The 72,089-nt window shown below is 42.8% G+C and overlaps 2 protein-coding genes across 3 annotated transcripts; both read left to right on the forward strand.

The window, feature by feature from the left end:
• The first annotated feature begins 26,600 nt into the window (after positions 1-26,600).
• Positions 26,601-56,391, forward strand: PDIL5-2 (PDI-like 5-2). Of its 2 annotated transcripts, XM_086785997.1 has the most exons (5): positions 26,601-26,887; positions 51,499-51,602; positions 51,714-52,084; positions 55,115-55,422; positions 55,561-56,391. In XM_086785997.1, exons 1-5 carry the CDS (start codon positions 26,684-26,686, stop codon positions 55,906-55,908), a joined length of 1,335 nt encoding a protein of 444 aa, XP_086642123.1. In that variant the 5' UTR covers positions 26,601-26,683; the 3' UTR covers positions 55,909-56,391. The 2 variants fall into 2 exon arrangements, with proteins under 2 accessions (XP_086642123.1, XP_086642124.1); XM_086785998.1 differs by lacking the exon at positions 51,499-51,602 and having other exon boundaries at positions 51,868-52,084.
• Positions 32,537-33,827, forward strand: LOC147610395 (uncharacterized). The gene is made up of 3 exons (XM_086786374.1): positions 32,537-32,780; positions 32,911-33,226; positions 33,334-33,827. Exons 1-3 carry the CDS (start codon positions 32,611-32,613, stop codon positions 33,796-33,798), a joined length of 951 nt encoding a protein of 316 aa, XP_086642500.1. The 5' UTR covers positions 32,537-32,610; the 3' UTR covers positions 33,799-33,827.
• Positions 56,392-72,089: the final 15,698 nt, after the last annotated feature.

Here is a 72,089-nt window from a genome sequence, read left to right on the forward strand (position 1 = left end):
GATCACTATCACTAATGATAATCAAGTTATCCACATAAATGATGAATAATATAATCCCTCTATCTATTCTTTTCACAGGTAAAAAGATACTCCCCGATCTTGTTTGACCATGCTCTAGGTGTTTGCTTTAAGCCATACAAGGCTTTACGTAACACCTGCATATAAAATTTGGGTGTGCATCACTCTCATAACGTAGTGGCTACATCATTTATACTTTTTCTTGAAAATCACCATGCAAGAAAGCATCATTTACATCCATATGATATAAAGATCAACCCTTCTATAGCTATGGCCAATGACAGCTCTCACGGTTGCCATTCTCGTACAACTAGGCTAAATGTCTCCTCATAGTCAATGCCATAGGTCTACGCATAACCCTTTGCAACCAATCTTGCCTTATACCTACTCATTGAGCCATCTGAGTTATGCGTGACCTTACACACCCACTTAAATCTATTTACCTTCTTTTCCTTAGGCAAAGGCACTAAATCCCATGTTGCATTTGCATAAAATGCTACCATCTCCTCATTCATGACATCTTCCCATTTTCTATTTGTTGCAAGTGCCTGCTCAAAAACAAGTGGGGTTCAGTTCTTGTATTGCTTTAACCATGTAAGCATAATGATGGGATGTATATCCATCATATCTTAACCCTCATAGACATTGGATCACGGCCAAGTGTCCTCAAAATAACCCTGGTTCTCCTCGTACCAGGAGTAACCACTAATGGAATGCCAAGCTCCTCATCAAGGCTTTGCTTAGAGTCACTAGATTTATCATCCACATATGAGTGACATGTTGACAGATCATGCATAAAAGACTGATCTACCTTTTCTGTCCCTTTGCATAATACATGTGTACCTACATCTATCCTCAACCTGCCTAGCCATAACCATGTTTACTTAATAGTTGCCTTGTTATAACTTTCCACTTTTAATATCATTCTGCTTTTATAGCAATCCTTTTCCATGTGCCTTGGTTTATCATAGTAATAACACTTTATGTTATTCGCATTGTGATTTCTTTGCTAACCACTTCGGCCCCTCTAGCTCCCCTTGCCTCTAGAGTGGCCTTGTCCACCTATTTGTACATTTGAATCTTGTTGTTTTTGTACTGCCCATGATTTCTATTTCCAAAATGACCTCCATCTTGACCTTTAGATGATGATCTCCCTTTGTCTCTACTTGTACATCTATCTAAGTAGAAGACCTGCCCATGATTTCTTTACCATAGTAATAACACTCTATGCTATTTGCATTTTGATTTCTTTGCTAACCACCTCAGTCCCTCTAGCTCCATCTGCCTCTAGAGTGGCCTTTCTACCTGTTTATACATTTGAATCTTGTTATTGTTGCTCATGATTTATGTTTGCAAAACAACCTCCACCTCGGCCTTTAGATGATGATCTCCCTCTCCCTCTGTCTCTACCCATATCTGAGTAGAAGGCCTATTCATTTGAATTTCCAAAGGATAAACCTCCCCCAACATTTATCTCCTCATGGATGAGAAGAGCAATCAATATTCATCTCCTTATCTCACATGGATGAGAAGAGCAATCAATTCTTGAAAAGCCAAGAAAGTTCTCTTAAACTCCAAAACGGAGGTCTGAAACTAGCTATATTCCTTGCCAAGATCATTCAAGGTCACAGAATCCAGATCATCATTATTATCTCTACAGGTGATCCAATAAAAGCAAGGGTATCTACAAGTCCTTTAACCTTCACTAAGTAATCTTATATACTCAACTTTCCTCCAGCGACATTATGCAGCTCTTGCTTTAGCTACATCTTTCGTACTTGGGTGTTTGTCGTGTAAATCTTCACCAAGGTGTCCCAAGCCTCCTTAGGTGTTTAAGCATCATATATATGCGCATAATTGTAAAATCTATCATAGCGAGACAACTAGCACAACACCTTTCTACCTTTTTCATGCCATGCTTTATATGCCTGCACTTACTAAGGAGTCGAATTTTCTTCAGCAATCTCTAGCTCCTTTTTATTACCTATGATGAACTCCCAATATATTTTCCTAAAAGGAAATTGGTCATCCTCAACTTCCATGCTTGGAAGTTATTCTTACGTAGCTTCTCACTCACAATCTATGTGTGATAGATTGTCAGACATCTTTACTTGCAACAACTTACCAAACAGTTCTTGCGAAAAAGCTTCTGCACTTGTAGAAAATCTATGAACTTCTATAGTGGTACTATAAATTTGTTATAATGCCACTGTACATGAACCAATCATGTACACATACATCCATCAAATGAGACCCAAAATGCACCCAAATCATACCTAAATGTACAAAAACATAGCTAGCTATGCACATAATATGGTCTTCTTCCTACACCTAGAAGGATGCCTCAATCTGAGACAATGACTTCCGTGTCTGTCTATAGGTCTCACAAGCTTGACTCCTTAGCTCTCACACGAATCAGAACTCTAATACCATAAGAGAATATAGGGGAGAGAGCTTGAGTTCCTTGTTTTGCAAGCAAACACACACACACACAAGAGAGAGCAAGCACAAGAGAGAAATGAATGGCTAAATTCTCTTCTATCTTCTTCTCTTCTCTTCAACCATTAACATAAAAGAGAGAAGAGTACATACTATAGGGAAAGTACTCTCTTGATATAGCATACAATGGCAGTCCATAGTGTGAACCTAACTATATGAGCTGGCGCTATAACTATGCCATAACTCTAGTACTCCAAAGTGGATGTCACACAGCTTGTCATCCATCGATGGCATATCAATCATAATCTCACCAACAATGCTAGTGGCATTAATGCTGATTGTATCACCCATGCAGGTCATTAATGTCTGTAGCTATAGTTGAGCTCGATATCTCAATAATATACCATTATAAGTCCAAGTCCACCACTAAGTGAAAATGAACATCAATGGACTTTATGTCCTTTTGTCCTCACATTCCCACAATAGATACATTGCTACAAGGGAAATCCCACCTTATGGAGAAACCTTAAGGATTGAATGTACACACATGTTAAAGAGAAAGCTAAGATTGAATCAAGCTCAAGCTAAAAAAATTTGCCAAAACTTGACATGTGTTACCATATTATAGTAGTGATGTGTGTGAACACACTTAGGACCGCCGGGGCACTTTTTCCCTCACTAGGAGGTTTTTTCCCCCGTGCATTGTATATACGCCCATTATCTTTTAGGGTTGGTTATCTTTCATTTTTGGCACTCATAATACACTACAGTGTTGTGCTCAAGCTTCCTCATCTTCTTGAAGTTGTGTGTGCATTCCTGCAACCCTAATTCCAACAATTGGTATCAGAGCAGGCTTCCTCCTCCCGGGCAGCATCACCGGCACCTGCCGCTTCATCTCCTCCGATTGCAACGAGGTTTCACGAGCGTCTGCAGGTTAGTATATGCCGTGGGTAAGCCCGTAGGGCTTGTTCGTTTCAGAATTTTGATCTGAAGTCATTTCGCCCTCCGTTTTTGCATTCCAAGTACTGCGCAGGCAAAATCGTCCTACTGTGCAGATTTTCTGTCAAGATTAAAATCTGCAGGACAGGTGCCCATTCGTCTGTTTTGGGCTGTGCTACATAGCACAGGTCGATTTTATACAGGTTTACCCCTTACAGACAGCATTTACATCTAGTAGTACAGTCATTGGCCATGGCTGACAACAATGATGTATTCCGCATGTTGGCTGCTGAGGATAAGTTGGATGGCACCAACTATCCATTGTGGGCATATATGATGCGACATGTATTGGTAGCAAAGGGGTTATGGAACATTGTGCAGGGTATTGATGCACGTCCTATTGTGGCTGGGAATGGTGCAAACACATCAGAAACAGGTACTGTTGATGATGGTGCAGGCACAAGTGCTGTAGCAGCTGTTCGAGAACCACCACTTTCAGCAGAGCAGATTCGTTGGGATGGTAGAGATGCGCAGGCTCATGCCTTGATTGCGCTGTCTGTCAAACGTACCATTATCCCACATATTCGCTCCTGCAGGACTTCTAAGGATGCTTGGGATGTACTTGCCACATTGTATCAGGCAAGAAATGAGGCTCGTGTTGCTTATCTCCGAAAACAGTTGGAGAGTGAGCATATGAACGAAGGTGATTCTATGGATAGCTTTTTGACAAAGATCAAGGATTTCAAAGAGCAGCTCATTTCTGCAGATGAAATCCTGTCAGACAGTTCACTTGTGCAGACTGTTTTGAATGGTCTACCAGATTCTTATCAGGGTTTTGCTTCCACTCTTCGCTTGATGATGAAAGGCAATCCCAATGCCTTATCATTTGAGGAGTTAGTTTCTGTTTTGCTGCAAGAAGACCAGTCAAGGCAAAACAGGAATATTATGCGTGTCGCAGATCAAGCTTTCGTTGCTAGTCAGAGAAGCGGGAAAGGTAAAGCTGGCTTTTCTTCTAGTAAGCAGAAATCTGCAAATGCTGCGCAACCAAAGAAGGAAGACAAAGATGAGAAGAAGGGTGACAAACAGAAGACATTTTGCAAGTACTGTAAGGGAAATGATCATGTCATCAAAGCGTGTCCTAAGCTGGCTGCGAAAGAGGCTCAGAAGAAAGAGGCTGGTATGGCTGTTGCAGATGCCTCTCCTTCTAACAATGAATCTGCTAATGTTGTGCTAGATACAGAATGGGCATTCAATGCGCAGTGCAGTTATGACCCATCTTTGCATGACACATGTATGTCTGCAGTAGATTCAGATGTATGGTACTTTGACAGTGGTGCCACTAAGCATATCACCTCGCAGCGCAGTTTATTCACTTTCCTTGAGTCTGCTCCCACAGGGAATACTGTCACTTGTGCCAATAACTCCTCTTATCCCATTGAAGGAGTTGGACAGATTGTGCTGAATGTTGCAAATGGCAACACCTTTACACTTTTTGATGCATTGTATGTGCCAGGGATCAAAAAGAATCTGCTGTCAGTCTCCGCATTTGCCAAAACAGGTTTGGTTGTAAAATTTGTGGATGACAGATGTACTGTTCATGATCTCTCTTGTGGTGACATCATTGTAGCATCTGGTTCACTATGTCGAGGGCTGTATAAGCTCAATATGGATGGCAAATGTGTAGAGGATTCAGCATGTGCTATTATGGATACGCAGGCTATTTCAGATGCAAAACTGTGGCATGCACGTTTTGGTCATCTGAATTTTGCAAGTTTGCTGCGCCTGCAGAAATCTGAAATGGTGTCTTCTTTGCCTAAGCTTGAGGCACCTGTCAAGCATGTTTGTGAGGGCTGCATATTGGGTAAAATGCAGCGTGCTTCCTTTCCCAAAGATGGATCAGTGAGAGCTGAACGTAGATTGCAGCTTGTTCACAGTGATGTTTGTGGTCCCATGCAAACTCCATCATTTGGAAACTACCTTTACTTCGTGACTTTCATTGATGATTTTACCAGGCATGCATGGGTATATCCTTTGAAGGCAAAGTCCGAAGTGTTTTTGTGCTTCAAACAGTTTTTGGTTATGGCTGAAAATGTGTCAGAAAGTAAGATGGGCACCCTCCGTTCAGATCGAGGGGGGGAGTATATGTCTTCAGAATTTAATGCATTTCTGGCTGAGCGTGGGATAAAACACCAATGTACAGTGCCGTATACACCACAGCAAAATGGTGTGGCTGAGAGAAAAAACAGGTCTCTCATGGAAATGGCAAGATGTATGGTTAAGAGTCAAAGTCTACCACATGGTTTTTGGCTTGAGGCTATCATGTGTGCCACTTATGTACTAAACAGGTGTCCCACCAAAGCATTACAGGTTGTCACTCCATATGAGGCTTGGCATAGCCGCAAGCCATCTGTTGGCCATTTACGTGTTTTTGGTTGCCTGGCATATGCATTAGTGCCTGTGCAACATCGCAGAAAATTGGATGACAAAGCTGTCAAATGTATTTTTGTTGGATATAGTGCTGAGAGCAAAGGCTATCGTTTGTATCATCCACAGACAAAGCGCATTTTGGTTAGCCGTGATGTTGTATTTGTGGAAGATGCAGTTCAGCCCTTGGTTTCATGTACTAAGGAGACAGATATCAGCTCACGTGATGTCTATGATACATTGTTGCCTCTTTTCAGTGGTGCACAGTCAAGTGCAATACCTCATGAGGCAGTTTTTCAGCCTATGCAGGTTTTAAATGATGGCACAGATCAGCCTATATCTGATGCAGATGTGCATGATGCACTTGAGGATGAGAGACAAGAGATTGAGGGCTCTAGGAATATGCCTAGATGGCTGGTGCAGACTTTGCGTGACAGCAAGTTGGATGCCCCTTTGTCTAGTCGCACTCGTTCTGGCTCTCATGGTGCCTCTTATGCGTCAGATTGTTATGCATTGGCTGTTTCTAGTATGTGCGATGAAAGTGAGCCTGTTTCATTTGATGAGGCACAAAGTTCAGAAAATTGGATGGCTGCTATGCAAGCAGAATACGATGCTATTATGAAGAATGGTACATGGTCTTTATGTGACTTGCCCCCTGGCAAGAAGGCCATTGGCACTAAGTGGGTATACAAATTGAAGCGTAAGCCTGATGGCACAGTGGATTGCCATAAGGCTAGGCTTGTTGCAAAAGGTTATGCTCAAGAGAAGGGCATTGATTTTGATGAGACTTTTGCTCCCACATGTCGTATGACCACTGTTCGTAGCATCTGTGCATTAGCAGCTCATAATGGTTGGAATGTACATCAGCTGGACATAAAGACTGCGTTCTTAAATGGAGATTTGCATGAGGAGGTGTATGTATCGCAGCCTCGTGGTTTTGTTCAAAGAGGGCAGGAAAACAAAGTGTGCAGGTTAAAAAAGGCTTTATATGGTTTAAAGCAAGCTCCACGAGCTTGGTATGAAAAAATACATGCATATTTGACTGCACATGGGTTTCAGAATAGTCCAACAGAAAGCACTTTGTATGTTAAACGTGTGGATGGTGTACATCTAATCATTGCTCTCTATGTCGATGACATGCTGCTCACAGGACCAAATGAGAGTCATATTGCTGATTTTAAGGCTGATTTGAATGCCTCTTTTGAGATGTCAGATTTGGGGCATTTGCATCATTATTTGGGGATACAATTTAAGCAGTGTGATGGAGGTATTGCTTTGTGTCAGACAAAGTATATTGAAACATTGTTGCGGAGATTTGGCCTTGAAGACTGCAAGCCTATTGCTACTCCAATGGAGACAGGTTTGAAGTTGAGTCTTCATGATGCTGGAGATCACTTTGATGTCACACTCTATCAGACAGCTGTTGGTTGCCTCATTTATGTATGCATTACGAGGCCAGACATTCAGTTTGCAGTCTCACAGGTGAGCAGATTTATGCATAGCCCAGGCATTAAGCATTGGCAGGCAGTGAAGCGTATCTTTCGCTATTTGAGTGGTACTCGGCATCTTGGGTTGTTTTATCCCAAGGGGGGATCATTGCCGCCAGATTTACATGTTTTTTCAGATTCTGACTGGGCTGGTTGTTATGACACACGCGTGTCCACGAGTGGTTTTTGCTTCATGCTTGGAAGCTCATGCATATCATGGTTGAGCAAGAAGCAGCCTACTGTGGCCACTTCTAGTTGTGAAGCTGAGTACAGGGCAGCTTTCACAGCTACGGTTGAGTGTGTGTGGCTCAGACGCCTTATGGCTGATTTGGGTGTTGGGCAGCCATCTGCCACCACCATCTTCACTGACAGTCAGAGCGCATTGGCAGTTGCGCGGAACCCAGTGTTCCATGCTCGTACGAAGCACATTGAGGTGCACTACCATTATGTCAGGGAGAGACTCTCTGCAAGAGAGATCAGTTTGGCTTATGTGCCAACACAGGATAACCTTGCAGACCTTTTCACAAAGGCTCTGCCTCGTGAAAAGTTCGAAGCTTTTCGCAAAGCTTTGGGCTTACTCCCTTTTGTGGATTCGTCCACATAGCTAGACACTTCCCTATACATGAGTGCTAGCTCTTGTTCACCGCATCACTCCAGGGGGGATTTGTTACCATATTATAGTAGTGATGTGTGTGAACACACTTAGGACCGCCGGGGCACTTTTTCCCTCACTAGGAGGTTTTTTCCCCCGTGCATTGTATATACGCCCATTATCTTTTAGGGTTGGTTATCTTTTATTTTTGGCACTCATAATACACTATAGTGTTGTGCTCAAGCTTCCTCATCTTCTTGAAGTTGTGTGTGCATTCCTGCAACCCTAATTCCAACAACATGGACTACCCAAAGTGCCCATTAATAATTAAGTCATTACTTTGAAAGAGTAATGAAATAAATGGACTCTAAATTTATGTTGTGTAGATTTTACATAACTCTTGGACACCTTGTGACCTCTCTTACTATTTATGTAAACTACTATTGTTGGTAAGTGTGAGTCATTATTATCCATTAGACCATTGTCTAGCCGATGAGCTGGTGAGTAAGAACCACTGCCAATCATAATATCTTATTTTTAGGCAGTAAGAACCTTGATCCCAAATCAAGTGATGTAACCCTTTGACCTTTGAAACTGGGTTAACATCACCCCCTTCCTAGCTTACATTCAGTCCCATGGTTGTGCAAGGGTTAAGGGTTGTGGATAAAGTTGAAACATTGTATTCCCAAGTTGGATTCAAGTTGGAAAAAATAAACATAATTACCCTTCTAGAAGCGGTTTCAATAAGTTAATGTGAGAATGCTCACCACTCTTGCCCATGCCCTTTTCAACCAAAATTTTGTTTGAATTGTAGGCTAGGGATTGTTTGAACTATAGGCTAGGGATAAGTTAATGTGGGAATGCTACCACTCTTGCCCATGCCCTTTTCAGCCAGAATTTGTTTGAACTATAGGCTAGGGATTTGATTGAACTGTAGGCTAGGGATTGTTTATTGCATTATCATGCTTTAACACAATTGAGCAGTCCACAATTGCCAATCTTTTCTTGCACATATTTTAGAGCCATTAAGTTGGTGCTTGATTTGTGTGGAAGGAGTGTGGAAGATACATTGGTGCTCGAGGCTTGGTTCTTTCGTCGTTGGGTAGATTCAAGGCATGAGATTAAAGTTTAAAGAGATGAGGAAGGGTTGTCAATGAAGTCTATTTAATTCTCTAGCATTCCTTGCTTTTGTTTTAATTCTTGTACCTTGGAGATTGTAATCAATCTCCTTTCTTGAGCATGCTTTAGCTTTTGTATGCTCTATGTATGGCACATGCTGGGTTTAGATTTTTAATGCCAATTTTACAAAGATCCATATTTTTTGAGGGGTTCTTTCTTCCAAGAATAGGCCTTGCTTCTTTTGCAAAATCTATATTGTGGATTTCTATTCAAGTTTCAATAAAATTATGGAATAATACATCAACATGTGTAAAGCACCTCTACTTTTAGTTATGTGCCGCATAACCTATTAAAATGATCTAGCATCTTCTTTGGCTTGGGCCCTAAATAAAGGCCACATTTACCATCCACTTTTTGACCTTCCATCAAGATTAGTGAATGGTGTGCTCTTACCATTTGCTTGGGTTATTGCACTCTGAACCAAATTTAAAGTTTCAATTCCCTTGTATGTAGGTGGCACGAGTTGTTACTTTTGGTCCATGGTTGATGGCATTTGAAGATCTTGGGGTTGAGGATGACCCTTACAATTTTCCATGAACCTTACATTTTTCCATGAACACCCATGGAAGGTCAACCTAATGCACGATCTCACTTTTTATCCTTGCACAAGTCTCTTGATTTGACTCTACCAATGAGGCTCACTACCTCAGGGAACTGAGCGACAAAAAGCTTTTTTATAGACCTATAAATCGGCTATATTGGGGCGGTGAGAAGAATCTGAAAAAATCATGTTTACTCACTTCAGCCTAAGGTTTTTTTTTCCTCCACTTTGGCTTAAAGTTTTTTTTTTGCCTAAGGTTCCCTTCTGCCAACTAACTAATTAATTGAAAATAAAATTTTGGTCCCATCATATTGAAGTCTTTTAAGAAGATCAAGAAGTTGTAAGGGTGTTGCCAAGAGACCCAAGGATTTTTTTTTTGTAATACAAGATTTTTTTTTTGTACCATGCAATTTCCTTATGAGACTGAGAGCTAGAAGTAAGACTCGATCACACTAGGCCTTACCCCAAACACACACACACGCTTCACCAATTTCTCTACCACACTAGACCCAAGGATTTGTTAGGCATAGATAGCCTTAGCACATGGGGCAATCGACCACCTCCGCGACGACCGGCTAAAAATAGGCTGGTTAATTTTGGGAATATTCTCCTATCGGTCGGCCATCTTGAGCACATGTCCACCGGTCAGCACTTGGTTCGGGCAGGTCGAGCAGCCTACTAATCAAGGGCTGGTCGGAGAGTTGCCGCTTGCGCTAGCACATGCACGCTGGTCAGCCACTAGTAAAACACATAGCATGTTATGGAAGACCCTGCAATAATGCAAGAAAGAAGGCAGTTACTCGTATGTCACCAAAAGCACATGTCTCGCCATATGGATGATTAATAGAAAACCTGCGAGTACATATGAAGACTTCAACATAATTACAATATTATTGAGAAGTACCACACATTGTAAAATTATGAGCTTCTTTTTTTTTGCAGTTGCTTACAAGCGTGCTCTACGGGGGATTCCACTTCGTCAAAGTCACCCGGGATTCGAACCCGGCCCTCTACAGGCAGATTCACATGGGAGGTGAATCATAACCATCAATGAGAGCCCACTTCATTGATGGAGGCCACACACAACCAAATCACATTGAGGGTGCCCATTCCTCCACACACACACACACACACACAAAAGACTTTTTTTTTTGGGGGTAACACATACACACAGACACATCCCTAGCCAAACAAACACAAATGCTGGCACACACATAACAAAACACATGACAAAACAAAAGCTCAAATACACACACACACACACACACACACACACACACACACAAGCAAAAAAAAAAGAATGAAAAAAAGGCATCAAATAGAAAGAAAATGATCTACCTGTACACATCCAACGGCCTCAAGATTCTTGCAAGTTTAATCGCTAAATCACGATTGCAACACTTAGAAGTTGTAAATTGTAGCACTTGGAAATCGGCTTGAGTTAATAGAAAATCTTTTTAACCATGAACTTTTTCAATTGGTTATGGATCCAATGTCTTTATGCGTTCATTTTGATGTAAACACTATTTCTATGGATGTTTGGGAAAGTAGTGTTAAATTCCATTAAGAGCGAATTTCAAGATGTATTTCCTAATGAATTACCTCATGGATTACCTCCTAAACGAGAGGTGGACCATAAAATTGAGCTAGTGACGAGTGCAAAACCTGTTAGTATTCCTCCATATAGGCTTAGCCAGATTGAGGAAGATGAGGTAGCAAAGCAACTAGCTGAATACTTGAGGATGGGTCAAACTAGGGGAAACCATTGTAAGCTTTGATGAGACAGTCTCAGTCCTCCATCAGATCTTTGAACACATTTTTTCCAAACTGACAAGTCCTTGCTCAAGATTTCTTGGTTCTTTGGATAAACCTCTCAATTCCAGAGTCTTTTTTTTCCTTTACTAGGTCTCTAAGAATCATATTTGCCTAGAATCCTTAGTCAATTTCACTTTGGAGGGAACTTTTTCTAGCAAGTCCTCTCTTGAAAATGTGACATTCTCTCTCTAGCACCTCCACCACTACCTCATCCCATCTCCTCCAACTACCTGTACCACCACCTCTCAGCCAAGCCCACTTTCTCCCCTCTAGCCCAACTTAGCTCCTCCGTTCTCTCTCTCCCACTCTCTTCCTTTCTCCCCCTATCTCCCTCTCCCACTCTCTTCCCTCTCTCTCTCTCTCTCTCTCCCTCTCCCACTCTCTTCCCTCTCTCTCTCTCTCTCTCTCTACCACCCTATTCCCTCTCTCCTTCCTTGCTCTCTCTCTCTCTCTACCACCCTATTTCCTCTCTCCTTCCTTGCTCTCTCTCTCTCTCTCTCTCTCTCTCTCTCTACCACCCTATTCCCTCTCTCCTTCCTTGCTCTCTCCCTCTCCCACTTTTCCTATGCATAATCTCTCCTTCTCTCTCTCTCACCCTTTCCTACTTAAAGTCATATTAGAGACCTTCATGATGACTTTCCCACCCTCCCTATGACTCTCTCCTTCCCTCTCTCTCTCTCTCTCTCTCTCTCTCCCCCTCCCCCTATCTCTCCCTCTTCCCCCTCTCCCACCCTCTTCCCTTTCTCTTTCCCTCTCCCACCCTCCCCCCCCCTCTCTCTCTCTCTCTCCTTCGTTTCCCTCTCCCTCCCTTCCTTTCACTCTCCCATCCTCCCTCTTTCTCCTTCTCCCACCCTCTTCCCTCCCCCCCCCTCTCTCTCTCTCTCTCCTTCATTTCCCTCTCCCTCCCTCCCTTTCACTCTCCCACCCACCCTCTATCTCTTTCTCCCACCCTCTCACCCTCTCTCTCTCTCTCTCTCCCCCCCTCCCCCTCTCCCACCCTCTCTATGCATAATCTCTTCTTCCCTCTCTCACACTCATCTTCAACCCTTATCCCTCCCTTTGTCCCCCTATCTCTCTTTCACCTCCCCTCTCTCTCTCTCTCTCTCTCTCTCTCTCTCTCTCTCTCTTACCTCATCTTCACATGCCTTTACATAGCATTGCATGTGAGTTTATTTTCTACATTTGTATTTTTACATTTGCATGGCATTACTTGCTCTTTATTATCCTTTTTCATGTTAATGCATGTATGTGCTATTACAATACATTGCATGGCATTGCATTTGGATGTTATTACATGTGCATGTCATTGCATGGTACTACTTGCCCTTTGCATAGTATTGCATGTCATTTGCATAGTGTTGCATATCATTTACATAGTGTTTCATGTCTTTGCATGTTATTTTGAAGCCTTTGCATGTGACTTCATATCATTGCATGCGAGTACAATTGACAAGGTGAATAATGTATACAATTATACATATAAGATAATTTCATTTAGGAAAAGATATCTAGTATACCTTGCGTACTCTTTCATAAAAATATTGAACAATGTAAAATTATTAAGGTTAATAATTTTATAATTATTATTAAGGTCATGGCATAATTATTTGAGAGAGAGAGAGAGAGAGAGCAAAAGGGAGTGAGAGAGAGAACAACATGACAACATTACATCTGCTTTTAATTATAAATAAAACCAAGTTCATTCACATACAACTCCCAAATACAACTCTTCTATCATAACTATTATTCAATTCCATCAAGAGTTCCATGGGCGTCACTTATCCTCCAAGGTGTAGGCATAAAGCAAGGGAACGATGTTCGTTACCTTCCACACTTCCTCTAGCAAGAGACGCTCAGACGCATCATCAATAAAACCATGGGCTTGCCATATAGCAATTAATCCCACCACTTTGGTCAGCATGGAGAAATATCATCATCACTATTAGGAAGTGGTAAGGATGTGAGAGCTTTCCATGCTTGTGCACCATCTATGGTCTTTTGCTTGACCTCTAAATTGGTGGCCTCCCTAACGATACGTGCAACAACAACTTCAATGCTAATTTTTTATGAGGCCACACAAACAATATGAAGGAGGGTTGTGGTGTGCTCTACTAAGAATACTAAGCTAAATGGTGGTTAACAAAGTTATATGGAGGTTATCTGTATATTTATAGTCATGGGAGAGGTGTTCTCTTCTTTCACCAAACAAAAAAAGATACCTTTCTTCTTTTTTAATGTTAATAATAAAGGCATCTTCCCTCAAAATCCTACACCCCAATAATGAAGGCATCTTTTCTTTATTTTTTCGGGAAGAGCGAGTATGTCATAAAGAACAATGAACAATACAAAATTGAATAGGATAATATAGTTGCCAATTGTGGACAAGAGAAAATTTTACTCTCAAAAAGAAATTTCATTTGGATCACATACTGTTTACTCAAAACAACAACAAACCGGAAATTTGACAAGGCAACTAATAAAAAAGACAAGGTGAATCATAGTCAAAAGATCACTTTATTCCAGAAAGGTTATTACATCATCCTCTAGGGCTAAAGACACCTGCATACTTATAAGGACTACAGCAATCAAACACTATTTACAATTGATAACATACCATAACTAGGGTTCCTACACCTATGTGCTTTTATGGGCTACTCTATTCTTCAACTCCTCTCAGAGGGGCTCCTCCTCCTCTTCGGCAATGTACCCGCAACTCTGCCACGTGCGGATAGCACTTCTTCCAATTTTCATATTCCACACATACAAATCTCTAGAATTAATAGGCTCATCTGCTAGCATCTTGCTCCAAAGATTACGGGCCTCTGTCATGATTCTCAAATGTTCTACTGCATCTGCCCATTTTGTTGCACAAATCTTTACAAACACCCTATCAAGTGTATCTTTCAGAGTATAGTTGGAGCCATTAGAAGAAGACATAATTGAGATCAACAAAGGTTAGTTGATGATGGTGAGGGTGACGATTGTCAAGGAAGAGAATGATGGTGGTGAGGGAGAGAAATACAATAAGAGGGAGAGGGAGGCAATAAGATTTGGAAGGGAGGACTCGAGTTAGAGCTAGGGGGTCATATTTATAGATACACAAAGCCAAGGAATTTTGCATGGATATTTCCTAAAATTAAAAAAGTAGATGCATGGATATTCCCTAAATTTAGAAAACTAGATGCATGGCTATTCCCTAAATTTAGAAAAGTAAATGCATGGATAAGTGTTGTGTGTAAAAAGAGGAATTGCATGAATAAGTAATATGTTCAAGAAAATCTACGTAGACATCAACATTGAGAAGACCTTGAAATAATAAATGAACATATTCTAGCCCCATTGACAAAAAACCATATTGATTGTCTTGCTAAAACATTTAAAAAATGAAAAGTAAATGGACCTTGCTAGAGAGTTGATATAAAGGACATTTTATTATTGCAACATGAAGGACCTTTTCAAAACTACAGTACAATGTCATCAACAATACAAGGTCCTTTTCAGATTGTTCTCTTGCTAGCTGAACATTCTCATAGGTCCTCCTTTTTTAGAGTGGGTTGATGTATAAACATATAATTCTCATCTAACCCAAAGATACGTAAATATACAAAATAAAGGTGCTTGCAACACAATATGGTCTACTAACACCTACCCTGATTTGAAAATCAGTGCATGTGCATGATGGGTTCTTTCCCATAGTCACCTGGTATTTTTCATTGCATGGTAGGGATTCCTCAATCTCAATTACAAACACCTCTATCTGTCTAGTCTTAATGACCAAATGCTCAAAGACCGTAGTAGCTGTGTTTGAAATTGCCAAATCTATTCTCTTGGTTGCCATATCCGATATGCCACTTATGTACTTTGTTGATTGATCGGCCACATCATTTACTTCTTGGTGTAGTCCCTTTTATAACACAAATCCACCAGCCTCTAATGCTCGAACCTCATCATAGTAAGGTTTGTACCTCGTATATAATTAGGGTCTAGCCTAGCATGTGATTGACAGCACATAGTATTGCATACTCTCCAAGTATGATCCACGTTGCTGTTGTAAAACCACATGAACTGATGCCTCTACCCCCCTGACCACTCTCTCATATCATAAAGAGATGGAGTTGGACCACCTTACCTATAGTTCTTAATGCTCTTCTTTCCCTCGCCATCTTGGCCACCAAACCATCCTTGGCAACAAGTGACCTTGTTGTGTAGAGGTGTTAGACATATAGCCCACATTGAGTCGTGTATGTCATTCTCCAAAATTTCATGCACCTCTGATTCAATAGCTAATCTCTCTACATTGTGACCACCTTTAAAGGAATAGCAGGTGGAAAGTAAATCTCCTACCTTGTTTCTTGCGTGGTTGGTTTTCTGTGACATACTCCGGGCGATGTGATGAGTTATTTTCCTCAAGATTTATAACTATGGGTTTTTGACACTGGCTAACTGTAATGTTATTACCAATATAGTTTGGTTGTACATGTATTAGAGTGCCACTCACTGCTTCCCCCAATAATTTGTTGGTGCTTGACGGACTTGGAGCTTTTGATGTTCTGGCCTTCTTCATCAACTTTGTTATTGTAGGGCCTACTCCGTGATATTTACCTTACATGAATGCATGCTTCTTCATGGATTATAATAGTGCATTAACGAGATTTGAAACAACAGCATCATATAAAGAGATGGTTCCCTTGAAAGCCTCTCCTGCTAACCAACTTGCATGTTTCGTTTTTGCTAGATTGGTGGTCGGCATGTGTGACAAAGTAGCATCGTCCACCTCAATAGGCTCCAACCACATTCCACAATAAAAGACTAGATTTACAATTCATATTCCAAATGCAAGCTATTGGTTTTCAAATCTAAGAAAGTTATACTTACCCCTACAAGGTGCTTCCTCTAATGGGGATATCTATATATGGGGATATCTAGTATAGGGATATCTAGTATACCACCAACTAAGTCAACAATCCATGGCTAGTAAGTTCATATCAGAAACTTTACTATTCATCCACCACCACGATTTAATGTGTCTATATTTCAAGAGTTCCTCTTCTTCACTCAATGCACAATATCACTATGACGGCATAGTCACTTGTGCTCTTCTTGAAAATCCATGACTACATATTGTACTGTATGGATGTTCAAGCTTTGTTCCCAATGAAAAAGACAAGAATGTTCATGACCTTCCATTATATTCTCTGGTCCATTATTATAGACTATCTTGGCTACCCTCCAGTATATTCTCTAGTCCATTATTATAGACTGTCCTGGCTACCTTCCATTATATTCTCTGGTCCATTATTATAGACTGTATTGGCTCCCACCTCATCAACCATGAAGCCAAAAAATTCAGGTTTGGAAAAACCTTTTTGCACCACAACATTGTTGATCATTTCCTAGAAAAGAACATGTGCCACTTTGCAATTCTCTTTCATTTCACAAGTCATAATTGTCATGAGCTCTTTGTAGGCTACATGCCATCATATAATAGTTGGAAAGTAACCAACATCAATTTCATAATTTTAAAGAGTTTGATAAGACTAAAATGTACCATGGATCATATACATGTGCAGCCATCATTGTCCATCCCTGTATACGACTGGCATGACCAAAACAAAACCCAAGCCCTCCTCAAATCACCGTCTCCTTTTTGGTGCATACAATTTACCAGATCCAAACCGATGCGGCCCCTGTGGTGTGGTGACATTTTAAATGCGTAACACCACTCTGACTCGTCCAAATCTTGCCCAGGAAAACGGTTGGTTAGCACTTTGAACATGTAACACCGCTCTAACTCGTCCAAATCTTGCCCAGGAAAACGGTTGGTTAGCACTTTAAACATGTAACACCGCTCTAACTCGTCCAAAGGTCGCCGGGAAAATGGATACCATGGAAGAACTCAAAAGCGCATTGTCTCTTCAATTCTAGCATACTAAACTCTGCTCCTTGCACTAAACCGTTGATCCTAGAAGCACGTTCCATCCTCCTAAATCTACAAGAGAATTGGAGAACTTAACAAACTATGTAAACTTAAGTTGAGAAGAATAATCAAAGAATTTATGGAATACGCATTGCCTTTGACATTGAATTAGGGAATGCATGTGTTCCAATAATAGCGACAACTCCATGTTGCTAATATTTGATCCATCCTTCATATGCCTCCTTGACAATTGCATCTAATACAAGTTGTTTTAGTGATATCCATTTGTATCTTCCTTGGACCACTTGTAGCCACCTCTGAAACTGCCTCTTGCACAAGTTCTCTTATCTTTTGCAATGCATGTCTTGATGTGTCCCTTTGCAGCACATGCAAATGTTCCCCTTGATGTATCATCAATCTGGTCATGTGTGGGTCAAGAGGCATACAATAGTACACCATAGCACCACACATTCTTCTACATACAGGTTTGTTCTGACAGTAAAAACAAGCTAGAGAGCCATATCCATCCGTTGTTAAGCCCAGCATGGACGGAAGCTTCTGTGTGAGCTTGCCTATTATTTGAAAAAATACAAAAGTCCAATAAATACTCTTATTAATCATGATTTACTAAAATTGAGCCAAGATAATAAGCTTACCAATCCATAGTTTTGCTTCCACACAAGGTATAAGTGCACTCAAATAAGCCTCCACAAGAACTCTTTCGTACTACTCCAGGAAACTTCACATGGCTCTCCGCGTAGGTTTCACGCAACGATGGCCATCATGTGCTTGCTCCATTCCTTGCATTGGAGAGGCTTAAAGATCACGTACATTCCGTAACACAAAAGCTACATTGCCATTATAGATTTTAGGAATCTCTTATGCCTTCTCAATATGCGTGCTTTTGCCAATAACATTCTATGAAGAACACCTACATGAGATTCCTCATACAATAAGTATATGACCACACTCTTCTCATGTGGTGTACCTATGGGAGAATCTTCCATTGTAAGATCAATAATGACTTGCTTTGGTGTACTTGTTGTAGTGTTACTTGACTCTCCTATTATTGGAACAACCAAGTATTCAGTTGTTATATTTTTACCAAATATATAACATGGTTCCTCTCCAGTGGGTCTAGCTAATTGGATAGATATAAGATGATCTACACCATCATCTTGTGGTTTGATTGCAAAAACCTTCAATCCAGAATGAGGATACAACAGTCCATCAAAATCATTAGATTTAGTAATACAAAAACACAGTTCTAACAATAGGATCATTCTCCAAACCTCCTACAAAAAAGGAAGAATTTGTGTTCTCCATGTCAATGAAGAAAAAAACAGACCAAAAGAAGATAGGAAAGAAAAAGATCTCTATTTGTCAAGCACTATATCTCACAAAATCAACTCACAAACACACAACAAACTAATGAAAATGAACTCGAATTTTAAACACTAAATCTAAACATGTTAGACTTAATTTTAAAATATATTCATTTAAAAAAATTTGACAAACATAAAAACATTCTTCAATCATTATAAATAGTGTCATTAATGTATGAAATCTAAAATCCATTTTCAAGAATTATATTTAATAATAAATACTTACATAACTAACTCTCATTAATAATTACTTTTCTAACTACCTTTAATTTTCATGAATACATATAATTTATACGTAATGATCACATTGTTATGATTAAAATCATGATTTTGAATAACTATCTATTCTATTTAATATATAAAATTTATATAATAACATCTTCTTTTTTATAATACTTTTTCCTTTCCATATTATCAAATATATCCTTTTTTCTTGTAACCTTGATTAATCTAATAATAAGTGGAATGTGAGATATAATAATCATTTCTCTTAGATATAGGCATAATCAATTCTAATAGTGGGATAAAATAATTATTTCCAAGTGTAACAATCATTCTTTTGTAACAAAATTCCAAGGGAAATGAAAGATTTGATTGAACAATTTTTCAGCGTTAAAGTTGATTACCGCCCCACAGAGATAATAAAAATGGATCTAGAAGGCATAGCACCCAAACTAGAGAGAGAGGAGCGAGAGGTGGTTTATCGAGAGAGAGAGAGAGAGAGAGAGAGAGAGAGAGAGAGAGAGAGAGGGGGGGGGGAGGGAGGGAGGGAGGGAGAGAGAGATAGATAGATAGATAGATAGATAGAGAGAGAGCGAGCGAGAGAGAGAGAGAGAGAGAGAGAGAGAGAGAGAGAGAGAGAGAGAGAGAGAGAGAGAGGATGAGCATGGGGAGAGAGAGAAAGAGCGAGCGCACGAGAGAGCGCGGGCGTGCGAGAGAACAAGAGAGAGAGAGAGAGGGTGCGAGAGAGCGCGGGCATGAGAGAGAGAGAGAGAGAGAGAGAGAGAGAGAGAAGGGGGCGCCTTTATGTCGCCCTTAGTGAGGGGGTAAAGGGACCTGTCCCTCTGCCCGCACACTCGCTCTCTCTCTCTCTCTCTCTCACTCTCTCTCTCTCTTGCTCGCCCGCACTCTCTCCCTCTCTCCCTCTCTCTCACTCTCACTCTCACTGTCACTCTCTTACGCCTGCCCACTCTCTCTCTCTCTCTCTCTCTCTCTCTCTCTCACCCACTCGCGCTCTCTCACTCTCTCTCTCTCTCTCTCTCTCTCTCACCCGCCCGCGCTCTCTCACTCTCTCTCTAACTCTCTCACTCTTTTAATTCTTTCTTCCTCTCTTTTAATTCTCTCTCTCTCTCTCTCTCTCTCTCTCTCTCTCTCTCTCTCTTAATTCTTTCTTCTCTCTCCCTCTCACTCTCATCTCCTTTTTTAAAAGAGAGAGAGAAAAAGAGAGGGATAAAGAGAGAGTGGTGGTTTAGAGAGAGAGAGAAAGAGAGACCCTCTCATCTCCTTTTTTAAAAGAGAGATAAAGAGAGAGTAGTGGTTTATCGAGAGAGAGAGAGATGTAGTCACAACAGAGTGAGAGAGAGATGTGGTCATGACAGAGAGAGAGAGAGAGGCAATGGCCTTAAGTGAGGGGAGGGCCCCCTCACTCAGGGCGCCGTCATGCCCTCTCTCTCTCTCTCTCTCTCTCCAACACCTCTCTTTCTTTTTGTTCATTCTTTTTCTCAAACCCTAAAATTTATTTTCTTAATATTTTTTTCTCTCTATTTAAGCTTTCTCCCTATTTATAGCTTTTTTTCTATTTAGATCTTCTATTTAGATCTCTTATTCTTTTATTTATATCTTCTTAGTTTCTTTCTTTTTTATTCATTCTATTTGTTTGGTCTCTTTCTCTCCTCTTCCAATCTCTTTTCGATGTCCTCTTTTTTATATGGCGTCTTCTCAACTTGAACGAGGGACACAAGTGTTCTTAATGTTCAATAGCACCAAAGTAGCTACTGGGACCATTTTGCATGTAAACCTTACTATGGATACCATCCATGGAATTCCTTTGCTCGTTGGTCATATTGGTGTGTCGATTGAGGATGTCGAAGTGGGAGAAGTACCTCTTCCTTTTCCTCTTGAAGATGGTGACATCAACACGTTAAATCAGACCATAGGCTACATCATTGTATGGCCAACAAGAAATTGCACAAGTATTGTTATATCTCTCTTGCTTTTGCAATTATGCTCTTTTTTTATGGTGACTCTAAAAATTGTTTGTAGCAAACGATTGTGTTAGTGGTTAAATATCTCTCTCCCACCTTTGCAATTATGCTCTTTTTTGGTGGTTTTGTTTTGAGAGTAATTTGTAGCAAGTGATTGAGTAATTTGTCTTGTATATGTTGATGTATTTAGATTGATCCAAACAAATCAAAGAAAACCCCACATCCAAAGCATGCACAATGCTTAAAGAGCACACCTGCCAGACAAGCAAGCCAAGAAGTGACAAGTACGAACAAGAGGAGGAAATAGTGCAAGAAGATGATGAAGATTATGCTCCTCCTTGAAGAAATCCACTACACTCTTCAAAAAAAGGTGCTTCTTCAAAATCCATGAAAGCAACAAAGGAAGTAGGAGAGGTGGAGGAGGGAATTGAAAAAGAAGGTGATAATGAAGACCACTTCATGATGACATATGCAACTCGTTTACGACTAGAACTCCTACAGGACAACCTAAATAGAGTAAAGGTAATTGTTATCCACTTTTTACCACACCTTGCATAAGGTATTTGTATGGCTTCCAAGCACAACTTGTGTGTGTGCATTGCAGGTGCAGAAATCCACTCCTTTGCCACCTAGTCCCTTGTGCAGACTTGTGCCTAACCCCTCTATAAGAAGAGTGCAGTTTAGGTACAAGAAGCTGGCAAGGGAATTTTATACAAATGGCTATGTTGCTGATCGATGTAGTCTCATTTGTTCTATCTTCTCATCCCATAATCCTGTTAGAGAAGTGACACAACATGATGTTAGTGCATGAGATGACATATAGTGAATGAGAAATGAGGAGTTCAAGAATGTGATCAAAGGCACAGAGTGGGAATTTATGAGCAACAAGATGTTTTATGTGTGGGACAGCAATCACCGTGTTGTGGCATGGATGGAAGAGATTAGTAAATGTGAGATCTTAAATTTCTTACTTTTTCCATGTGGTGTTAAGTTGTTTAAAATAAATTTGAGACTAATTAGATTCATACAAATTGTAGCATTCAAGAATGTTGTATCAAGACATCCATGTATTGATACTATCCTTATTGACTTCAATGAGGATAGCGAGGGGGAGGTCCTCACAGTCATAGCTTGCTTAAACATGTAACAGAACATACACATTACGAGAACACGCTATGTTTCTTCGTCTCTTGTGCACAAAGTGTACCTTATTAGGGCTCTTAGATTAGCAAATAAAGAAACAATTATAAGGCACACTAGAACGATGAACAAGGCATGGATAGAGAAGCATGCCTCGGCATAGAAAAAAAGGGTCACCCGTCCTAATATAATTGGGAGCTTTCAGAACTTTCCCAAATAGTATTCTAGGTAAACCTTCAATCTTCTGACACTTGCAATATATGATTAACATTTACATATTATCAACTAATGATGTAACATGTGAATAATAGAATGAGTACCTCGCAGCCACTTGAGATAGTGACCCCCTAGTAGATAGCTTGCCTGCAAATGAGTTCGAAGAGAAATGAAGAACTGCATTTTATAAAGATGAAAGAAAGTGGAAGCATGCTACAAGGCGGCTGGTGGTGATTGCAAACCCTACACAAGGGGAAGGTTTCTTTGAGTAAGAAAGCCTGCACTCTTTCCTCTGTCTATTTGGTAGGCAACAATATTTTATGGTTTTAATGTTGCAAACCCTACACAAGGGGAAGGTTTCTTTGAGTAAGAAAGCCTGCACTCTTTCCTCTGTCTATTTGGTAGGCAATAATATTTCATGGTTTTAATGTTGCGGTTTAATTTTGGTGTTGTGTTTGTGGACGACTAGTGCAAGTTAATTGGGACGAGAAACCGGATTGTTTAACAGAGGATAGGCTATATAGCTTGGCATCTAGCTCATTGCCAAATGACTAGAAAGCACAGATTTTAGATATTTTGATTGATGGCAATTCGCAGAGGCTAAAGGATTCACAAATTCATAAAAATAAGTAATAATTACTTTCCCTTTCTTCTTGATATATGCAAAGCACTGTATTTTGTTTGGATAACAATTTCAATGGCAACACAAAAAATGCAAGTTTATTCAGGGATTGGCTTTGAAGAGAAGTCATATAGCATGAGATTGGAGCACAGGGTGTGGTCGTCCTTGCTGAAATATCAGAAAAGTACAAGATAATTTTCCCAGATACATTTCAGGAGGACCTCGCCGATCTTAAGAGACTATATTTTGGGAAGCTGTTCGAGAAAATGGTGGGATCCTTGAAGAAACAAGGCATGGTAGCTTCAAACCCCACTATCGTCAAGGCTACCAAGCAGACTGTGTTTAGGTGCGTAACATTCTACAAAGCTTACTTACTACTTAATTGTGCTCTTATATTCGTAAAGTGAACGAAAACAATAATGTGTAGATGGATTTGTAAGTGCCATGCGGAGAGATATATTGCAGATGTGCCTGTAATCTTAAAAGATTGGCATAATCCACAACGTGAGAGCACTATGTATACACAACAAAACAACTTTGAGACCTTTGGGATGTAGGGACACAAGAGATGCCCATTGTTCCTTGACTTTCCAAGTGGCAAATTTTCCAAAAACGAGAAGGAGATGTATACTCGGGCCTGTAAATCGAAGCAATTAACCATGGTATGAACTATACAATTAGATATTTCAGCTCTTTTTTAATATTGTTTCTTATATCTTTTCGAATCATGATTTCTATTGTGAAGCCTAGAAGTCTAAAGGGTAGAGAGAGAGAGAGAGAGAGAGAGAGAGAGAGAGAGAGAGAGAGAGAGAGAGAGAGCAAAGAGAAGGGTAGAGAGAGAGAGGGAGGATAGAGAGGACAGAGAGAGTTAGCAAGAGAGAGAAGGATAGAGAGAGAGAGAGAGAGAGAGAGATCCAAGAGAAGGTTGAAAATAGTTTTTATCTAAACCATAAGGATAATCCCTAATACTTTAAGCCTTAAAAATTTTAGGTACTCTATTTGAATAACCTCTAGACAAAATATCCAACAAACGTAATGTGTTCAAAGGTTTTATTAAGTCCACATGTATCTAGCTGAATTTATACCTAAGGTTGACTATAAATAAATTACAATAGGATCACTTTATTAATGTAAACAATTTAAAAAGGGTCTATGGTCCAAAAGGGTCCATGGTAAAAAAGGACATATGTCATTATTTATTGTCTATAGAGAGTTCTAAGATCAAAGACATTATTTATTGTCTTAGTTAATTTACAAAGAGTTCTATGGTCAAAGAAAGGTAAGTTTAAAAAATAATATTTCTTGTCTCCTAGAGCATAAGTATGAAGAAAAGGACATATGTCATTATTTATTGTCTATAGAGAGTTCTAAGATCAAAGACATTATTTATTGTATTAGTTAATTTACAAAGAGTTCTATGGTCAAAGAAAGGTAAGTTTAGAAAATAATATTTCTTGTCTCTATTAATTTTCACAGAGCATAAGTATGAAGAAAATAATTACACGAAAATACAAGTATTCAAATGCAAAAAAGGACTCATGTACTTGCAAAAAAATATTTTTTCAAAGTGTTTGGGGTACCTACTTAAAATGAGGTTGAGTTAGTGATGTGCAGGCTTATTGGGGCTGAAGAGAGAAGCCCTAAATAGCTTGAAAACTCCATGAATTTCTTCTCCTCAATTTCACTGCCCAAGTGCCCTCGTAAAGATGTGGGAATAAACAAAAGAAAAGGCCTACTACTACTTAAGCTAGAAAGTACTTCTTGTACTTGCGTAAGAGGGGTTGTAAGGTGAATATGATGACATAAGGAGCTTTAAAAAAAATCATGGATTTCTTGCTTGGGAAGGAGGTTTTTACAAGTATTCTAGCCCATGCATGCACCACTAGTGCTCTAGGAGTTAATGCTTGGTTTTTGGTGGCTCATGCATCATGCACACATGCAGACCTCCCATTTTGTGGGCTGGAACCTAATACTTACTATTTGTTAATGAATAGAGACAAGCATGACACTAGTTTCATGCATCCATGCACTCATAAACCATCCATGAAAACCATGGATTGTTTTCCACGTTCCAACCTAAACCAAGAGTAGCTAGGTTTTAGCACTTACTTTTATAGTCATTATATGATTTTTTTTGGTGTTGTTTGGTGGCACTTGCCAAATACCATGTGCATATTCCTATTTATTGATTTTTCCATTTCCACTATGGTTTTGCCATATAAACCATGATATTGCCCCTTAATCATTTAATCTTAGCCCAATTTAATTTATTGTACACACACTTTGCCTTTTTCCAATTTAATTAATTTTCCCTAAGGTGTTAAAACCATATTTTTGACCAAGCATTTGGCTCAAGGGTAAATTATATATTTCGGATTCAATTAATGGGCTCAAATTTTACAAATTCTTTATGGTCAATAGACTCACACACATGTGCACATACGCACATGTGCATACGAGCATCACTATTGACCTTTGTTAATTTTTCTAAGCAGGTAAACCTTACTAATTAAAGCCATTTTTTATTATTTCAACCCAGTGAAACTTATTCCCAAGGCTTTTACCCAACTATGAGTAAATTTATATACGTAACATTATTTTTACACATTTTCTTCCCCCTAAAAATGCACAATTTTATCAATTTATAAGCTAAAAATTCTTTCTCTAATGTTTTCTTTCACAAGGAGGAGGAGGGATCTTACAAAGATGGTCAATGTGAATCAATTTGGATAGTTCAATTTTTGTTTTCTTGTTCTTTGTTGCATTTTAAAAGGCCAAGATTGCTCTAGGAAAGTCGAATGTCATGGATTTAATGGACTGAAGTGCATGTTTCTATTTTCTTTTTGAGTGATGATGTTTAAAATGATTGCAAGTCAACTTGTTAAAACAAAGTGTTCACACTAAAATCTTTGGAAATGTAAGCGGATACTCCATTATTGTTGATCTAACTAATCACTCTTGGCCCATCTCATTACTTTTGGCACACGTCCACCCCTCTAGGATTGCCAAGCATCCTCTCCATCATCAACCTTCTCCTCGACCCATCCCCACGTCTCAAAAGACCTTATAGAAAACAAAAAGATCTTCACCCTCCCCTTTCCTCAATAATACGCCTCTAGTTGGTTAGCAGCCTCACTATGTAGCACCTTTCTTAAAAAAAGCATAGAAGGTGCATGCACAAGCAAGTCATGGCACCCGCTCGTCAGGTTTTCATTCGAAAAAAAAGAGAAGGGCATATAGGCCAACATATTCTTCTCTCTCAACAATATTACTCTTACTCTTAAGAATTTATCATTTCTTCCTTAAAGGCAATAAATCTCTCTCTCTCTCTCTCTCTCTCTCTCACTCACTCCACACACACACACACACACACGTACGTATGCACATGTCAAAAAGTAATTTTATCGCCAGCCGATTAAATATCATGCAATATTATCATGGTTTGGTATTTGGCAAGCTCACAAGGACCGGAGCCAAGAAGACTATTCAAGAGATCTCACTAAGGAGGACTTAAGTGAAAAGGACCCTGTGAGACAGAAGCTACCGCGAGAATCCTGCTGCTGCTTGATAGACTAACACATACATTTGTCTCATGTGATCGTAAATATATACATTTATTTCTGTTTCACTTAATATAATAATTAAGTTCCTCGCCAAATAAAAATAAAAATAATGCAACCTTTGGGCGCCTTAGGTGTGGGGGATCCCGACCCAGGACTGTTGTTGAAGGTCGAAAACTTGGGTTCACGTCCGAGAAGAGTTTTCATGAACAACCTCTCCATGGCAAATCTGTGCCTCATCTGCGTCCTCCTCCTGTTTTGCCCATTTCTTACACCGGGGGAGGATGTCAAAGGTCGTGTTCTGGAGCTAACGGATGCCACTTTCGATGCCGCCATCGCCAAGCACGACCACATCCTCGTCGACTTCTATGCCCCATGGTGCGGCCATTGCAAGAAGCTCTCTCCGGAGGTAAGCTCCATCGCTTTTTGTCTGCTCAATTGTTATTTGGTCCATTGATGCTCCTCTGTACTATTAATTGTACGGGAGGATGTGTACGGACATACCGTTCATGTAGATCTTTGTTTTCAACATCGCACGAATGATGGTGCGTTTTTGTTTTTTGAAATCAATAGAAAGGGGAGGCTTGAAAACCTACTCCCTAGTATGTGTAGGAGTCCATCACCTCTACTGGTTCTCCTTTGTATGTGAAATTATTCATGTTCATTTATACGCAGAGGTATGAGAAATGAGATCTAACTTCCTTTTGTCCTGAGAGCTTTTGAAGCCCTCATGTATTTGCACCATATCATTTGCGTACAGTAGAATAGCATTAAGAGTATCTCTCAATAGAGAACCATCCCCTCCTGACTTCTCAATACAATTAGTCACCTCATCAATGTGAAGACGAAACAGAGTTGGGGATACAGACAGCCTTGCTTAACTTAGACATCCTTGGTGCAGTTCACACCATTCCCAAATCAGCTAACAGAGCCTTTGCAGCCCAAATCAGGGGCAGATTTATTGTAGCCGAAATCAGCTCATAGAGTTATTGCAGCTTAAACGAGTTGATCTGGAAATCAAAAGCATGGAGTCAATCAAAGAGCTTTCTTCCCAGAATAGTATCAAAACCCCAGAAAATGGCAACATTAGACCAGCAGGCGCCTCCTTAATAGCTACCGCCAAGTTGAAAATGTGATTTAAAGTGGAGTGATTATATCATGTCGTTTGAATCTCTGCAGAAGTTCTTATCAAACAATAGAGTGCTAAGGCTAGATAATATGTTGTCTTCAAAAAGCATAATCAGACTGGTCTGAGGCCCAGTTTCTCTCTCTTACTTGCCAATGCTTTCTTTCTGATTCATTCTGCCTGCTGGATAAGCACATCTTTCTCAACTTCTTTCGGATGCTGGACCTCGTTGTCTTGTTTTGCTGCTCCAAATATTTGGTCTAACATAGTGTTCTGCGGGTCTGAGCCGTTCTAGTGCCATCTGTTGCTCTTGGGCTTTGATGAGCTCTCTAAAGCTTGTAGGCTTGTCTTTCTTAGTTGAACGTAGCCCTGTTAGCAGTCATCTCCTGTCTGTACCATAGTGCTCACAGAGGGCCCTTGTTGTGGGTGTGCCCCCCCAGGAGCTTTGCTCAGTTTCTCCCATTTTTCCATATATTTTTCCTATTTTACTGGTCGTGGGTGGCTCTCCGTTCTGGCCACCTGTTTTGTACCTGGCCGACTGCCTGTATGCAGTTGTGGAGATCCCCAGCAGCCAGTCGGCTGTCTTATGGCTGACCGACCAGCATAGGGGGGTATAAATACCACCCCTACCCCCACTTCAATATGTTGTACCAGATCTATTGTATATAGCAGAGTTTATACAGCTTCTCTCTCTCTCTCGTCTGCGTTTGCTCTTCCACACTCAGTTCTGCATTTGCAGGCTGGTGGTTCTCTCTTGTGTTTGCCCATCTTCATCGTGGAGTCTTGTTGCGTGTGCTCTCAGTTGTTTGTCTCATAGCCGTTGCGTATTCCGACATGGTATCAGAGCCCCAGGTGGCTTGAAGGTTGGAGACATTGGAGAGCTTGCGGGACTGTTTCTTGAAGACCTTGGAGAGCTTGCGGGACTGCTAGTTTTTTGGTGCTGATTGGAGATCTCTTGGGCTGTTCTGGACTTGGAGATTGGGTAGAAGGCTGTTGGACAGCCACCTTGCATATTAGTTGCAGCTTCTTCTTCATTTTTTTTTTCCGCCCTCCCTCCCTTCACAAAACCAAAGTAACCCCCCCGAGATGGCAGACTTGCTTTAGATGGCTGAGAAGCACGTGAAGATCCCTACTCTCCCCACGTTTCCGATGGATCGACAATTGGATGGGACCAACTATGGCATCTAGAAGGGTATGATGGAGTCTGTATTTGAGTCTTATGACTTGGTTGATTTCATTATTGTTGGTGTTCCATGGCCAGAGTTGGAGGATGGGGAGCTGTTCCCCTCTACTTGGAAAGAACGGGAGGCTCAGGAGGCACAGTTGTGGGATCGTGTCAATGCCCATGTGCGTTCTTTCATCTTCCTTAATTGCACACCACAGGTGATTAATCATATAAAACATATGACGCTGGCACAAATCTGGCGCGACAAATATAAATAAATATGTCCTGGTCTTCCTATGGAGTGACAATCCCATAGGTAAGACACCATCCTAGTCATACACGGGTGGCACCAACAGGCTCCCGTCCATATAGCACGAAGCAAATCACACACAGGTGACACGAAACTGGTTCCCGTCCATGTGACGCAGCACTAATCGCACACGGGTGGCATGGATCTGGCTCCCGTCCATGTGACACCATAAAACTGGCCCTTTAACATGGGACACTGGCCTGGCCCCATGTGAACATGGCACAAATCTGGCCGCTCTATGGAGTGACAGTCCCATAGACCTCTCGTCCTGGCCTCTTCCGAAGCCTAGCTTTCTTAAATTTCAGCAATACCTAATCACCTTCCTTGACTTGCATCTCTTCTATGCTTGTGAGCAACCCTTTTATGCTTATCTTGTGACCTTGCAATGGCTGTCCGCACCTGAGCAAAGGTTACATCCAAGTCACACACATACTCATTAGCTGCAAAAATCTCATCTTTGTACGAAGGATGGGTGGCAAGATCACTCTGCCATAAATAATCTCAAACAGGGCCTATCCTGTGGAGGCATGAACTGTGTTGTTGTAGGCAAACTCTACAAGTGGAAGATACTTCTCCCGTGCAGTCTTTTGATCTGCCACATAACACTTCAACAAATCCAACACGGCTACATCATTCCCATGCTGGGATCTAGGCAAGTCCATAATAAAGTCCATAGTAATACTTTCCCATGGCTGCGAGGGAATAGGCAATGGCTGAAGCAAACTTGGAGGCTTTTGCCTGTCAAATTTCACCTTTTGGCAAGTAAGACATGCACGTACATATGCCTCAATGTCTTTATGCATGCTTGGCCAAAAGAAATATCTCTCAATCATGCGTGTAGTAGGCATGATACCTCGATGACCAGCATAAGGTGGAGCGTGACATTCTTCCATAACCTTTGGACGCATATCCTTCACTACACATAAGCAGTTATCCTTCATAAGATAATCCTCTTTAATCACATAAGAGGCATGTGAGTGACCAGCCATCAAATCAGTCCATATATGGCAAAAATCAGCATCCAAATGATACAAATCTCGCATGGTAGATAAGTCCCCGTGAGAGGCCACTGAAATTGCAGCCACATAAGGCCCCCTAGATAATGCATCTGTCACCACATTTTTCTTTCTCGGAGTATATACAATTTGAAAATGAAACATGGAAAGAAAGTTTGCCGTTCTCATCTGCTTCTCCGAAAGCTTTGTTTGAGATAGAAAGTATCTCAAGCTTTGATGGAGTCCTATGCTCCTGCTCATTCTTGGAGAAAACCAAGATGTCATCAAAGAATATACCTGTGAATTTTTGATGGGGTCAGAATATCCTATCCATCATACGATTGAATGTGGCTGGGGCATTGGTGCGACCAAAAGGCATCACCAAAAATTTATACAATCCAAAAGCTGTCCTGAATGCAGTTTTGTGGACATCCTGTGGCACCACTCGTATCTGGTGATAACCACTCTTCAAATCATTACGGCTGAAACAAGCTGAGCCATCAAGCTTATCCAAAATGTCATCAATACGCGGGATTGGAAATCTATTCTTGATGGTGATCTTATTTAGAGCTCTATAATCCACACACATGCAGAATGACCCATCTTTCTTTTGAACAAGAAGCACGGGAGAGCAATAAGGAGAGGAACTTGGCTGAACCAAACCTTTCTCCAAAAGCTCATTAACCTGCTTCATGATCTCTTGTTGTGTGGCACTCACACGATATGCAGGTTTGTTAGGTGGAGAACTACCTGGCACAAGATCTATGCGATGATCCTCGGGCCTTTGAGGAGGTAATGCTCCTAGCAATGCATCAGCAAAACAATCTTTGTATGCATGAAGAAAATTCAGCCTATCTTGAGCATAGTTTCCAGAAACGCCGTTTTTGGCCCACCGAAAACGTTTCGGAAACGTTTCCGTTTTTGGAAACGGCGTTTCCAAGGTGTTATTTTTCCCAGGGTTTAGAAACCCGCGTGCTCTCTTTCGCCGGCATTTTGCGCCTTGTTTCCGCCGCCTGTTTGGAGCTGCTCTACCCATCTACCTTGCCCTCTACTCCTCTACCTCCACATCAGCCCTCTACCACGCCCTCTACCTCTCTACTTGGGGCCTCCACCTTTGCCATCTAAGCTCTACCAAGCAAGAAGGAGTCGCACCTTGCTCGCAGCCTGCAGGACCAGAAAAACAGCCTCCACTTCTCGAATCTCTCCGAGTCTTCCGACCTCGAACCGCACAAGTAAGTTAAGTAACATGGCTCGGACTCCGGATCCTTTTTGGCAGCATGTGGAGCAAGTGGGGGGTTATGCAGGATCTGGTGGCTCCAGGAAATGGAGATGTAAATATTGTGGGTTGGTCAAAACGGGGAGTGTCACCCGTGTGAAGGACCATCTTGCTCATGTTCCAAACAAAGATGTAGGGCCATGCCCCTCTGTTCCTATAGATGTTCGGAAAAGCCTTGAAATGTGGAGGCGAACGCGTTTGGCCATTCCCGAAGAGGAAGTATCTACAACAATGGGTGGTCAAGAGCATGAAGCTGGTTCAAGTCAAGCAGCAGCAGCAAAGAGGGCCAGAGGCAGAGACACAGGATCAGATTTCTCCTCTACCTCAGTGTCGGGTATGCATGCAAGGAGGACTCCTTTGCCAGGTGATGTATCACATTCACAAGACACCCCTCCAATAAATACTGTACAAAGGGCTAGCATCCAAGCAGGATTTCAAAAGCAAGCAATTGCAGAGGCAACTAGGGAGCTCACCCGGATGTTCATACGGTGTGCCATTCCCTTTCATGTGGCCAAGACAAATCAATGGAGGAAGACCATGAGGGCCATCAGCCGCATTGGATGCGAGTGGGATGGCCCTACATCTGAGGCTCTGCGAACACGAGAGCTAAAGCGGGAAAAATCATGCATAGAAGTGCAGCTAGAGCCCTTGAAGGAAACATGGAAAAAGTATGGCTGCACTATATTGTGTGATGGGTGGTCAGATGTACGCAGGAGAAATGTATACAATGTTTTGGTGTCATGCTGCAAAGGCACTATGTTTTTGAAAGCCATTGATGCCTCCCTCCTAGGTCTCACAGTTACAGGTGCATTTATTTGGACACATATAAGGGAGGCTATAGTGCAAGTTGGGCCTGAGAATGTTGTGCAGGTGGTGACAGATAATGGAAGTAATTGTAAGTCTATGGGCTCTATGCTAGAGGATGAATTTCCAGCCATTGTGTGGACCCCTTGTGCATCACATAGCCTCGACTTATTGATTGAGGACATAGGTCAAATACAATGGGTTGAAGCCATCTTTTGCACCGCACGAAGCATGGTGAAGTTTGTGAAGAAGAGGCCAAAAGTCTTGAGCATGTATCGGGCCTACAGCACTCTTGAGCTATTGCAGCCTGCAACCACTAGATTTGCATACATGTTCATTGTGCTTGAGAGACTCCTGTGAGTTCGCAGAGAGTTGGTACGCATTGTCTACTCAAATGAATGGCTAGAGTGGGATGAGAGAGAGAGCCCCAAGGCAAGAGCTTTTGTGCGTGATGTCATGAGAGAGGAGTGGTGGGTAGAGGTTGAGGGGTTGATCAAAACTCTCAACCCCATCTACACAGTGTTACGCATTACAGACATGGAGGGCAGTACTCTAGGCCTTTTATACGAGTACATGGACAAGATTGGGGAGGCTCTCAACAAGCAAGACTACTTGAGAGCAGAGCAGTAAGTCTCCTCAGTCATGGCTACCCTTGCTTTACTTCTTATCTTTATTTTACTCTTGAGTCTTTACATTGGTCTCGACTCTTGACTCTTGTTTTTTGTCCTTTTTTATCTTATGGTTTGATCTCTAAAGGGTTGATGAAATCAAGGCTGTGTGGAATCGGCGATGGGATTGGTTTCACAGGCCGATTCATGCAGTAGCACATGTATTGCATCCTTTGTGGCGAGATGAGGAGCAATACGAGAACGAGGAGCTAGAAGAAGGCTTCATGACATACATGAGGAACTTGACATCTGGTAATGTGCACATGCTGAAATGTATAGAGGATGATCTCTTGGCCTTTCGCAACCAGACAGGGAGCTTTGGTCGAGAGACTGCAAAGCTTCGAGAGACTGAGCTACAGCCTGTCTCATGGTGGGAGAAGTATGGAAATTGTGCTCCCACGCTGGTAATTCACTACCCTTAACTACAGTTTACATAGTACACTGTACAATGTGCATCTTTCTTGTTTCCACTTAGTTCTAATTTCTAATTGTATGTGCATTTCAATAACAGAAACGCATCGCCATTCGAGTGCTCTCACAGGATTGCAGTTCGGGTCCATGTGAGAGGAATTGGAGCACTTGGGCCCTCTTCCATACAAAGAAGAGGAATAGGCTGAGTACCGCTCAGCTAGAGCGGTTGGTGTTTTGTCATTGCAACCTCCAGCTCCTTGAGAGGAATGCCCGACATCCGGAGCCTTCGCAGGTGAATGTGGATAAGATCGACATCAGGAGGGAGAGGTTCATCCCAGAGATCCCACGGAATGAGCGTGATCTGTACACCTTGCTTTATGAGGAGCTGACAGTGCCGAGCCACAACACCCGCTGCACCAGAGGCAGAGGGGGGGATCCATCGCTTCCACTTCAGCAGAGGCAGAGGACCACGATCCTACCATTTCTTCATCTGAGCCTGACTCTCATGAGTCGGAGGATGATTCCTCCATGGATGATCTTGATGAGTGATTTTTGGAGCACTTAGCTCTAGGATTTTGTCATGCCAACAGCTGCTGCCAGCCTGCCAGCCACATGGATATTTTTTGATCATGGATGATGGATGATGGATGATGGATGATGGATCTTGTTTTGTATTGACTCTTTTGAGGCTTGAGCCTTGAGCCTACAGTTGTCATTTCTGAATTTTGATCTATCATTTGAGTCTTTGACATTGAACTTGAGCAAAGATGTATTTTTCAAGCTTTTGTAATGTTTTTATTAATTATATATGTATGTATTAAACCCTAAAACCGAAACTCCGTTTCCCCGTTTCTTCCCGAAGGCCGAAACTCCGAAACTCCGTTTCCCGCCGTGCTCCGCACCCCCGTTTCCGAAACTCGTGGAAACTATGGCCACGGTAAAGGCAGTTGAGACTTTCTTTTATTGACCGACCTTGAGAAGAGATGTTGATGCTTTTGTTAGGCAATGCATCGTATGTCAAAAGACACCAGGGTTACTTCAGCCTTTACCTATTCCAGATAGACCATGGGAGAGCATTGCCATGGATTTTATATTTGATCTTCCGAGGACACAAATGGGGAATGATGGCATTTGGACTATCATATGCAGGTTCAATAAGCAGGCTCATTTCATTCCCAAGCGTAAGACGATCAAAGTTGATCACATGGTGAAGTTGTTCATGGCAAACATCTTCAAGTATCATGGCATGCCTTCGTCTATCATTAGTGACCGTGATCCACGGATGACGAGTTATTTTGGAGAGGGTTGTTTGACAACATGGGTACAACTCTCAAGTTTTCATCTTCGTTTCATCCACAAACAGATGGTTAATCGGAAGAGGCTAATTCTACAGTGTTAGATCTTCTTAAGTGTTATGTGTCAGAGCACAAGCAACAATGGGAAAAGTATCTTCCTTTGGTGGAGTTTGCTTATAACAACACCGTCCATACCTCGACGGGTAAGGCGTCTTTTGAGATTGTGGAAGGAGGGAAGAAGGTACCACCTATTTTGCACATAAAGGATAAGATCTTTGAGGCTGGCCAGTATGTGGAGAACATGGATGAAGCTTATCGGAAAGTTAAGTTGGCACTCCAGAAAACTCAGCAAAAGCAAAAGAAAGCAGCAGACCGTCACAGACGTGCATTAGAGTTTGCATTGGGTGATTGGGTTCTTTTGCGATTTGAGAAAGCTAGGCTCAAAAAGATGAAGGGTAAAGAGCGCTTATTCCCTAAGTTGAGCATGCGCTATTATGGACCTTTTCAGGTATTGGAAAAGATTGGTGAGGTGGCCTATCGTTTGAAGCTACCAGATCACTGGAGGATTCACAATGCATTTCATGTGAGTCTACTTAGACCTTTCGGTGGGGATGTGCCTGAGGATGTATCAGATGAGGCTTAGCCGGAAGTTGAGGAACTTGATGAGGTTCTTATTCCAGAGCAGATACTGGCACATAAGGAAAGAAAGGTACAAGGTAAAGTTTCCCGTCGCTATCTTGTGAAGTTCAAGAACTGTTCACCGATGGATGCGAAGTGGATGGCGGAGGGTGACTTAGCAGATTCACCTCAGGTGTTGCAGCTTTATCTTGATGCCTTTGAGTTGGAGCCGACTCTTGTTACGGCTCATTCAGGTTTTGTGACATGTGAGAGCTTATGACCGTCGTAAACACAACCTTAGTCTAGATAAACTGCACTTAATGATGTTTAAGAGAGACAAATTGGTGTCAATGCAATGCAGCTATATTAGATGAATGAATGCGGTTACAATGAGATCCAAATGGATCTGTACTGCTGAATATGCTGCCTATATGCTGAATATGCTGAATGAATTGCTGTCCACTATCTTTCCCTTGTTTCCTGGGAAGGAAAAGCTCAAGGGAGGCTTTGGAACAGATACTGAATGCTGACCTGGTGATGAAACGCAGATGCGATTGCAGATCTGATGGGCTGAACTGAATGCGTTTGCTGATGATGATGCTGAGGATGATGTGTTTGCTGAATGCTGATGCGTTGGCTGGTTATGCTGCTCCCAATGCTTCCTGGAGGAGATGCGTTGGAGAACACACTGCTGAATGCTTCTCTGATGAGCTTGCTATGCTGAATGGAGAGGCTCTTCTATTTATATGAGTGAGGGCTGCTGGTCGGCCAGCATTAATGCAGTCGGCCAGCTAGTGAATGTCCACGACTGGGCATAAATACCATAAATGTCATGGCCCTGTGAAAATGGAGCAGGACAAGTGTGGGCATGGTGGTTGCAGAGTCAAAATATTTTATGATTCACATGGGGGGTGCCCGGACAGAGTTTAAGATGTGTGGACATCCCTAGGTGTGAAGGGGGGAACTAGAAACATTAAGTTTTAATGTTTATTGAAGTTTGCCCCTAGGCCTTAGTGGCCCTAGGAACTTATTAAAGTTTGGGGCCCTAGGGATTAATTTGGGGAGGAGTGTTTCTCTCTCCTCTCTCTCTCTCTCTTCCCTTTTTGGGAGTCGTGGAGTAAAAGTGGAGGAGTTCTTGATGCGCATGTTGACAAGCGTGGAAAAGCTCAAGAGAAGGCAGGCGACTGCTGCACATGTGTGCTTGCTGCTGTTTTTCTGAAAACTGAGTGTTGAAGAAGGCTGTACAACAGCCGTACACCTCTGTACGACTGTTGCACCGTTGCTGCAGGCAGCGACGAGCTGAGGAACAGAAGCTGCTACAACAGGCGACTGGTCAACAGAGGGCAGCAGGTTCAGGTACAGGCCGTACAGCCCTGTACGACAGCTGTACAGTGTACGGACAGGGCTGACGCACGCTTTTCAAAGTTCAGTAGCTGCAGGCGGCGACTGTCAGGTGGCTGGACAGACCTGAATACACAGATTCAGGTTGGTACAGGAGAGGACAGCAGGCTGTTCATGCAAGTACAACTCCTGGCACGTATCCCGAGGCGGTACAGACGGGTACAGTGCTGATTTTCAGATCTGTATTTTCAAGGACAGCATAAGAGTGAACATCAGGAGGAGGATACAGGCAAGAACAAGCACACGTGTGAAGCAGGGTTGTGGATACAAGTGCCTGCAAGTACAGATTGGTGCTGTTGCTTCCTCCAGTGTTGTTTCACGAGCTGAACTTGGTAAGCTCTGTTTCTGTTCATCTATCTCTCTTTCTACTACTTGATGTCTGTTGCAGATATGTGTTATCTGGCCCCTTGTGAGAGGAGGGGTATGGCAGATTGACAAGGGTTGAGACAGAGACTGGACAGCACATGTATGTTTGAGCTGAGAAGATGTATCATGCACTTGAGTTATGCCAGATGTATGCCCATGGCTGGTCTGCTTAGTGATCTTGGCTGATCAATTTCTCCAATAGTAATACAATTTACTTAAGGGAGGGGTCGGCTGTTCCGGCTCATTGTGTGTCTCTTGTCAATTCAGCAATTTACTTCTTGTATATGAGTAAGTGTCTTCAAATCTTAGTGTATTTAAGTGTATTGATTAGCAATTGTGTTCAACCAAGTTACACGCACCCAGCCATCTGCTCTCTACAATCCAGCCAATCAGCGTGTAAGTGCTGTCACGCGTGTGGTGATGAGTCCACTATACCTATTCGTAGTGAGGGCAGGTTAGAGATCGTTCTCGATGACAGAGGGGGGAAGCATTACGCCCAGGTTCTTTTTGTCCCATCTCTTGGTTTTCATCTGTTGTCAATGCATGAGGTTTGCAAGACTGGTGTAGGGGTGGAGTTTGATGAGCATTTTGTTGCTCTACGGGACAAAGCGACAGGCCAGGTTGTATGGGAAGGTGGAGTGGAGAATGGGATTTACAAATTCTCAGCACTCTCTCTTACAAGTTCTCAGTTAGGTGATGTGTGGCAGTTTCATTGTGACCACTTGAATGTGGATATGTTGCAGCAGGCTTTCTGGGACCAGATGATCGATGGCTTGCCAGATGTTGGCAGTAGTAGGCAGGGACATTCTAGTTCTTGCATTCGTCAATTAGAGGAGCCTTTATAGGTGAACTATGCTTTGATGTCTCATATCATTCAGGACAAGGAGCCTCCTGTAGTTGAGGAAGCTCTTTCCCAGGGGACTTGTAGGAAAGCCAAGCAAGTGGCGGATGGTGACTTGCAGGAGGTGGTTGTTGAGGAACCTCCAGGCTTTGAGGTTCCGGGTTCAGAGGGGGTGATTTACAGGTTCCGGAAGGCCTTTAATGGTCTTTAGCAGGTTCCCAGGACTTGGCATACCAAAGTTACAGTTGATGATCCTTGTGAGCTGGTTGATGCCTCTTTGTTTCGGAAGTAGTTTGGTTCATTGATTTGGTTGCTGAACATCAGATTGGACTTGAGCTTCCCGGTGGGGCCGTTGAGCTCATTCATGCAAACGCCTTTGAAGACTCAGTGGGACGCAAGATTGCGGATCTTGCGGTATCTGCAGAGTACGAAGGATCTTGGACTCTTCTATGATACTAGAGAGGGAACGATGGATGGAGTTAGACTCCAAGGTTGGAGTGACTCAGATTGGGGAGGAGATCCAGACACGAGGAGATCTTCATTAGGCTACAGTTTTACCCTTGGCTCAGGAGCTGTTTCATGGAGCAGCAAGAGGCAGCCAACTTTTGCCTTGTTGTCTACGGAGGTAGAGTACCGGGCTGCTTGTGCTGCTGCTTCGAGGTTGTGTGGCTGCGGAGGTTACTTGGCGAGATTGGGTTTTCCCTGGAGGACCCACAGTCATCCAGAGTCACTTTGTTCGTGAGAAGATTTTTGCCAATGACATCTTGCTAGAGGTTTGTTCGACAAAAGACAATGTGGCGGACCTCTTCACGAAGTCTCTACCTCAGGCGATGCTCCGGCAATACTCCAGCTCACTGGGGTTGGTTCCACATCTAGGAGCTGAGAGGGGGTGTTAGTAGTCATCTCCTGTCTGTACCATAGTGCTCACAGAGGGCCCTTCTTGTGGGTGTTCCCGCCCAGGAGCTTTGCTCAGTTTTCCATTTTTCCATATATTTTTCCTATTTTACTGGTCGTGGGGGGTTGTCAATTTTGGTCGTCTGTTTTGTACTTGGCCGACTGCCTGTATGCAGTTGTGGAGATCCCCAACAGCCAGTCGGCTGTCTTATGGCTGACTAACCAGCAAAGGGAGGTGGTATAAATACCACTCCTACCCCCACTTCAGTATGTTGTACCAGATCTATTGTATATAGCAGAGTTTATACAGCTTCTCTCTCTCTCTCTCTCTCTCTCTCTCTCTCTTTTGCGTTTTCTCTTCCACACTCAGTTCTGCGTTTGCAGGCTGGTGGTTCTCTCTTGCGTTTGCTAATCTTCATCGTGGAGTCTTGTTGCGTGTACTCTCAGTTGTTTGTCTCATATCCGCTGTGTATTCCGACAAGCCCTTCCACTGTTGCATGATCTACATGTTTAATTGCTGGCTTTCCATCATCTGAAGGATGGAATTTATCATCAGGTCTGATGGGGATTAGTGAGAGATCGGAGCTAAGGCACTGGATAAGCAACGGTTCCTCCTCAAATATGCTCCTCGTCATGCCATGGAGCTGCAAGTGGGCGGCTCGGCATGTTGGTATGGGATGCTAGGCTAGGGTCATCTAGGCTTGGCAGGCTTGCGACAATCTGAACCCAGGCCTGGGTGTGATTCAAGGTATTGAACCTACGGTTGGTCGTTGAGTTGTATAAGGTCCCCCTCTTCCTAAATAGGGAAAACCATAAGATAGTCTACTAAGTCTAACTCGAAAAAAATTTCCTACTCGTCGACACCTTGACCATGTAAAGATACAAGGATACGATTGATAGGTAAGACCTAGTTCTACCCCGCAAGGGAAGCGTAGTCTTCTAAATGACTCTTAAAATCGAATCACCCATAGAGTGATTGATCTTAATTTGGGTAACCTCCATTCTTGATTCCTAGAGACAACGCTTTTTTCCCCATCTATGCGAGGCACAACCGTTGACCTAATCCTCTAGAGTAGGGTTGCCCAGGGACCTATTTATCTAGCGCGTAGTCTTCAATTAATTTGTTGGAAAGCTATCCGATTAATCGGGTTCACCCATTCATAGGATGGTGCCGTTAGGGCATTCCATCCTTCCGCTTTTCACCCAACTCGTGCATCAATTTTGTTTTCTAATTAATCCTACCACATTGTTTGACATAAATAAACAAGTTCCTTAATTAATGACCTTCACAGTGTTCGTTTAAACAGCCTTTAACAATGATACAATAATACTAGCAAACAAGGGATTTAAAAAAAATAAATACAATGTTCAAAACTATCCATAGCCAGATCCAGGCTCTCTTATTTCTTTACTTTATGCTGCTGATGATCTAGAATTCGGCCTTCTAGCCTCTATAGATTGAGCAATCCCTACGGGACCATACACCTCGTCATCAGTAGCTAGTGAGGACTCAAGCCGGCCTGTCGTTCTCTCAGGCTTCATCGCTTGATCCTCCCGCTTCTCAGAGGGATGTCTACACGCTAGGGTGGGCTTATTCACCGCACTAGCCTAGGCCTGCAGAACTAGGCAGCATCATAATACTTGCCTAAACTGGCGAATCTCATCTTTCCAATGGTAGGAGGGATACCTTGAACCGACTCCGAGCCTCGCTAACGTCGTCGTCGGCTACACAGCATGGAAACGGGGTCAACATTAAGGCAGCGAGAAGATGTACTTGTACTTTTAACTTAATCAAGATAACAACACATTGCTTGACCAAAAAACAACATCATTTCTCGAGAAAGCAACGTTTCACAAGAATTTTGGTATTTTCAAAGCAAGGAAAAGTAACCACTTCTTTCTTACATAATTAATGTTAATATTAAAAATCAATCAAAAAACCTCTTTTTTAAACGATTATTAAGCTAACTTGGCCATTAGTTCCTTGTGGGACTCCCAAGGGGGGAGTTGGGACCGCATTTGGAGTATTCCCTCTAGGGTCGTCATTATGCATGCTCTTCGAGGTAGTATTTTGGGGTCTTCGTGGAGGAGTCATTCTATCCACTTTCTCGCAACCCGCGTCACAGCGAACTCAACGCTTCAGCCGGATCACGAATCAGAGTTCATTTGCTCACTTTATGAGCATAAAACTCTTAGGTGGGAATCACCTCTAAGAGCCAAAGAACCCTTACTAAAGTCACCGCAAATGTGGGGGTGTCACGTGCATCCCGCACTTGGATGCCACGTGGACATTCTGTACAGTAGGTGCAGGACCTGGGATGGTGAACTGGTCCCATGTGAGCCCAGTCCGGGACGAGTCAGCCAGGGATCCATCTCAGTCGTCCGAGGTCAGGTGTGCATTGTCCTGCACATGAAGCAGTGCCAGTCCGCGCTGTGAGTCTCCCTCTGGAATGATGTCAGATGTGCTGTGTATCTGGTTTGCAACTGGATGCCAGACATCTGAAGGCATGTAGTTTGCATGTAGAGATGGGGTCAGCCCATAGGGCTACCCCAGGGCAAGGTTTTGCATTGGCATACTTAGCATGGGCATGGGGGAGGTGTAGAACCACCCCCAAGGGGCCAGGAGGGCCCAAGACTTTGCCCACCAGCCAAGGCAAGGGCTGGAAGGACAGTCGGCCAGGCCTAGGGCTGCTGGACAGGCAGCCGACAGGGGTAGAAGCCCTGCCCAGCCAGTCGGCCAGGTGTGGGGGGCAGTCCCCACACCCATGCGCAGATGCCCAGCACCCTGGTGCTGTCCCAGAATTACATGCGCAGGCTGGACAGAATTTATTATGGTGTGAATTCATTTATTGCACAAGACACAGTCGTGAGGCTGTCCTGAAGACAGCCGACTGCAGGATATGAGGGGTATAAAAGCCCAAGTCTTAAATCATTTCTTCCATCTCATAATTCACCAAGAGCCTCAAGCATTCAAGGGCCAGGACAGCCAAGGGTTTGCTAAAGCTAAGGGGTGAAGGACTGAAGGTCAAGGGCAGGTTTTCCAGCCAAGAAAAGGTCAAGTACTTTGTATTTGTTTCAGATTTACATCATTCTAATAAAGCAAATACACCATCCGTGGTGGGGGCCCTACAGAGGGTAATTGGGACCCAATACTGTGTCCTTCTCCATCTCCCCCTTCTCTCTCTATTTTTCTGCACATCGTCTTTCAGTTGTGCGTTAATTCCGTCGCGAAAAGAGTGCTGTTTTCTGAGTTTTGAAGTACCGATCCTTCTCCGAAGCTTCCGCATATTACAGTGGTATCAGAGCCTACTTCAAGGACGAAGATTCAGCAAAGAAAGCCAGAAAATTTTTTCGCTCGTGTGGTTGGTTTTTAGACGCCGGTGGACTACCCCTTTCGGAGTGACTCCTGTCCCTCGAAGGACAGTTGGTTTTTAGCCTCCGGAAGCCTTCGGAAGTCTCCCACACAGATAGTGGATGGTCAGATTGCGTTCCGGAAAGGAACTGCATTTTCCCGCTATGGCGAACTTTGGCGACGAGAGAGAACCAGAACCATGGGACCAGAGTGCACCAGGCAGCCCAGCTAGGGCACCCGGCTTGAGTGTACAAGACATGTTCCAGCAGATGATGCGAGCAATCGCAGACCAGACAACCAAGTTGGACGAGCAGAAGGCGCGGATTTTGGCTCTGGAGGAGCGTTCTCGCTCTCCAGCGTCGCGTTTTCCATCTCCTCCTCCCTCTCCTTCCGTACCCCAGATACCAGATCCTCGTCACAGGGACCCTCTCGAGGGGTCACAGCAGCAGTCAAGCTCCTTGCTTGAGATGCAGATACGGGCATTGGAGATTCGACAACGAGAAGACGAAGCCATGCGACGAGTGGAACACGAGCGTTACCTCCGAGCTTTGGACGCCAGATTGACACCGGGGGCGCCCTCGAATCATTTTCCCGAGAAAATGAACTTCAGTAGGTATAATGGTAAACTCGATCCCACTACTCTGTATTCATGGTTACATCAATTTGAAGCTTACTTTGCCGCAGTTAGGAAATCAGATATTGACAAAGTGATCTTAGCCAGTTGGTATTTGGAAGGTGAGGCCATTCCTTGGTGGACTCAGTGGGCTCATGCCCACACCAGATCAGGTATGGCAGCTTATGGGTGGGACGAGTTCGTCGGTGACCTTAAGCAGCGGTTTTTACCGCCCCACTACCTTGAGCGACTCGAAGACGAGTTCAGGGGTGCGCGTCAGAATGCGCAACCAGTCCTTCAGTTTGCCAATAGAATTTCGACCTTGTGTCTACAATTAGGCTTATCTGATGCGGACAAGAAAGGGCAGTTTTTGTATGGCTTGGACACGCACATCCAATGGGAGGTGCGTATGTTTAGACCAGCCACCTTTGAGGACGCACTCTCGCTTGCGCAGAGTGCAGAAATGAAACACAATGGTGGCAAGCCCAAGACTTCCCAGCCGGCTTCTCCCAAGGCTAACACCTCGGGGGGCAAAAGCCAGAACCAGACGGGGTCTTCCCCAGGACAGAGCCCGGGAGCCTCTGGCTCCAAGAACTCGAACAATGCGTCTAAGCTTACTCCAGACCAGAAAGCGGAGGCAGGCAAGACAGGTGGCAAGTTGAGTGCTGAGGAGCTTGCTCAGTACAGGAAGGAGGGTAGATGTTACTTTTGTCACACAAAAGGACATACTTCTCGAGATTGTCCGAAGAAGCCTCCAAAGGCCGCCGCCGCCTCCACAGCTTCCGTGGTGAGCACAGCTCCCACACAGACCCCAGTGGCTACCCCTAGTTCTTCAACCCCCGGTGCTTCAGTTGGAGCAATTATTAGCCGGGAGCTCGAAGATAAGCAGAAGGGCGCCCATGACCAGGAGTATGAGCGCAACGAATTGCTCAAGTCCTTTGGCTACATAGGTGGCCAGAGAGTCGTTGTCTTGTTTGACAGCGGCAGTACGGAGGATGTGATCACGGAAGAGGCCGCTAGACGTGCCCGTTTCGAGCTCACTCCGGTGGACAAACAAGTTGAGGGTTTTAGCACAGGTATGACTACGAGCGTCAAGTATGAAGCTCTAGGTGCTAAATTAGTCATTCAGGGCATAGAGTTTGTGCGTGATTTTATGGTTGCCCCTCTTGTAGGAGCAGACATAATTTTGGGTATCCAGTGGTTTCACAAGTTCCTTCCTGATGTCAAGTGGGACAAGCACACGTTCCAGATTGATCGGAATGTGTCAAACACCCCTGTGACCATTAAGTGTGAGCCAGGTATTCCAAACTTTCCGCTCATAAGCCACTTGCAGGCTAAGCGAGCAGTCAGGAAAGGCGCACATTGTGCGATGATTTACGTCCAGACAGCCCAGACGGTGGCCAGTGCTTCCGAGAAGTACTCGGTTCTCCATGAAAAGTTCCAGAAGATTTTTCTTCGGGACAGTCTCCCTCCCCAACTTCCCCCGTCCAGACCGGAGGATCACAAGATTGACCTCCTCCCAGGCTCGGAACCCCCGAGCAAGTTTCCATATCGCCTTTCTAAGGCAATGGAATCGGAGTTGGACCGCCAACTCCAAGAATTGTTGCAAGCTGGTTTCATCCGCCCCAGCGTGTCGCCATTTGCAGCACCGATCTTATTTGTCAAGAAGAAAGATGGGTCTTCTCGGTTGTGTGTCGATTATCGTGCACTCAACAAGCTGACTATCAAGAGCAGATTCTCGATGCCTCGAATTGACTATATTCTCGAGAGGCTGAATGGAGCTAAGGTGTTCTCTAAATTGGATTTAAAGAGTGGGTACCACCAGGTTCGGATTGTTGAGGGGGACATCCCCAAGACAGCTTTCCGTACAGAACGGGCCCACTATGAATTTGTGGTCATGCCATTTGGTTTGACGAACGCCCCAGCTACATTTAACCGCATGATGATGCGTATTTTCCGGGAGTTGATTGGAGTGTGTGTGTTCATATTTTTGGACGACATACTCATATTTTCAGCTACCGTTGAGCAGCATGACATTGATGTGGAGAAAGTCCTTAAGTTGCTGGAAAGCAACGAGCTCTATATCAATGAAAAGAAGTCAGAATTTTATCTGTTCCAGGTACATTACTTGGGATATATAATCAGTGCCGAAGGCATTCGACTTGATCCGGCTAAAGTAGCCGAGATTGTTAACTGGGAAGTACCTCAGACCGCTTACGACATTAGATCATTTGTGGGTATATGCCAGGCATATTCCACCCACATTGACAAGTTTTCTGATCTCTCGGCAGACCTCACCGATCTGCTAAAGGGAGTGAAAACAAGGAGGCAAAAGATTCGAATGACTCCACGAGCGTTGGAGGCATTCCAGAACCTCAAGGTGGCTTTGTCAGAAGCGCCTTGTCTAGCCCTTGCCTCGTGGGACGAACCATTTCAGGTGATCACCGATGCGAGTAACATCGCAATTGGAGGTGTATTGCAACAGAATGGTCATCCAGTAGCTTACATGTCTCGTAAGTTATTGCCCGCCGAAAAGAATTACTCAGTCTACGATCGTGAACTCCTAGCAGTCATTCAGGCCTTGAAACATTGGAAACATTTCTTGTATGGCCGTGACTTCGAGGTTCGCACTGACCATCAGGCATTGCGCTGGATTCAGACGATGCCAAGTGCACAGTGGAGTGATCGACAGCACCGCTGGAGTCAGATATTCCAGCAGTTCGGTGGTATGATTGAGTACCTTCCAGGAAAGGCCAATCCAGTGGCCGATGCTTTGAGCAGGAAGGGACAAGTATCTGCGATTCAGACCACTAGACTGGACCTTGTTGGTACAGGACTAGAAGACATGAAGCACACGTACGCGGATTCCGAGGAATTCGGTACACAGTGGGAACAGGCATTGGATGCCACAGGACCATGCCATTTTCTGATACGCGATGGTTGGCTTTACTACAAAGGCCGACTGTGTGTCATGAAATCATTCCGGGCAGCTCTTCTCCATGATGCCCATGACGCCATTACAGGTGGTCATAGGGGCATGAATTCGACTCTGGAGAAGTTAGAACGGCAATACTATTGGCCAAAGATGAGGCGTGATGTGTTTACTTATGTACAACGCTGTGACATTTGTCAAAAGGTGAAAGCTCCTCGTGGAAAGAAGATAGGGTTGTTACAGCCTTTGCCAATTCCTGAGGGTTCTTTCCAATCGATGGACTTTGTCACAAATCTGCCTCCCAGTCCGAGTAAGCGTAATACACAGTGTTTGACTATTGTTGACAGGTTCAGCAAATTTGTGATGCTTATTCCTTGCAGGGCCAATGTGACCGCCGAGGATGTTGCCCAGCTATTCATTCGGCATTGGTACCCGATTGGTGGGATTCCTAGGACCATAGTGTCAGACCGAGATGCCAAGTTTACCAGTCATTTTTGGAGGGCATTGTTTGATAATTTTGGTACTAAGTTGAATTTTTCCAGTGCATTCCACCCACAGACAGATGGCCAGACAGAGATATACAACCAGTTGGCCTTTGATGTGCTGAAGTGTTATGTCCACGATCAGCAAGGTAAGTGGGAATCGTTTCTGCCTTTAGTTCAAGCTGTGTTGAATGACTCTTTTTCTTCAGCTATTGGCAGGACTCCATATGAGGCAGCGTTTGGAAGGCCTTTCCAGTCGTTGTTAACCAGGACGTCGTCTTCAGTACCGGAGGCGAACAGAGTGACGGAGTCTTACCAGGAGATCCTAGAGTCCGTCAAAGACAGATTGGCTAAAGCGCAAGATGCCTACACTCGACAGGCCAATAAAGACCGAAGGGACATGAAGTTTTCGGAAGGAGATTGGGTATATCTTCGGATTATGAAGCAAAGATTAAAGCAAGTGGGCAAGCGATGCCCAAAGTTGTCTTTCAGGAGCTTCGGACCATTCCCCATCCGGAAAAAGATTAATGAGGTGTCTATGCAGTTAAAGCTACCTCCGAGTTGGACTATGCACGATGTATTTCATGTCAGTTGGTTGAAGCCATATGCAGGTCCACCCCCTTCAGAGGTCAAAGACGAAGCGGAACCAGACATCATTGATGAAGCAGAAGTAATGGTTCCAGAACAGATCCTTCTGCACCGTTTCAAGCATGGCTCCGGCCGAAGACTACGACAGTTCCTCACGAAGTTTCAGGACCGAGGAACTCATGAAGCGGTATGGCTCGACAAAGAATTCTTCGAAGACTATCCGGCTTTATTGACGGATTATTTGGAGGCTATGCAGCTTCCGTCAAGTTAAGCAGAAGGGGATGTCACGTGCATCCCGCACTTGGATGCCACGTGGACATTCTGTACAGTAGGTGCAGGACCTGGGATGGTGAACTGGTCCCATGTGAGCCCAGTCCAGGACGAGTCAGCCAGGGATCCATCTCAGTCGTCCGAGGTCAGGTGTGCATTGTCCTGCACATGAAGCAGTGCCAGTCCGCGCTGTGAGTCTCCCTCTGGAATGATGTCAGATGTGCTGTGTATCTGGTTTGCAACTGGATGCCAGACATCTGAAGGCATGTAGTTTGCATGTAGAGATGGGGTCAGCCCATAGGGCTACCCCAGGGCAAGGTTTTGCATTGGCATACTTAGCATGGGCATGGGGGAGGTGTAGAACCACCCCCAAGGGGCCAGGAGGGCCCAAGACTTTGCCCACCAGCCAAGGCAAGGGCTGGAAGGACAGTCGGCCAGGCCTAGGGCTGCTGGACAGGCAGCCGACAGGGGTAGAAGCCCTGCCCAGCCAGTCGGCCAGGTGTGGGGGGCAGTCCCCACACCCATGCGCAGATGCCCAGCACCCTGGTGCTGTCCCAGAATTACATGCGCAGGCTGGACAGAATTTATTATGGTGTGAATTCATTTATTGCACAAGACACAGTCGTGAGGCTGTCCTGAAGACAGCCGACTGTAGGATATGAGGGGTATAAAAGCCCAAGTCTTAAATCATTTCTTCCATCTCATAATTCACCAAGAGCCTCAAGCATTCAAGGGCCAGGACAGCCAAGGGTTTGCTAAAGCTAAGGGGTGAAGGACTGAAGGTCAAGGGCAGGTTTTCCAGCCAAGAAAAGGTCAAGTACTTTGTATTTGTTTCAGATTTACATCATTCTAATAAAGCAAATACACCATCCGTGGTGGGGGCCCTACAGAGGGTAATTGGGACCCAATACTGTGTCCTTCTCCATCTCCCCCTTCTCTCTCTATTTTTCTGCACATCGTCTTTCAGTTGTGCGTTAATTCCGTCGCGAAAAGAGTGCTGTTTTCTGAGTTTTGAAGTACCGATCCTTCTCCGAAGCTTCCGCATATTACAGGGGGGGGGGGGGGGGGGGGGGGATGAAAGGTGTCCTTAAATTGGCATTTGGGGCAAAAGGCTGCACCTAGAGGGAGAGAAGGGAGGTTCTTTCTCAAGTCTATTCACACGGGGGCGGGGGAGGGGGAGAGAGAGAGAGCAGTAAAGGACACTCTCTACTCAACCAAGAGAGATGAATTTTTTTTGGCAGAGGCTACTTGGAGATGGGCTGAAAGGGGCTTGTTGGGAGAGAGGGCTACAGATGGCTGTCAGGTACAGTCCCGCACAGAGTGTCGGGTACGGAGTTCGAACTATCGGGTGCAGTCTTTGCATAGAGTATCGGGTACGAGAAGTGCAGGGTGTCGGGGTGTGGACCATGGGGGTGCTGGGGGGTTTATATAGGGGCTCGTATGGGTACAGGGAAAGGGAATGGGAGAGCAAAGTGGGGTGCAAAGGATGATGTACGATGAAAGTACACTGATCTGTGGCTATATGAGTTTGGGGAAAGGGATGGTGTCTGTGCGCGGACAAAAGATGAGGTACGCATGTACCTTTTGGGTTAGTGGCCGCATGGGTGTTCACGTGATGGCCAGTTGGGACCGTACGCTAGGGCGGGCGGCCTTTGGTCCTTATATGGCCGTTGTACAAGCGGCCAGGTATGTGAACGTTATCTTTTTGGAACGGGGATCCCTTTTTTGGGACGCCGCTCTCGATATGCGTGCCGATGCGTCCGGCGGTTGCAAAAAAAATTTTCAGCGAGAATGTCCGGGATGTCTCCCTGGTCATAGGGGTGTAGTTCGTTTGTCAATCGGGCACCCGAATATGCATTTATTAAGGTGGAAAATTTACCATACTTTAACTAAAAATCTACGTAGAGGCTTATTTCGGTGTCCGTTTTGAGTGCTGTAAAATCCTATCTCAGGATAAAATCGCGTGCAGATTCCAAATTTGAACTCAGAATTTTAAGATTCCAAGGGAAAATAGTCAATTATTAAAATTGATCATTTTATACCACAAAAAAGCCATAAATTCATTTATTAAATTGACATATATTATTATTGAAGTTTGGCTCACCATTTATGGTCGAGATGTATGGTAGTGATTTAGCTATTTTATGAACCCCATAGGATAGCAATTTTATGAACCCCATAGGATAGCAATATGGATACATTGAGAAACTTTACATGTGATAGATCCTAACATCCCAAACCACTAGGATATACCCCATACAAAATTCCCTTTAGATGCATAAGACTGAGTGGAAGCGATCAATCCCTTCTCAGTCCTTGTCTTGATGCAACTAAACTTCCCCTCAATGTCATGTTTAAACCTTTAGGTTAGTTCCACATCAATCCGCCTCAATCCAGCATTCCCCGTACTATCTTTCTCAACATGATTTGGATTGCTCGTGGTTTTGCATGAAGAAGTATTTATGGTTTCACCAAATTTTGAATGAATGATTTTTGGCTTATTTTGCAAAACCGTTAGGCACATTGATCGATTTTTCGGCATTACGTCTAGATGCACGCATATATATGACCTAGACTCGGAGAATGATAACACTGATATTCTAATCAATGGTTTGATCCGATAGATTTTATCTTCCGAGATGATACAATTTGTGTGTGGGGTGTTGTTTTGGAACGGGCACTCATTACATTCCCGTACAAAGGTAGGAGTGTATCAAACAAATCCTGTGGGCATACCTCTTGTTGTTTTTTGCATGTAAGCATGGGCTGAATCTGAGGTTCCTTCCCTCACCCTTGAAAAATCCAAGTTGAGCTTTATGTAGGGCCTCTCGTGCATCATGGTCAAGTGCCTTATTATCATCTAAGAGATTAGCCTGGTTGCAGTTGGCGTGATTCATGATTCCTGTCCAAGCAAGGAGAATTCATCTCGATTTAGCACATAATGCTATTTTAGCACAATTTTATATTTTGGCATAGTGATTGTCAAGAACTTGAAGATACTGGACACTTCAAGCAGTTAGTGGTTGATTGGTTCTTGTTGATATCCTCAGTTGGGAAAACAAGGGGATGATTCAGATCTTGGTTGAGATGCTGTATACATCCGTCTCCAAGGATTGGAGAGAGAAATCCCTGTGGTCGAAATTTGCCTATGATGTACTAAGCATATGCCTACTGTTAATAGTTAGGTTTTGTTTGGTATGGCTATTATGCAAATTCCTTGCAACTTAAATGATAGATCTTAGAGGTATGTATCTAGGCTTAGCTTCGATTTCCTTGTTGGATTACATGAGATTGGAGCTCATGCTAGACATTCTATCAAAGGTGTTCACAACAGGGGCATGATAGGAGCATTCTTCGGGGAGTACTACCTGGAATGAGGAAGCTTGCATATACTCTTGTATTGAAATACTTGATAGTTCTACAATTTTGCGAACATGGAAGTTTTATGTTATTCCGTGGGTATTGTGATTTACCAAATTGTGATGTGGACAGGTAATTTAACTAGGAATGACTCCGAGGATTCAAGTTCACGATTTTCCAAGTTTGTTGACTCGAGGAAAGATTGAGATTGAGGGTTTACCTCAAGAACTTTTTTTGGTTAAGGCTTCTTCTTTTTTTGTTCTACTTGAAAAGGATCTCACATGGGATTTTCAGGAAATCGAAGCTTTGAGCTAAGCTTGTATATGATTGTTGGATTGTGGAAAGATAAGACACTCTCGACCTACTTTGGGGCCAAGGGTTTCAGGGATTAGGAAAAGTAGACTGATTATAAGGGCTAAGGCTTATAAGTAATCCACTCACAATTGTCTATCCTTGAGGCAAACGGTCCAACTAGGGCAGGTCCTGGTGATATGGGATGCCAGGGTTGATTGGTGTGGTTGGTATGGACAGAGACTTAGGCCCTATGCTCAGGGGAGATCTTGTGTTGTATGGGATCTATTGGTGGGTGGTGAGCTAGCCTGTGGAATCTTAATCTGGAGTAATCTTGTGCTTGTTCTGTGTTTAGGTGATCTTGGAAGGATTTTGTCGAGAGAATCCTCGGTGACACCTTAACCTCCTGGGTGGGCCCTATTAGCCCCCATTCCTGGCTAAGCCCTAACCTAACTCTCGGGTTAGCTTTTTAACCCTAACCCTTAGGCTTAGCCAATTGTGGGTTAGTCCATTCCCTTTAACCCTAGATCTTGGACCTGTGGTTAATACTGAGCTAAACTGAGTTCGGTGACAATTGATCTTAATGTGCCTGCATATAGACCCCAAACATGGGTTTTTTTTTATAGCTGCCTTTCAGCAAGGACCTTAACCTCCTTCAAAATCATTCGCTAAGAAGAACCTTATTTAAGTATTTCACATGTTTCTCAAGAAAACTTTGTACTTTTTGTTAGTTTCAAAACAAGGTAAATGCAACTGAAGGTACTTGCTTCAAAACAAACTAAACACACAACTGAAGGTACTTGATTTTAGAGCTTACAAAGTCTTGAGGCATGCACTGTAATTAGGGACAATGGAGGCACCGGGTAGTTTCTTTTCCAAAATAACCTAGTCCTCATCTTAGCATTCAGTCTTTTGAGGAGAGAAGGCAATGTTTATACAGTAAGTGGTAATGTTTTGTATAGTTGGATGTGGCTGCTCCTGGGCTTGCAGAAAAAACCCCACCAATTGTCCTTGCAAAATTAAATGCAGATAAATATACCAAAGTTGCATCAAAATATGATGTCAGGTACAATTTTTTGATCAAATCTTGCTTATATTGCTTCTAATTTTGATAATTTTGTCTTTTGATAGTAGTGTTACTCAGACTTAACTAGTGCACGTTCTGTTTTTGTTCTAGTGCATACCCAACACTCAAGTTTTTCATCAATGGTTTTCCTATAGACTATAAGGGCCCTCGCAAAGCTGCATCTCTCTCATCTCATCTTCAAAAGCTCGCGAGTCCTGATGTAAAAGTGTTGGGAAATGAGGTTGAACTACAAGATTTTATGCAGAATGCAGATGATAGCTTCCCCTTCTTTGTTGGCTTTGGGGTGGAAAGTTCTGCCATCTCAGAGCTGGCAAAACAACATAAAAGCAGAGTTTGGTTTTTGGTCCTAGAGAGCTTCTCTGAGAGGGCTATGGAGAGTTTTGACTTTGACAAAAGTCCCGCTCTTGTGGTTTTACGTCCGAGCCAAGGAGAGCAAGAAGTGTATTATGGACCTTTTGAAGGTATGTTCTTGATGCCGGCTACTTTTAGTGCAAATTGGCTGATACTTTTTGTTTTGTTTCTATAGCCCATTTCTATAGTCAGCACATTAGGATTTAGGCTAAGGTTTCGACTTACTGTTATAAATGGGTTGAGGCCATCAACTTAGCTAGAGGATACGGCTGTGGATGTATTTTGCTATTCAGCTTTCAGATGATATTTGATACGTAAGATTTAATACTTCCTCAAGATATTGCATGAGTTATATTATTTATTTCTATAGCCCATTTCTATAGTCAGCACATTAGGACTCAGGTTTAGGTTTCGACTTACTGTTATATATGGGCTGAGGCCATCAACTTCGTTAGAGGATACTGCTGTGCTGTATGAAGGGATGAGCAACTTTTTGGCTAACTTTAATTGGAAGATGTCATGTCCATAGGATCATAACTAAGAAGGCATTTTATGATGATGTTAGACTGATGGCCCTGGATAGGGAGAAGAAGGGCTTAACGAGTAGTTGTCCAAGATTTGGCACTTGTGAGGATCTCTTGATTGGACCGATGTCAGAGAGTCTGGCACAAGCGGTTTACTTTATAACAACATAATTATGTATTGAATTGATTAAACAACAGAAAATAAATCATGAAAAATGGACGAGACACTGCACTGGGTCCCAATGCTAAGGACCCCCCTGCTTCCTGCCTCTGTTGTCCTCTCTGGTGGAGTGTTTGCTTTACTGGTGTAACAATAAAATGCAATGGCTGAATGTTAACTAATACATTATTGTGCACTCATGATTACCAAACTGGGAACTCTTTGAAGATTTCTCCCCAGGTATGTTGGTCCATTCTTGTCTGGTTCCCTTCGTCTGGCTACGTCAGCCGGGTTTTGTTTGTCTACACCAGAATTCTATTAATTTCCATCTACCAGGCTGCTCTAAGCTCTCTGCTGACTGCGTTTTGCTCTTACAGTCACGTAGTTGACCGTTTCTTCGTGAGAGTTCCTAATTGTTTGTTAAACCCAATCTCTTCTATGCTACCTTGAACATTTCCTGGGTTGTCATGTGCACACTCTTTTGAGGTGTGATGTGGACATGCTTCTACCCATTGGCTAGCTCAGAGGTCGAGTGCGTGGCCAGATTCATGTGTATGTAAGGGCATTTGTGCTAGTTCATGGTATTCTCGTCCATGCACCCGATGAGCAGCCAAGTGCGGACATTATTATTATTATTATTATTATGAACACCCTAGGTCAGGGTTTTTAGCCAACTAGCCCAACTTTCACTATGAAAAGAGGTCTATGGCTGAGGGTCATCTTCATTCATCATTCATTCAATCATGCATTCATCATTGAGTCATTGAGAGCAACACCTACTCAAAGTCTTGAACCCACGCACATACTTCTTCTTCATGCATGATACACAGTAGATAAAGAGATGACCTAACCAACGATGTAATCATATGCATGACTTATTTACAATGGAATAGAGAAAGTATGTGGTAGCACAACTCCTCCAATCTTCAGATTTATCATGATAACTAATCCTAAACCACTTTCGCAAAGCACCCATGTTACAGAGAAAGGGCTGCAATTTCCCCCCTCATATAAGGGTGCGGAGATTCATCGTGAAAAACCCCATCATTATCAACGTTTTCACCTGAGGTTTGCGTTTTCTTCATCAACATTGTGTTTTTACAAATTTGTATCATATAGCTCTTGTGTGTGCAAAGGGTGCTCATCCAAAGCGCAAGGAGGAGGGCCAAACGCACCATGTAGAGAACAGATTTAGCAAGCAAGGCAAGGCAGAAATTGGTGATTCCAATGCAACCAAACAAGGGGTGAAGAAGCCACATCAAGTGCTATGTACCTAATACCCCAAGGATTAGTACCTAATACTAATCTTTGGGATTAGTGGCCTAATCTGGCTGGCCAGGTCAGGGGAGCTGTGGGATTAGGGAAAGCAAGCTGATAGGGGTGGCTAAGGTGGATTATTAGTAAAACCATATTTACTCGCTACTTATGACTATTTATAGCAGCAGCAATCACTATATAAGTGACTTATGGGTTTATTATTAATATTGTTAACATTTGTTGACAATGGGTGTGAGCCTAAACCAGAGACTCCCGCCATGGACTTGGTAGATGGGAGTGACCCTTAGCCCCCAGCTCGGGGGTGGTTTGCAATCACAAACATAAAGTCGGGAGGTGAGCTAGCCTGCACCCCTTCTATTTGGTAGAATCTTGTTGCTTGTGTTTAGGGAGATCTTGGGGGGATCTTACTATTGGGATTTCGGAGTTAGTTGGTGTGAACACCCTCTAAAGGTGTGAACAGCCCTTATCGTCTAGGTCAGAAGATGAGGCTTGAGGCCTTTAAAAGCATTGTGCATGGTGGAAGTATTATGATAATGCATTCATCATTGTGTTGTGCAATTACTCTCTCTTTGTTAATCCCTTTGATGAAATGCTGTTAATCTTTGTGCATTTGCTCATGACCTCTCTCTCACTTTTCATTTGGGACCTTCACTTTGGAGAGCACCATGTGCTTGAGGCTAGACCTACACTGGGAAAAGCTTCTCACCCTATTCCTGGTGGTCCATACCACCATAGGTTTCAGGTTCAAATCAGGACTCTGCACAGATCCCCACCCGAGGAAATCTGGATTATTGATTCTGACTTTAAGGGTAAGTGTTCTTTGCTTAATGTCATTTGCACTCACACATTATTATTTAACAACGTTTAACTTGGTAAAACCTTCCAAAGGAATAAAAACAGCCAACCCCGAAAAGTGGCAGAAAGGAGGATCTCAACACGATGTCATCATTCCACATTGTAGGGTTAGTTTTGTGAGGTTTAGAAAACTAATGTTTTTACAATTCATGGATTTTAATGTTTATAATAAATTTACATTTTTTTGGCACACATGCATGAAACAAAATAAAGTGCAAGAAGACCTGGTAAACTAAAGCTGAATACAAGTACATGTCTGATAAGAATAAAGGGTTCTCTGGTAAAGAATTTTCTTCCAACTTATATACGTCTATGATGGATAGGGGATGATTTGGCACAGTTTGTACGGCAGAACCTTTTACCCCGTGTGAACCTGGTCATGGCTGAAAGCATGCGAAATTTACAGGAGGATGGGCGGCCCATTGCCCTTGCCATCTTGAGAGACGATTCATCTGAGCAATCAGTGTCATTCATCAAAAAATTGAAAGCTGCAGCTCCTGCTAACCGGGCTTTCGTCTTTGCATACGTTGATACACTCAAATGGCCTTCTTTTACTACCACTTTTCACATTGACGAACAGTCAAAGGTGCCAGTGTTTATCGTATGGGATGGTGACTCCACATATTTTGTAGTAAGTAGCGCATCTTGTTGCATTTAATGGGAAAAGCTTTTAGAACATTTGTAATCTTCTCCTTGCTGTTCCTTGGTTTGTACTATCAACTTCTGTCTTGCTTTTCTCTAATATGGGAACTCTATGCTGATGTTTCAGAGTGCTGAAGGTTATGATTTTGGTGGTGAGAGAGCAGAAGCGTACATCACATTCTTTCTGCAAGAGTTCAAGGAAGGGAAGGCCAAAAAGCTGAATGTGAAAGGACCCTCTTTTCTTGAGTTTGTCCGGTCGCTTATCAGTATGAAGAGTGTGTACATCCTTTTTTTTGTCGTGGGAGTGATCATCTTTGCCCAAAACATTTGGGGGTCAGACACAGGTGATATCCGCAAGAGGCAGCAGGAACAAGTATACAGCAATGATAGTATGGACAAACAAAGAAGCCCATCAAAGTATTCTAGCAGTGAGAGCAGTTTAGATGTCCCTCACACTATGGTTAAAGAAGATTAAATTCGAACTTTATCAGAGCTTATCTTGTGCTTTTCACTCTGCTGCACCTTGCAAGTACAAGTGAAGGTAAACATACCACTTGCATAAGTGGTATGTGAAAATACAGGTAAATACCTATACAGAAGTCAACATCTTTCACTCTATCTTGCACATGAGAGGTTGCATGTTCTTTCATTCCCTCAAAGCACCCACTTGTAAAGGGGAAATGGGACACTTTAATGCTGACTCTTCCTCTTATCTATGTTGGTCAGCACTCTTCTTGAGCATTTTGACAGTGCTGTTGGTCTGATAAAACAAGCTGGCATTGGTTAGCTTAGTTTGACAGGCTAGCTCTATTTTTGTGCTCTTCAGTTTTAAAGGGCCTGGTAAGACGGACATGGAGTAAGAAACATGGTCGTATTGTCTGTTAAGGTTTCTTTTGCTATTTGGGAAAGAGGTCTCGATGCGTAAGTGTGTGACATCTAATTTACATGTTTTGCTGCATCCGCTGCAATTATGGCTAGGTTGGTGGAGAGAGAGAGAGAGAGAGAGCTGGCTAAAGTGGCTTGTGCATATATTCTACTAACTTAACCCACTTCACCCACCGTACCAAGTAAAAACCATATGACCATGTTATTTTGAAACTAATATAAACCTTGAAGACTCTTCTTATGTTGTGTGTGTGTGTGTGTGTGTTGGGGAGCGGGGGGGGGGGGGATACAAGATGCGTAGCAGACGGTTGACAGCCACATATACTAGAATTGAAAATCTTTTGCTTTTATGTAGTTTGCAAGTTGTGTTTTATGGATGAGTCACTAGCAAACAGGAGGATACAAAAGCCAACTTCCAGCTGCTCATTAGAGGAAATGGAGGTGGTGTCTGTAGCTGATTTCCCTCTGAGAGGGAGATCACAAGTGTGTGGTAGTACCACCTCAAGTTGCTAGGGCCTCCTCGAAGTAAGAGGTACGAAAGGACCAGATGTGTGAGATCAGAGGAAACAACACAGCATGAAATAGGGGAGTGAGTCTATATATAATGGTGGGTGAACATATGTACAAGAGTCCTTTGATGTGAGGTGACTGTGAGTAGTAGACCAGTGCAGAAGTAAAGAGCATGTCGGAGCTGAAGCATGATCAATGACGAAGGCTCACGTTGATGTGAGGCAAAGGAGTTCCGTGAGGTGGTCGGTGTCGAAGGCTCATCTCGGGTGCTGTGGTACCTGAGGGGTAATGAAGAGCAGAGAGGGCTGCCGTCTTGGGTGCTGCAATACCTAAGGGGTGGTGAGGAACAAAGAGGGCTGCCGGCAGCCGTCCTGAGTGGTGCAAGCTCTGGTGTCAAGGGTGTTGCAATACTTCAGTGAGGTGAGTAGCAGAGAGGGCTGCCATCCCGAGTGGTGTCGATGGTACCGTCCCGATGAGGTGAGATGGTGAGCAGAGAGGACTGCTGTCTTGTGGGAAACAGTAGAAGAAACACGATGGTGTGCTGTACACAGTTGCATAGAAACGCGTTTCATACACGTTCGAAACGTACGAAACGTTTCGAAACGTTTCGTCCTGTATGAAACGCGTTTTTTTCATCATCCAATTTTTTTTTATTTTTTTTATTTTTTTTATTTTTTTATTTTTTTTTTGTGTACAATGTAGAGACGGATTGCATTGAGAGTTCTCTCCCAGGATTGCAGTTCAGGGCCTTGTGAGAGAAACAGGAGTACATGGGCTCTTTTTCACACGAAAAAGAGAAATAGACTCTCCTCAGCACAATTGGAGAGGCTCGTCTTTTGTCATTGCAATCTCTGATTGCTAGAACAAAAGGGTCATCCCATTGAGCCTCGCCAAGTGAATCCAGATAAGATTGATATCATGAAGTGCAAGGAGATTCCCGACATTCCTCAGGAGGAGAGAGACATATATTCTATGCTCTATGAGGAGATCATGGCTCCGGCTCGCACTACACGATCTTCTCGAGAGGCTAGTACTAGTGGTGCACCTGCACCTCTAGAGGATGAGGCATTTGAGGACTCGGCTACCGGCAGTGACCTTGTGAGTGAGGCTGCAAAGGCAAAAGATGCAGATGAGGATGAGCATGAGGATGCAGATAGTAGCTAGCAGCCAGTATCATTTTATTTGGACATGTTATTTAGTTTGAACTTTGGACATGCTATTTATTTTGATCTTGGATTTTGAGTCATGACTCATCACCCACGTGGTGATCCTTTTGATTTCTACTTAGTCATCAGTGATCACCCACGTGATTTGTGATATCATCATATCTTACATGTATTTTGTTTTTATTGAAATGAATTCAATGTGGTCTCAAGGGGGCTGTTGGTCGGCCAGGCCAGAGATTGTCGGCCAACAGCCAGACACAAAAAGATGGAAAAAATCTAATAAACCTAGAATAATCTAGATAAATCGCCTTTTTAGGGCTGGACAAAATGCCATTTTCAGACAGGGCCTCCTCGAAGTAAGAGGTGCTTATGGTAAATGCAAGGGGTTTCTTGATGTCAAGATAACACTATGAAGAGTCCCTCATTGGTACAAGTTGCCTTGTATGTGCTCTATTTGCCTTACAACAAAGTACAAGTGTCAAGAATTGGTTGGTATCATAAGGAATAGGGTTGGTATCTCATGGGTTTTAGATGAAGGGTTGGGGTTGAGTCAGTCTACACCTCCATAATCTTAGGCTCAAGTATGCACACGAGTCTTCCAATGTGAAGATCCATGTTCTACTCATGCATAAGGGCCATTCTTTTTGGGGGTTGCGAATGCATCAAGTTCCTACTAATAATTATGATTAACCACACTTAGCTTATCGTAAATACAAAATTTTTAAGTGCTTCAATATATATATATATATATTTTTTTTGGGGGGGGGGGGGGGGGATTGGTTGCAACAAAGCCTATTGAAAAATGCCACCACACTTTCAAATAAGTATGCATTCATTGTATTCAGAAATTGTGAAAAGTTATATGCATGGGCATGCAGTACTTAAAAGTCTTCATGACATGTCATAATATCTGTTGTAATGGAATGGAAGCAAGGTGATCACTAAAAAATCCATCTGAGCAGAAAAAACAAAACATAATCATTATGTATGCCTTTGATTTGATGTATTGCATCCAAGAACATACCGAGATGAGTTTTCTCCAACAACTTGAATGTTTTTACACTAGGAAAGATGAGGGATATCCCTTTCTCATAAGTATTGCGTATTGCCAGAACTGCTGGGTACTAGGTAGGCTTTAAATCAGTTGTGTTCTAGTGAAGTGTGTAGCATAATGAATGGTTGATCCATGAATTACACCCTTCTAGTCAATTTACAAGAACCTAGCATCAGCCGTGTCAAATGCTTTAAAACAAGAAAGGGGTAATCATTTCAATTGTGAGCCTTTAAAGAGGATAACTTTGGTAAGATGAAGGGCAATGCTAGGAAAAGTTTGATTGAAGAAACACCAAAAGAGGACCGAGTTGAGCAAGACAGGTTGTACAAACAAGGTGGATATAAAAAAGAAATAAATCCAACTTACTTCAAATCTAGAACTAATATTATCCCTTCATAAGACTTATTATTTCCTGGGTCTCTGTTTCTGTGATAGAAGTCACGGAGTACTATTGTAGTTACACCACACAGAAAAATTGACTTTAAAGCTTCAGTAAGTCCCTGCCAAACTACCTTGACGTGTGAGAAGTGATAATCAATTGTTGTAAAATTTTCAAAAATGGGATTGTGTAATCTTGGCCTGCATGTGATCATATGATTGTGAGTAGTTTGTAAACTTAGGAATCATCATGTCATCTAGCCATTTGTCTCGATTAGATGATGATAACATGAAGGATAAAGTGGGAAATCATTCTAAAGAGAAGACATCCAGTTGTACTAAAAGCTACCCATGCAACCAATTCAGTTCTTCCTAAAGAGCAACTCCTTGCTCAAGCTACCCATGCAACTAATTAAGTTCTTCCTAAAGAGCAACTCATTGCTCAGATGTCCACTGACAAGCTAAGTGTAGCTGCGTTCGAGAAAATGGGATCAAAGCTTAAAGTTGGTGATGCACAAGATACTACAGGTAACACTCGGTTGTATTCTCATAGTATTGTAGTATAATAATGTGCAATTTTCCACTAAAATCACATAAGTTTAGAATGCCATCACTTGAGACAAATTCCCAACTTGTATTGTGCCAACAGTTTGCATTAGGTAATCATGATACCAATATACCAACAGAAAGCATGCTTGCTTTACCAACCTTGCCAAGGACAAAGTCAAATTACAACTATCACATGGACTAAAATGCCAGTTATAGGTGTATTGAACAACCAAATAGGTATGTACAGGGTGCATGAGGTTCCTTTACCTTCACCTGCATTGCCACTACAACCTCTTGCACACCTAGAGCTAGTCTAGTGAATCAAGTTTCAATTGAGAAAACTACTAAATCTAGAATATGAAGTGGAGTTAGAACCAAATTCACCTTATACGGAGGAATCTCAATCTTCTTTGCAAAGCTATTATTAGAACCATGGAGGAGTTCTGATCCCAGTGTTTACAGTGGGTGTTAAACCAGAGGCAGAGACATAAACACAATAACGTGTAGAGATCCTCTACAATGTTATCATTGCAATGGACCTCATAGAGTTATAGAATGCCCACTGAAAAATCCATCAAGCTTACGAATCCCAAATGCCTCCGATGGCTCCTTATTGTAACTAGTGTGGTGCGAAACATTTCTTTAAAGATTGCTCAATGAAAGCATCCACAATTAGTTTTATGGATTATTTTGTTGATCCAGCAGCTACGTTTATTATGCTGCGTTTCCAAAAAGGAAAGGTAACTGCTATACCTTTGTATGCCATCACTAGAAGAAGTTGGTAAACATGATGAAAGAGTTCTTGTTCAAATTGGCTCTCTACTACCTCTTGTACTAACTTTTTTAAAACAAACCCAATAGTGGAACATATTAAGCAAGTTGCGAGCAAGGCCAATGGGTATAGCTGATGGCATACAGCTACAAGACCAATGGGTATTAAGTGCGTAGTCTTAAGATCAAGAACTCTTTATTCACATTTTTTCATATATGCATGGTGAACTTCTTGAAAACAACCAAATTCATATGATGTGATTTTGGGAAGACCTTTAATGAGGGAGCCTAGACTGGTGCATGACTGTTTAGCTTATCACAGAAAGGATGGTCAAACCTTCAAGGTTAATTTTAAAACATGGAATGGGTTGTGGTAGATTATTTTGCAGAGGACTCTGATAGATTATTTGTAGAGGCCTCTGATACAACAAATAGAATAGTATCTGTTCAAGTATATCAATAATGCTAAGAAAGAAAGAGATTATAGATGAATCTGTTCTCTATAAGTATCGCTGCTTTCCTTTCCGAACCCAACTTTTGTGAGAAAACTAGATGCATGTGTTGGGAACCATTGATGTCATACCCAAAGTAGGTGCAAAATACTTAAACCTTGACCCAATTGCTAAATTGCCCTCAACTCTTGCAAATGTGCTTGGTGTCAAAAGAAGTAGACTTGGTGTATATGATGATCATAAGAAACATGATTTGATACTTTGGAAGTCCTTTGAACAACCAAGTTTGATTTCGATATGTGAGAATATTCCATTTAAGGGGAATATGCTACACTTCCATGCATTGGTTATGTATATTTGGGAACTAATCATGTGGAATGTAGAATATGCATGCATGTGTGGGATGAGGTAGTAGAATTATAGAAAGAAGTGATCCTTGGATGGTAATGGATTGAGGAAACTCAATCTATGGTGGATGATCCTACCCTGTTCTTAACCCCTGAACTAAATAGAACTCACCTGGTGATTCATCCTAAAGAAGAAAACTATGTCCCAATGAAGACCATGTTCTTAAACCTTACCTTAACAGAAGCCACTTCAAAGTATATATCCTTATCATTAGAAACCAATCATGCCAAAGATACAACCTCAATTCTTAAGTCCAAAGAGTCAAAAGTGATAAACAGCTTCTTAACCGTTCCCAGACTACTAAATCCTCATCAACAAAGACTATTAGCCACTGAGAGCACCCATGCACATCAAGTCCTTTGTCAGCATTTGGAAGATTTTCAACACCATCTCCTGGAAAAATCTAACCAAGCCACCTCGCCAAGGTGTTTACACTCATGTGCAAGTACAGAAAGCCTCACAACAGTGGTTCCAATGATGATGTTCCGATCCCTAGAAGATCATCAAACTAAGCAAGGAAGCAGCCCAAGTGTCAACCTACCAACCCAGAGTACCTACACTGAGTGGCTTACACATCATGTCAGAGTACTCAGACACTGATTTGGAACAAGAGAGGAGGGTAAACTCCAATGATGAGGAGGAAGCCTCTACTCCCATCACCCCTGCCAAGAAGCTCAAGAAGAGGAAAGGTATGTTTGAATCAGACCTAGTTGATGAGGTCATGGAGTAGTTCCATCACACAGGAACATGATCACTGCAGTGAAGGAGAACATTACAATCATGCTGGCCAATCACTCACTATAATGTTACAAGGGTTTTCAAGACTCTTGAAAGTTCAAGCTACAATGTAGAAGACCGGCGTAAGGCAGACGATAGATACAAGATGTAGATCTCAATAGAGTAGTGCAATATGTGTCTGCATACGACCCAAGTACCAAAGAGGCCATTGTTAAAGGAGGATGATAATGACAAGGATCAAGCTCAACATTGACATGGTACGGCTCTGAACCTGCCAGAGTAAAATGATAAGTTCAAGCAGAAAAAGCAAAACAACCAGAAAGGATTTGTCTTTGATGATCTCAAGCCCAAGTACAAGGTACTAGAACAAGGGCTCTTCACCTTATCACCATAGGGAAACCCATGTACAGATAAACACACCATGGCCAAGGTTCAAAATCCACAAATACTCACAGAAGTCATTTATCATGCTTTGAAAAAGGAGCTACCAGCACCAAAGAAAGAGCTCAGACTAGAACTCTCACACAGTACCTCAGCCCCATGTGACTAGGAAAATCTTTGGTGTCATCTAAAGGTCAAAGGAAAGACAATAGGAAGAGGGATCAGACCTTAAAATCCTATAAGGACCAACAAAAGTAAGCAAGATGTTGACTTAGATGTCATGGAGGTGCATCAAACTATTAGGGACCACTACCTCAGACTATGCTCCTCAAAGGACTATTGTCACAACAAGAACCAACACGAGGGCTAGAGCTACAGCCTTAGCAAATCTATTTCTCAAGGAGGAAATGATGTATGCAAGATACACACACTAATAAATTTGCTAGGGCTGACTCCTGACAAGATACCTGAGGGGACAGCTCCACAAGGAAGGTGCACAAGAGAAGGGTGAATCCAGCTCAACACCACACTAACCACTTGGAGACAAGCTTAGAGCAGCCTACTCTTATACATCAAGGATACATATGATAGCTATGACCCATGAGGCTATGAATTATAAGCAGCCAATTTTAAGCTCTGGAAAGCCATTGGATCTTAGCAGATGTTTGATTCCACTAAAGAAATGCACCAAGCCATAATCAGGGCCACTCAAAGGCAATTAGAGGAGCGATGATCGAGAAGCTTCAGTTAACAAAGGCCACTGTGATGAGGATCCTAAGGAGGGCCAGTAAGAAGAGGGAACAAAACAAGAAGAGGGGTTTAAGGAGTAGGTAGCTAAGATCCAAGAGGAGTTAGAAGCAGCCCAAGTGGCCAACAAGGAAAAAGAAGGCTTACCAATAAAGTAACAAGTATTCAAGGGTTAGCAAGAGCAGATTAGTTCTTTGTTGGCAAAATCTAACACGGTGGCTGGCAAGCAAAAATCTCTAGAATATGAGCTTAAGGCATTTGCAGACTTACAGAAGCTGAAGATAAATAAAGTGTATGAGAAGTTGAAGTCCAAGTAAGAGGCCCATCTCAAGCTATGCAGAACTCCAACAAAAGGCCATAGTAGACAAAGATGCATAGATCTGGCAATTACATGAGGAGCTAGCTAAGGCCATGGTAGACAAAGATGTATACTTACATGAGGAGCTAGGTAGGGCTACAGCAGGACTGCTAACAAGGCTTGTACTCGGCAACAAGACACTTAAACAGAAGCTTAATAAAGTAATGAGGCAAGAAGTAGGTATTGGTGAGTTTCCATGCTCTCCAAGGTTGCTATCCCAGTCGGTTAACCTTGCTTCTTCATTATTAACATGCTCCTTATAACACAATACTGACTGCACAAAACCACTACCACCAACCACATCATGTTACATGCCTTGTCATCACAAACACCCCATACATACATCCCTTGGTGGCAATGCCATTCTTCAATGGCACAATAGGATTAGAAAACCTATGAAACAACTTTGAGTTGCCCCCTTCATCCAATGGTACTTAACATTATACTATAAGAATCTCAAGTACTAGCATTTAAAAAAAACCCTTGAGGGTAGTCTACATTGGCCTTTGCCACCAATGGATGGTTTGCAGCCATCATGAGAAAGCATCTAGAATCTACAATTTGAGGGGTATTATCCTACTATACTAAAGAGAGTTCCTATAAATGCAAGATAATTTGACAGGGAGGACATATTCCTTTGATGAGTCACACATTGTTTACCTAAGCAATTTTTTGAGCACCATGAGCCGCCATCCTTAGAAGATCAAGACAAAGAACAAGAGAAGGAGAAAGCCTTGACCTTGATAGCCAACATGAGTCACAAGTGGTACACCAACCACCAGCACTGACACACAAACTGCACCACAATTTTCATAATCACTGCACACTACTTCCTGCACCTATTAACTCTAAGGTAGCCTTAGTTGGCATCTTACTTACCTCTATGTGTCAAGCATGAAGGAGGATAAATTCTTCTACAACTCAACAAAGATAAAAGGGATAACCAATAGTCTTTGCCTTTCATTTTAAGTATGCTATATTGATTGCCACCCATCTTATCTATCACAACTTATCATCGAAGTTCTTGAGGATGGAACTTGCTTTCAAGAAGGAAGGCATGTTCAATCATTTTGGACCCCATTTACATTTGTTGATCCATTTCATCTAACATTTGCTTCGACACTTCCACTCTAATCAATGGATTGGACCCAATTCAATGTGGTTACACAATCTTGTTCGTAAAGTACCTTAAATGGAATCATCTCAATGCTTTGATGATGAGATACATTATAAGCGAATTCTACCAAATGAAGATAGTTCATCCATCTTTTGGGCTCTTGTCCACAAAATGCTGAAAGAATATCTTTGATTACCGGGTTCAAGAATATCTTTGATTACCGGGTTCACCCTCTCTTTCTGGCCACCATCAATCTTTGAATAATAGAAAGTAACAAGGTCTAGAGAGGTTCCCATAGCCTTAAAGAATGCAATTCAAAAGCTCGATGTGAACTTCGCATCTCAATCACTGACAATCCTTTTGGGCAATCCATAGAGTCTAAATATTTCCTTTAAAAAGATTCTAGCAACGTCAAGAGCTATATAAGTCTTTTTCACTGGAACCAAATGAGTGAAAGTGATCCCCCATAACTAAGATGAAATCGTATCCATGTAGTAATGAAATTCATGCTTATATACACTCCCACTTCGTCAAAATATCTAAGAGATGCAACTTTCATTGCATTTTTATCCCTTCGTCTAAAAATCTTATGGCAATGACGAACATGTTATAGTGCATCTTTCTTAAGTCTGAGCTCTAAGAAACTCTTCTTTATAGCCATGGAAGTCTTTACATAGCCAAGGTGTCCTGCTACTATAAGGTTGTCATGAGAGCTTCATTTAAAATTCTTCTCTTAAAATCATTATCTTCAGGAACACACAACCGATTATTAAAGTATAGGCATCCATCTTCTAATCTAAAGTAACCTTCAACTTATTAAAAGCACTCTAGCACATCACAATCCATCGGATTAGAATATCCTTCTTAAGAAGTGCTATCAATGGAGAAGCTATGTTGACATCTTAAGAAGTGCTATCAATGGAGAAGCTATGTTGACATCTTGGGGAATAAAAATTCGATACCACCTTATCAATCCTAGAAATTCACTGACTACCTTTATTGTCTTTTCTTTTGGCCAATCAAGGAAAGCTTGCACCTTTGCGCGATCAATTGATATACCATCTCTCAACACTATAAAACCTAGATATTCAATTTAGTTTGGTAAAGAAGGGATGCTTACTCTTCTTAGCAAAAAGTTTGTGCTTTCTAAGGGTCTCCAAGACTTTACGCGCATGCTTCTCATGATCAATAATATTCTTGGTGTAAACCTGAATAGCATCAAAAAAGACTCAAATGAAATCATCTAGATGCTCTCTAAAAATTTCCTACATCAATCGATTAAAGGTAGCATAGGCATTCATGGGAAAGAATCATGGCCTCTTGGCCCACTAGTTTCAGACACTTGGCTGTAATCTTAGTCCCAATTTGTCTTCGACTTAGGCATACCGAAATTTAAAGGAGCTAATATGAGGAATAATGAATATAAGAAATAATACTCCTTTTCACATGAAAAGTGCCACTAATGCATGTGCATGTATATCCCTACCATTTCACCTTTCTTATTCCGTTGTGGGAGGTGTAGAGGCGGATGCCACAGTTACATTTGAACTAGTATCACCATCCACAGTACATTGCCTGCCATTTTAGCTTGCAAATAACAAACCTCTAATACAAAATAAAAATATCCCAACAACTTGCAACTATACCATGCCCATGGAGTGCAACTGAGATGGCTAACGAGCGAAGAGACTTATAAAGTGTATGAAAAGTGGTAGAGTGTAGAAATATTACTCACAATGCAAAAGTTGATGTCAATGATGAAAATGCTAATGAAGCTATTGATAATGAGATTGAAGATGCAATTTTGATGAGACGACAGAGAAGTGGCGACAAATGTTTACACACCAAATTTATGTTGTTGCACGGTTGAAAACCTAAAATCAAACAAAGATAGTTCGAATTGATACTCCCTCGGGTTCTCTGTGGAAACCTTACAGCATACAAACGGGCCACCTTGAAACACACATGGAAACAAGCCGCCTGAAGGTTTGAAAGTCACAAAAACTATGTTAGCATCACACTATAGGGTAAATCTTCTTAATCTAAGAGGATATCTCAATATGAGATAATTAGAAAAAAAACTCAAGGAGGTGATGAGAACGAGGGGGTGACGGCCAAGAGAACCTACTCTGATACCAATTGTTGGAGTGGAGACAAAGGTAGCAACACCCACGTAGATGCAGCAAGCAAGCAGAGATAGAAAGATGCACCACTCAAAGTAGATTGATGAGAATGAGTGAAGTACAAGTGAAGGGACATGATAAGGCCACTCAAACACTCAATCATAAGAATGAGTGAAGTACAAGTGAAGTGACATGATAAGGCCACTTAAACACTCAATCATAAGAATGTGTACACACACTTGGGAGAAAAAAACCTCGTGATGAGGAGGGAAAAAGTGCTGCAGTCAATTCCTAGCGTCATACATCCACACATGTCCACACATCACTACCATATAAATGCCTATGTCCACACACTAGTACCATAACACCACTACCACATAAATGACCGATTTCCACACATCACTACCATATAAATGACCAATTTCCACACATCACTACCACATAAATGACCGATTTCTACACATCACTACCATATAAATGTCATATGGCGCCACACATCATTACCATATAAATGGCTACACTTGCACATCAAAGTATTAACTAGCATCAGTCTTAATGAAATTAATTATTTTAACCATGGGGAAGCTTCTTTCATGCATGTGTGTGTGAGTAGAGTAAAACAAAGAAAAAGACTATACATAAGGTATATCTCGAGGAAGTATCACAAGTCTCCCCTTAAAACTATATTTGTTTTTTTCAGCATATTTGTGATGCTCTTCTCTTGAAGGGTTTTGGCATGTATCACTCAATTTCCTTGTGAAGGAGTGGCAAATATATTTTTTGAACCCTTTGGAGTGGATAAGTGGCATCATGATGTTTTATATACGGGATGAATACTCTCATGGGTTTGTATGAGATAAACACAAAGGCACAAAAGATGCAACACAAACAAGAGTTACATGGCTTAAAGAAGATCTATATGTCCTATCAATGAATATGTGTAAAAGGTAAAGGATTTGATGCATTGGGTATTATTGGTTCTCCCATCGATGATGATCTTTTTGTTGCTACATTAAGCAAGCTTAGTAGAGATTACAATCCCTTTGAAACCTCTATTCCAAGTGAAGAGAATTACCTAGACTTTTGGAGCTCGTTCTCTTCTCACAAGTGAAGAGATTATATTGGGCTTCTCCCAGTAAAGTGGCAATGAGCAAGTAGAGGTGAACATGCTTTAGAGAAGGTGGTGCGATATCAATATGGTAGAGGTGTAGTTGAATACGGTTCTAGATCTAGGGGTGCAACAAATCCAACCAAGAGACGTTAAATTTAAGATGCTTTTTATCATGGGAAACATGGTCACATGTAAAAGGATTGTTGGAAGGAGAAAGAAGATATGAAGAATGGGAAGTTACAAGGAAACTATGCATCCCACCAGTGGAAAAAATGAGTAGTAGTGTTATGGGCTACCACACCTCCAAGAGGGAACTCAATGCATTCACCTAAAGGATGCTATCATAGGGCACTTACCAATGCTTCGAACTTGAGTCCCTTGAGGCCTCCAAGCTCACTTATTAAGCTCCACCTTCACGCTGTCACCATAGAGTCATTCGCACCATCGCATAAGGCAATCACTCTCTCTCACTCTCCCACACAAGCATGAATCATACAAGCATAGAAGAGGAACAATGCTAGAATGCTCTCTCTCTCTCTCTCTCTCTCTCTCTCTCTCTCTCTCTCAATATCTCTCAAGACATAAGGAAGAGATCTCTATAGCACAAAGGGGATTGTGTCTTTTCATTATGAGAAAATGCGTTATATGCCTTATATACATTTGGCTCTTATTCACACTTGGGTGCCTAAAACTTACTTAACTAGGCCTTGGGTGGCCAATATCTCATAATGTACAACTTTTATAGTACCTTTTTGTACCACTTATTAATGTCCTCAATTAGAGGATCATGTTTGTTAATCCAAAATGGGATTAACATCCCCCCTTCCTAATATAGGTTCTGTTCGTAGAACCTGTTACTGAGGTCTAAAGAGCTGGTCACCAAACTCATGTCGGTAGAAATTTCTTCTTGACTGGAGCTTTCTGAGTGTGTGTCTGAACATGCTAAGTGGGATTGCCAAAATCATGTATCCACCATGACTTCGAATGTTACATGAATGTGGCCCGGAAGACATCTTAGACGGGGGTAGTAGAGCATCATGCCCCTGTCAGATGGCCCTTGGTTCATGTCGAACTTCAATTGAATCAGCACCACCAGCAATTTTAAAAATTTGACGGTAGCCACGATTGCTGGGTCTGGAATTCTTTGCCATGCTTGTATCCATGTAAGTATTTGGCTGTCTTTGCTCCCGTATGTTTGCAAATGTTGCTGGCATGAAGATTGGGAAGTTGTAGCAAACATGGGAGTCACGCCTTTTAGCTTCCTGAACCTCCAGCGGTGTCCATCTTCTCTTAATCGGCATGTATAAAGGATCAACCCACTGTGTTGGTGGCGCGTCCATATAGATCTGGCTGTACTTTGGATTTGTCAGGGGTACTCCTTCCCCCAGTTTGGTTGTATGCCAAAATCTTCCAATTTGGGTTGCCCTTCATCGGTGACAATGGTGGCATAGCCGCCTCTTGTGTGTATAGGGTGTGCCTTCCTCCACCTGCAGAAGCAGTAGCTGATCATGAAGGTAACGATCCTTATTTCCAGTAGGTCACCTGACTGGGGGTTTGCCAACTTTGTGTGCTTTGCCACATTTACCCATAATGTACCCTCTCCAGCCAAAGAAATTAATTCTTCTAAATCAGGGCATGGAGCTCGTAGAGGGTATGGCACATTGTGCTGTTTTGTTGGGGTGATCTCAGAGTAGGCTTCTGGCATGATTCGTCGAGTTGGCTCAAATGGAATGATCTGCATGAGGACCTTGAACATCAATTTTAGCTTTAAAAGAGGGTTGCCACCAGCGCGTGAATGAAACCCTCGTACTCTACACCTGACAAAGATTCAAAGTGAAGGCTTCAATATTATCTTGTGGAATAGGATTTCTACCTCTTGAGAGTGCCATTGTGGAGACGGGTGAGGTGCTAGTATATCCTCATGGGTAAGAGGGTTAGTGGGAAAATCTATCTGTGTGGGGAGGAATGAAGGTTGCTTGAGATGTCTTAGTAGGTGGCGTGTTAGGATAGGGGTTAAGTAGCTTACTAGCGACATTAGAATAGACAGTGTAAGTTGATTTTGAAGATAAGGAACAAGATTCTTCTTGACCCTGGTGGGTGTGGCTACCCCAATGGAGTTGTAAGAACTTTTCTTAAGCATTGCGTCCAGAGGCATTTTGTTGAATGCATGGGCGTGGACCTTGACTGCTAGCGGGAGCTGCAGAGAGCATCCCGTATGAGCTTTTCTGAGATGAGGAGTTGCTCTTTAGTGCCATTAGCCTTTGTGATAGTGTCACGTAGGCTGTAATGCCTATGACCGCGGATGGCTATATCCGAGGTTCAGTGGGAGAGGACGCCCATGCAGAGTCATGGGCGGCCAGGCTAGTGTGGACGGCAAGCCACACACTATATAGCCTGGGGGGATGAGGGGCAATCCTCATTCTTCCTCTATGGCTGGGTGGTGAGCCAGAGGCCGTCCCCTCTTGTGGTAATGCCCGTATAGCGGCGTTACGGGAATGTAACACTGGTATCAGAGCGTGGTTCGATGGGATTGTCAGAGCCCGCGCGTGACCGGGGGACCGGAGCCCACTCGATGGTTTTCGACCATTCGTCTCCTTATCTTTATCTCGAATGGAGGGTGTGGAGGGAGGCAGCCATGGAAGAATGGAGGGGAAGAACTCTCTCTCTCTCTCTCTCCCCGTCACACACAGCAAGTAATGGAGGTAAGCGAAATTCGTTTTGTTTTGTCTCTCTGTTTTGTTTTGTCTCTCTGCGTTGAAATTGTGGAGCGAGAGCCCACTACTGTGCGTGGGGGCGAAGAGCAGCCACGCTTTGAGACGAAGCTGAATGGCTGCGTGGCCAACCTTGGGCGGCCGCGTGCGTTGAGAAGCGAAGACTAGCTGCTGTGAATAGACCACGTCGTGGGGGCGTAGAACCCAGGAGCTGCTGCTGAAGGCGAAGAAAACAAATGCGCCCGTTGCTATGTTGACCAGTGTGGGGGGGGCGAACGCAGCCCAGGCGAAGACATGACCTGCTCCCTCGACTGTGAATACCGGCTACGGCGGGCGTGTGGAGGAGGATGGCTTGGCCTGAGCCACGGGCCAGCCAGGCGGTGGCCGGCCTAGGCGGCCAGGCCAGGGGCGGCCAGCCCCACGGCGGCCAGCCTTAGGCGGCCAGTCCTGCGGGCGAGCGGCCATGCCAGCGGCGGCCGGCGGTCATGCCAGCGGGCGGCCGGGTGGCCATGCCACCGGACACCCCCCACCACGGGCGGGCGAGCGGCCACGCCCAAGCAGCGAGGTGGCCCGTTATTTTTTTTTAAATTAAAAATAAAAAAAAAATCACATTGGCGGTCAGCGGGTGGCATGCCAAACGGCGGTGGCCACACTCCCCACAGGCGGGCGGCCACGCCCAAGCGGCGACGCCGGCCCGGCCCGTTATTTAAAAAAAAAAAAAGAAACACAAAACAACGGTACACCCCACGAAACAAATCCAACACGACCGTCGTGTCGTATGGTCGTAGTGCCCGTTTTCCACGAAGTAGACCCACCGCACACGGTCGTAGCGCCGCGTGCTAAGAGAGACAAATCCCACGGCCGTAGTGCCGAGTCCTTCGAGAGAGAGCCGTTCTATGGTTGTTGTGCCTCGTGAACACGTCTATGGCCGTAGCGCCTCGAAAGTAGCACATATGGTGATCACACATTTGGTTCGAAGAGACTAAATTTAAGCTGAGCATAGACTTAGTATTCACCATCAAAGTCACATAGTTTGGCTATAATGTAAATTTAAAACTGCAATGTGTTTACTTGGTCTAAGAAGACCGGCAATGGCGTCAGTTGTGCCCAAATTAGACGAAGTGCTTATCATCACGAGAAATCAAGGTAAGCCTAATTGAGCCGTAGTGCTCATAACCCTTCACAATCTTTTAACAG

The sequence above is a fragment of the Cibotium barometz genome, chromosome 49 (genome assembly GCF_041138505.1).
Source record: "Cibotium barometz isolate CiBa-2024 chromosome 49, ASM4113850v1, whole genome shotgun sequence".
Lineage (NCBI taxonomy): Eukaryota > Viridiplantae > Streptophyta > Polypodiopsida > Cyatheales > Cibotiaceae > Cibotium > Cibotium barometz.

What these genes read in the sequence shown, in the direction of transcription:
- PDIL5-2 (XM_086785997.1), top strand. Translation starts at nt 26,684, where the DNA reads ATGAACAACCTCTCCATGGCAAATCTGTGCCTCATCTGCGTCCTCCTC. An exon ending in GCAAGAAGCTCTCTCCGGAG is followed by an intron (nt 26,888 to 51,498) that starts GTAAGCTCCATC and finishes TGTTTTGTATAG; the next exon opens with TTGGATGTGGCTGCTCCTGG. An exon ending in GTGACTCCACATATTTTGTA is followed by an intron (nt 55,423 to 55,560) that starts GTAAGTAGCGCA and finishes CTGATGTTTCAG; the next exon opens with AGTGCTGAAGGTTATGATTT.
- LOC147610395 (XM_086786374.1), top strand. Translation starts at nt 32,611, where the DNA reads ATGAGAGAGGAGTGGTGGGTAGAGGTTGAGGGGTTGATCAAAACTCTC. An exon ending in GACTACTTGAGAGCAGAGCA is followed by an intron (nt 32,781 to 32,910) that starts GTAAGTCTCCTC and finishes TGATCTCTAAAG; the next exon opens with GGTTGATGAAATCAAGGCTG. An exon ending in GAAATTGTGCTCCCACGCTG is followed by an intron (nt 33,227 to 33,333) that starts GTAATTCACTAC and finishes TTTCAATAACAG; the next exon opens with AAACGCATCGCCATTCGAGT.